The sequence below is a fragment of the Populus alba genome, chromosome 4, assembly GCF_005239225.2.
Source record: "Populus alba chromosome 4, ASM523922v2, whole genome shotgun sequence".
Taxonomy (NCBI): domain Eukaryota; kingdom Viridiplantae; phylum Streptophyta; class Magnoliopsida; order Malpighiales; family Salicaceae; genus Populus; species Populus alba.
In genome coordinates this window covers 17,081,705-17,142,652 of record NC_133287.1, presented here as the reverse complement: position 1 = coordinate 17,142,652, position 60,948 = coordinate 17,081,705, and the positions used below count along the sequence as shown (strand labels likewise).

Below are 60,948 nucleotides of genomic sequence, written 5' to 3'. Positions count from 1 at the left end.
AGACCTGGATAACTCAATCAAATAAAAAACAAAGGAAGAAAGTATCTATAAAAAATTAATGGTCAATCCCCAATCAAATAAATATTGAAAGAAAAAATTGAAAAAATATTAGTTTAAAATAATGATAAAAAAAAAAAAAACTAAAGCAATCTAGCAAACTGAAACTAGGTGAATTTCTCAAACTACAATCCGTAAAATCTTAAACGAGCTTAAATATGAAGCTCAAATTCAAACCAATTCAATATTAAATGATGAAATCAAGTAAAAAAACATAAAACATTTGGCAAAGCAAAAGAAAACAACAATCAAAAGAAATAGGAGATAAAATCTGATAAAAATAAAAATGATGGAGAGTGAAATGGCAAAAAAAAAAAAATTCAATTATAAAAATTATTTTAAATGGCATGAATAGTAATTAAAAAAATGAAAAACAAAATTTGACAAATAAAAAAAATTAAATAAGGATGAAATTGAAAAAAAATTTTTAATTTCATAAATTATTTTAAATAAAATAATTATTAACAAAAAGATTAAGAACTAAATAAAAAAGAAAAAAAAAGTTAAGGAAGCTAATTTGAAAATTGCAAGGCAGAGAACAAACATCGAGAGTGAGTGAATCTAATGTTTTTTTTTTAAAAATTATTCCCATAGTAATTTATAATGTTTTTAACCTTTTTTTAAATTTGATATAAATAAAAAAAAGAGAAATAAAAAGAAAAGGCAAGGCAAAAGACACACGCCCAAGTTCTATAAAGGCACCGTCATCTAATGAAATATCATATATTTATAGATGACGTGCTTGTTGGACCTAATCTGTACGGGTGCGCAATGAGTATTCTATGAAATTCAAACTTTAAAGAAATTGAGCAAACTAACCCTAGCCATCATTATTATTTCAATTACATTACCAAACTATCATAAATTCTAATTAAGCCACCTGTATCATGCAAAGTGAATTCCATCCATTCCTGTATATCCACCTCCCGCCCCAAGAATCTTATTTTATTACGAAAAAAGCTCCATAACTTTGTTTATTTTAAAATCAATCAAATTGGATAAACTTTTTACATGAACCTAAACACACCAATATTATGAAAATATATTCTTCTAATATTCCACGTGAGATTTAATTAAAGAATCGAAGAGATTGATGGAGTCATGGAGGATCAACACCGCATCAATAATAATAATAATAATAATAATAGATCTCATCGCCTCATTTTGCGATTTCTGATAAATTACGGACTGGATTGAAATATTAGTAATAATTAGAGGGCTAGACTCAACCCGTAAATAAAGAGCAGAAAACGAATAAGTCGTGCGCTTTTTAAAAATAAAAAAAATATTAATTTAATATTTTTTAAATTAAAAACATTTTAAAAAAACAGAAGAAGAACCTGTCTCGAACTTCCCTTTAGGAGTTAGCTTCGTTTCTTGAAAAACAAGTGAGTTAATTTATAAACGAAACACAAACCTCAGTCTCTGTTAGTCATCAAAACAGTGAAAGAAAGCAAACAAAGAATGTCGAGCGAAGCAGAGGAGGCGGCACGTCGCCGTACAGCGATCGCCGATTACCGCAAGAAGCTACTGAATCATAAGGAGCTCGAATCCCGAGTCCATGCAGGTCACCGCAACAAAACCCTAATTTTAATTACAGCACATTTAGGGATTTCTTGCTTAGTGAAAAAGCAGTCTTTGTTTCGTTAATTTTTCATTATTTATTTTAAAGAAATGACTTCGATTTGTGAATAATGAGACAGGGTTTAAGTTCATAATTGAATTCTGTTTCTTGGTTTTGTGTGGCCATGACAAAGGGTAGGTTTTTTTTTGTTATAATTCATTAGATTTTTGGGGATTTAAAATAGACGCTTGTAGAAAAGTGGGTGGAAAGGGGGAAAAGTTCAAAGCGGCTGCATGTTCGGTTTGATTAGTTTGGTTTAATAATGTAACTTCGGCAGATTGGATTTGGGTTTATGTTCAAGCTAAACATGACTCTTTGAAATGCTGTGATGCTTTGTTTCTGACGCAATTTGTGCGAATTTGAGGTGGTTTCTGGCGGATAGATTAGATGATTTGAGCGAGTTGAATTACTAGGAAAATGGACTGAGGTTTGTTTGGGTTTGAGATGTAAATATTCACTGCTTATTAATTAAATCACTCTATATGAAGAGGGAATGCCAATGCTTAATTTTCTTTTTCCTATTCATTGTCTTGTTAATCAAGATACCATTTTGTGGATAAAATCTAAGGGAAGGAAATTAACCTTTAGGAATTTGGTTTTTGGTGGACAATTTTCCATGTTTATATTTGCAGTAAATATTGTTTTGTCCTTAAAGTCTTGTGGTTTTACTTTTGTGTAACTGACATTTGTTGTAATTGGATGGATTCAGTGAGAGAGAATTTGCGGGCTGCCAAGAAGGAATTTGCCAAAACTGAAGATGATTTGAAGTCCCTTCAGAGTGTTGGACAGATCATTGGCGAAGTTCTCAGGCCTCTCGACAATGAACGCTGTACTAATATCTACTTTTGCTCATGAAATTTAATTTTGAGACTGTTATGTTTTCTACATCCTAAACAGAAGCTGCTCATTTTCCCCCTCCTTTCATGCATAGAGGGTGGATTAAATGTATTGATTTTTTTAGAGTTAAAAAGTATTTTCATATTTCAGCTCAGCATTCTGCTTTCATTAATAGCTGCTTTTTCATGAAGTTACATCTTTTCTTATCTTTTTCCATCATCTTGTTCTTGTTGCTGTCCATTGGCTGTTAGGTATATTACAGGCTGGGGAACTAATATTTATTATCATACTGTTTAGTGATAGTTAAAGCAAGCAGTGGACCTAGGTATGTGGTTGGTTGTCGTAGTAAAGTGGACAAAGAAAAACTAACAGCTGGAACCCGAGTTGTTCTTGATATGACTACTCTCACAATCATGCGGGCTCTTCCTCGTGAGGTAAGTGTTGATGCTGTAAACTATTGGATGAGATTATTAGTCGGTTAAACTACTGATTGTGCTGTAATATTCTTTTAATGTGCCTGTCTCATAAATTGCTGTTAAATTTATGTTTTACAGGTTGATCCAGTTGTATATAACATGCTTCATGAGGATCCTGGTAATGTTAGCTATTCTGCTGTGGGAGGGCTCTCAGATCAGATTCGAGAATTAAGAGAATCTATAGAACTGCCTCTCATGAATCCAGAGCTCTTCTTGAGGGTGGGAATCAAGCCTCCCAAGGTAATAATACTGTTGTATGTTGCTTCATCTGTTGGCTAGAAAATTGAAAATACTTAGGAGGCTGAATTTCAATTTTTTCCAGGGTGTGCTTCTTTATGGACCTCCTGGAACTGGAAAGACATTATTAGCCAGAGCAATAGCTAGCAACATTGATGCCAACTTTTTGAAGGTTAGAAATTGTTTTTTGCAATTTGAATGTCAGCTTCAAAATTCCTTGTTTTGAATACTCAGGTATTTTTTTAACCAAGAATTGGATTTTTACTTTGGATTTAGGTTGTGTCGAGTGCCATAATTGATAAATATATTGGTGAAAGTGCTAGATTGATTAGAGAGATGTTTGGGTATGCACGGGATCATCAAGTAAGAGCTCAAATTATTAGAGAATATATTTTTCCTTTGGTGAGAAATCTGCCAAGATATATTTATCGTAACTTCGTAACGAGTTTCTGCTTGCCAGCCATGTATTATATTTATGGATGAAATTGATGCCATTGGTGGACGCCGTTTCAGTGAGGGAACAAGTGCTGACCGTGAAATCCAAAGAACACTCATGGAGTTGCTTAATCAGCTGGATGGATTTGACCAGCTAGGGAAGGTAACTTACTTTTGTTTTCATCCAACAAACCCAATATCTCGATTTGTATATGTTCTAGTTTGACATGGAGCACTTGTTTTACTAGAAATTTGTTGACTCAAGTTTGTGTTTCTAGGTTAAAATGATTATGGCAACTAACAGACCTGATGTTCTGGACCCTGCACTTCTTCGACCGGGCCGTCTAGACAGGAAGATAGAAATTCCATTGCCAAATGAGCAGTCAAGAATGGAAATCCTCAAAATCCATGCTGCTGGAATTGCCAAACATGGAGATATTGACTATGAAGCAGTTGTAAAGCTTGCTGAGGTAAGCTGGAGATGCTTCTATATGTACAAATCGTTAGTATCTTTTATGTGACTGTTAAATCAAGCACCTTTGTTGCAGGGTTTTAATGGTGCTGATCTTAGAAATGTTTGTACTGAAGCTGGGATGGCTGCAATCCGTGCAGAACGTGATTATGTCATCCATGAGGATTTCATGAAGGTAAGGTGTTCTTCCTTTCAGAAATGCATATCAAACTAGGTGTAAGAGATTTTATTTATGTCAGGGCCTGTTTGCTCATGACACTTGAGTCCTGTACCACTCAGCCAGTGATGCTGTCTTTGAGAGAGCACTTCATTTTTCCTGTCCGGTCACTTACATCTGTTTGTCAAGAGGGATTGGAGGAAGGGTGGACACGTGGGGAGAGATTGGAATCCATCTCTCCTAACAAACATAGCCTTGGAGAATCATTTAGTAAAACAGACCACACTTCTGCCATGCAAGAAGTGAAAATTGAAAACGTTTAATTTTTAAGTCAGCTCACTGTGACAATGGACATCTAGAGAATTCTGTTTCCTTGGACATCTCTACTCTGGTTGTGCCTGTTACTGTGTTCGAATGGTTTGACATGTTATGGCTTTCTTCCATTTCAGGCTGTCAGGAAACTAAATGAGGCTAAGAAGCTTGAATCTAGTGCTCACTACAATGCTGACTTTGGAAAGGATTGAAACCTGTGCTTGATTTTTTTTTTTTTGGTAACTTCTCAGGCTGCCCAGAAACTGAACGAAATGGAGTTCAGATCTTGTACCATTTGTTGTTCCTTTCAGTTGAATTGCTGTAAGGATATTTCAGAAAAACAATTGTTCCATAAAGGAGATATTCCATTCTATCATGGTTTTCATTCTTGGCTCTTGGCAAGCAACATTGTTCTTTGGGGTTTCTACTTTCTACTGTCACATGATAAGTTGACCTTAATGTTGCTAGTAAGCGAATTGCTGCGTTCATTCAATCAATTGCTTTCTGTATTAATTATATAGTTATGGTGTTGTGTTTTTAATTATTGTTTTTTTGCTTAATTGGATCATTTTCTACTCAACCTGAATGCTTATATTTGATTGGTATATCCCTCTGGCAATAAACGGTGAGAGCAATCTCATTGCATAGCATTGTTACACTATGTATTAATTATTTTTAATTATAAGTTAGACAATGCATTCAGTATGTAACGATAGTATGGTGTATCTTAGAAAAGAAAAATGGTATTTTTGACACGGAACTCTTGACTTCTATTTTCATTTTTGCTGGCCGATACTTTTAACAATTGCACCCAAGATCTACCTGCCTCCAAAATCACGACACTATCCATGTCTTGTCCTATCATTTAGGTTTCCTAGGTTCGTAATTTCTATCCACGGCCTGCATCTTTTGTAGGCAGAAACGCAAATCCTGTCCCGGTTCATTATTCTCATTGTTCCCCTTTTGCATCCAAATCACGCATTATTATGTCACTGTCACAGGTTGTTGTTGTTGTGATGGGAAAGGATGGGAGGAATGAAATTAGGGCATATGAAACTTGAAAAAAAAAGAGAGACGTTGATAGTATCGTGTTAGGCAATGTTGTATTTATGTTTTTAGTTTGAGAAGGACTCTTGAGAGATATCCATGTGGAGGCTTAGTTGAAGGCTGATTCTTCCTTTTGGCCTTGCATGTAACTAACCAGGCAAGGAGTGAAGGACAGGATATGAAAAAACAAATTCAGAATCTCTCTCGTCTTCTTCTCTGTATCTTCCATAGTTGAGCATTGATGGCATTGATAAACACTCCTCCAGAATTACAGAGAAACTTCGAAGAAATCCAAGTTGGTACCATTTCTCTCGTTTTCATTTTTGGTGGCCGATACACAACAATTGCACCCAAGGTATATTTTTTTATTATAAAAAAATTATTTTTAACATTACTAAAATATATTAATTTAAAATAAAAAAAAATTATTTTAAAAAAAATATATTTTAAAAACATAAAAACAACTTTGAAGGCCAAAATCACGTGTTAGGCAATGTTCTATTTATGTTTTTAGTTTTAGGACTCTTGAGAGGCTTAGTTGAAGGCTGATTCTTCCTTTTGGCCTTGCATGTAAATTAACTAGGCAGGGAGTGAAGGACAGGATATGAAATAACAAATTCAGTATCTCTCTCCTCTTCTTCCTCTTCTTCTCTGTATCTTCCACAGTTGAGCATTGATGGCATTGATAAACACTCTTCCAGAATTACAGAGAAACTTGGAAGAAATCCAAGTTGGTACCATTTCCATTAAGCTTGCTCCGATTGGTATCAGAGCTACTGCTCCTTGGACTCAGGGCTCCAGACACTCGGTCCCAAGAGCTCAAAAGGCTTGAAGACTCCCTTGAATATGCCAGTAAAGAGCAAGCACAAAAACATGAACGAGTAATGAGTTTGCTTAATTCATATGGCCCACAAGGCCTTGTGTGCCTGGAACAGGCAGAAATGATGGAGGTGCACTTCCCTTGCTAAAGCGGCCGCCAGCTACTTTTCACCATGGAGGTGCACCATGCGGTTGTGTAATTATGTAATCAGTCGGATCTAATCTTCTACGAATAGAATCTTTTTTGTTCTGTTAATCAAGACCGGGAGTGCTCAGCAACAAGGAAACGCGCGCGCACAGCCGGAACATGTTTCTTTTTCTATGAAAAGAGTTCTTTAAGATCCTTTTCTTGATAACTTTTTGCATGCGAGTTAATATCAAGATTTATTATTTTTTTCTAGGACAAACTGAAAACTATTTATGCAACCCAAAACATGATTACATGCTTAATACACAGACAGCCTATTAAAATTATTACAGTAACTAACCTTAACTGCTAATTCACACACAATTCAACCAACCCTGTCCACACGAAATCAGTAATAACATACTAACACCACAAAACAATGGACTGCCATAGCAGACTTCTTTAATGATGGCTATGGTGGCCAGGCAACTTCTCTTTGATTTTTTCCATCACACTCTTCTTCTGATGTTCCTGGTACTGTTCTCCAGCTGGACCGGTGGTTGTGGTGGGTACCTCAGCGGTCTGTCCATGCTCTTCCTAGTGCTTCCCGCAAGTTAATTTCTCCTTTATTTTCTCCTTCAGCCCTTTTCTCCCTCCTCGCCCATCGTCCTCAAACTACAATTAAAAGAGATAATTAGCGATCAAATTTATTTGCAGGAAAGATGTCAAACAACTCCCAACATTTCTTAGAGAATTTGGCAGCGAGCGTCGTGAGTCTCATGGCACGGCGCCACTGTAGGATTCTATATACGCGTCATTGTTCACTACATATAACCTGGAGCTTTACCTGATAAAACTCATAAAAAATTTCGACAGTTCTGTTCAAGATAAGGATTCGAGGGGCGGTCATCGTGTAATCATCATTTCGTGTCTTCGTTATATAGTTTTGTCGGTCAAATATGTCTTACCGTGCCAGAGCTTGAAGTAGATGAGATCTCTTCCTGCTCCTCTTTCTTATGTCCACCTTGATCAGCAGCAAACCCACCATGCTGTCCCGTCTCATGAATGTCAGTGCCCTTCGTTGCATCTTCGCTCATGGCAGTACTAGACAAAAGTCCAGTACCAGGTACCTGATCACTACTTACATTGCCAAGCGTCGGAGGTTGTTTGGTGGTGGCTATGCCAGTGATCTGTACAGGGTTACCATGTTCATCTGTTAACTGAACCGGGTTGCCATATTCATCTGTGAGTTGAATTGGATTGCCTTGCTCATCTCTTATTGTGGCAGCCATCTTTTTTAGCGACAGTGATGAATTTCGATTTTGACAGTGAAGGATAGAGTTTAAGCTTGGCTTGCTAGGCTGGCCTAATAAAAGGTAAATAGAGTGGCGGAGGAGAGCAGACGTGGCTCATGCATGTAACCAGGTTTCTACACCTGGTGTTAGACAGTCCAAAAGAGCCATGAAGGATTGTTGCCACGCTAGCCATGACAGGAGACGTGTCACTCATCAGGGCATATAAGGTTTCAGGAAGGAGTAGCATAAATCCAGAGGTTTGGAGTTTCCACCACAGGGCTCAAGAGGCGTTCAATGTAGAGGATAAATAAGCAGATGAAACAAGTTTAGACCTTCCAAAATCCACAGAAATCTCCCGGGCTAAAATAAAAGAAAAAAGAGTAATTCCATTCCTCTCAAAATACCCCCCGAATAATTACATCCATCCATTACTGTTGATGCTAATTTAAACGGATACTTCAAAATAAACGAATTGCTCTTAAAATTAGCCTTCAAGGACATGATGCAGCAGTCTAAAACAGAAACCAAAGGACAAGTTGCATATAATTTCCTAGAGAAACAGTATTGAGAAACCACAACACCGCACCAAATCCCGCAAGAAATGAGGTTGATTATTCATGTATGAGGGGTCCTTTATCCATACCTCATTGATTTGAATCAGTTCATTAACTGTGTCCAAGCAAGAAAGAAATTGATCTGTACAAAACACCAATAGGATCACCAATCTCGTGATACATTTTAATTCTACTAATCTTTTCATGATCATATAGGAATTCTATAAGTTCATTTACTTCTTTACAGTATCGCTCCACAAACTAATCCTGTGGGCCAGTTTGAAAATGTGTAAATGTGTAAGCAGATGGAGATGGAGATGTTCCAAAACGAATTCTTGGAGCAAGAAGTCCAGCTGCCCCAAAAATCCTTTTTTGACAACGCAGAGATGGTCAGCACTGGAATCTGCACCCATAAAAGTTGAACAGTCATGTTGAGTTCCAAGAATTTGATGGTCAATAAAAACACCTATGCTTATTTTAGAAAGTTTCCGGTCAATCAAAATCTTCACTAATACATCTGCTATATGCATCATGCTATCATGCATTATCGTTTGGAAGCCACAAGGCTCTCGCCGTGACCATTTCCAGTGATTTGTATGGACACAAGCAGCATATACATGAGTTGAAGACTTGAAGTACTCACCACTTCAGAGCTGAGAAGAACATCAACCCCTCAGAGATCTTGTCCAGAAGAAACCTTTCTTTCTGGTTGAGTGATTCTCAGTAGAGGATCTACTCGCTTTGGAGGCAAATGAAAAATGCCGCCTCAAGAAAGGCTTTGCCAAGGAACTTTTCATGCTGGAACTTAAGCCCATCTTTGGACCCTTTCCTTCATTTCCACCATCTTTAAAGCGATCAAACATTGCCGAATCACCATCAAGATCACTATCTACCACTCGGCTCCTCAATTTCTTGTTTCTAGCCTTCAAGTCCATTTCTGTTTTTAAAGCTTTTTGAGACAGCTTAAAGGCCTGCTTCTCTCCCAATGTACAAAATGGGCATGCAGGATCATACTTGTCAATTTCAGGAGTCAGAGCTTCCAAACACTCAGCATGATAAGTGTGACCACAAATTAAAACTGCGACAACAGAGAGCTCATTAGTAGCAATGAGCTTCTGGCTGCCCCACAAAGATTTATCAGTCAATAGCTTTGAGCAGATCCCACATGTTTGAAGATCAACAGAAGTAAAAGCTGAGCTTCGACCACTGGATCTGGTCTTCTCATGATTAAACCCCAAGCACTCGTTATCTAAAGACCACCTTTCTCTATTAGAAGTAGCCATAAGCTCAGAAAATGCATGCATAGACCAGCCATCTGAAGACTCGCCATGGCATCCCTGAGTTGATTCATTGCTCCATGAAGAAACAGGAGGCCTCTCTTCAGAACCTGGGATGCTCTTTGATGACCTCAATCCTGGGATTTGGGCATCAGATACTGGCTTTGTTAGCTGATGTCTCGGAGAGTTCTGTAGCCACCTTGATGTTGTTGGGCTGGCAGGATGTAAATGACTTTGGGGTGGAAGTGGAGGTGTTGATAAGGATGAAGTAGAGGGCAATGACAGAGAGATTTTCTCAGGAGATGGATTCAGAACCGCCATGGATTCTGTTGACTCCTTCACCTGCAAGACGAACAGATTCGGTAATGTATGACATTTGAAGGAGAAGAGGTGAGTCAATCATAGTACAAATATAGAAGTTCCTTCAACGAGAAGAAAGCTCTACCTGTTCCAAACTCTTGTCCATTGAGATATTCCTTGAGAGGGATTGATCTGCAATAGAAGTATAAATGATCACAGATGAACATGTGGGCTCATGGGAGGTCAAAAACCCACAAGATGAATAGATTTCTTACGAGTATTCTATCAAATGTCCAATGTAATAAGAATCTTAAGAAAGGGATGAACGTAGCTTATGTTTCATTTTCCCCCATCAAAACTTGAAACTAAGAAAACCAGTTGCCAAAAGAAGAACAGGAAGGGAACCATATAGTACACAGAAGAATCTAGCCGTCCAAAGAAATGTACAGAAATAACAAATCAAGCTCTAGTCATGATTACAGTCATTATTCTCCCATGTAAAAAGATTCAAGTAATTATTCTGGGTTGCATCTTACAGAAGATAATTGAAGATGCATAAGAAGAAGAAGAAAGTATGACAACGGAATAAAGGAAGGGAAAAAGGAATAAGAAAGGTCCGGATAATAAATAGCACAGGGTAGTAGTTTGTGAGGGATTACAAATTTGTTCTTTAAGCAGATAATTGCAAAAATTGGTTGCTCCATGACAAAGTAAAATCCTGTAAATTGGTGCAATAATTGAAAAAGATCTGTGTTCCTAAAATATGCATTCAACATTTCCCTTTTGAGCTAAGCATCTCTCTTGGTATCATGCACCTTGCAAGTAATATGAGAAGAATTTAAGTGTGAGGACAAACAAGCCCAGTAAGCACAGAGTCTATTTTATATACATGTTTTCTTCGATCTAATATCATAACTATGCAATGAGCTTAGTTTAGAGCTCATGGTTATTGTCTTCGCACACATTTTCAAAATCCTAAGCACTGCATGAATCTTTCTGCTTTGGGTATTTATTGTTCCTCGCCACCAGTTTTCAGTTATATTGGAGTATATTTCATCGAGTTCTGCTTCTCACTCATTAATGATAATGAATAAGGTTCCATTGCCGAATCAAACAAATTGTTTATCCTCACCTTCTATAACAACAAGTAACTATGATGGTTTAAGCTCTTATAGACATGCAAATGTCCAGTAAGGGTATTGCTTCTACTTTTCAATCCATGCATCTATATGCAATACAAAGCTAACTGCAACAGTATCTTAAATATAGAGGTAAATTTCAGAATGAGCTGAAAAATCATGTGAAATAGGTCATTAGTTACTAATGTGAAGAACCATATCCACCAATATTTTACCTGAAGCAGGATTCCTCGCATGAGCTGCGGTTCCTTCAGATGTTGGGGACTTCTGCCACGTATGTCTCTGGAAGCTCTCCGTTGGGCTTCCATCCTCCGATGTATAGGTTGATTCATATTTAATATCCGATCCATCATTTCTGCTAATTCCATCAGAAAACCAACTTATTGATGTATCTTCCCCTGCTACTCGGCCTCGATTATCCCATCTAAAGCTCCAAGTTGGCGAATACCGAATATTTCTATGCAAGATTTCACCACCTGGTCCACTCACTATATTTTTATCTCTCGCAGCAACACAACAAGCACTCCCCATGCTCAAACACAAAGTGCCTCCAGATTCTAACACAAACCCAAAATCTCCACTCACATGCTCCACCGTCCAAACACAACTCAAATTTCACTACCAATGGAAAATCCCCAGGTACAAATACATTTCTTCCGCTGCAATTAAGAAAAAGAACCAATATTTATCACTAATTTGATGATCTCAAGCTAGTCTTAACCGCGAACTTGCTGTACCTCAGAATTGGGTTTCCAACTCATTTCCACCACCAAATATGCAGAAACAAGATAATTTTCAGCACACACGAGAAAAATAAAACTAATTCAATAAAAACTAACAATAAAACAAGGAGAAGATTTAAGGGTCTTGAGACAGCAATTAAGAGAATTCCAAGTCAAGTTAACTTTTTTAAAAAAGCAGTAGTCAATAGTGAACTAATTTCCAATAATTCAGTTCACACTAGCTGATTTTCGAAAAATATATATATATAAAAAAAAAAAAACAATCAAGGAAATTTATAGGAGAACATAAATTAAACCAGCAAACAAATTAGGAAACTAAGGAGTCTCCACTCTAAATCCATAAGAGTTTTAAAAAAAATCCAAAAATAGAAACCACAAAAAAAAAAATCACTCGTGATAATTTTTCTAAGAAAAAGATCCGATTTTAGGTCCTCAAAAACAGCACTAAATAGTCAAAATCGTTAGTAATGAAAAAACCGAAACCGGCGTGATCGAGAGACTGCCCGTACCTTTCTCAGAGCCAAGACGACAGCGTTTTTAAAGCGAAAGAAAAAATTCGAGAGAGAGCGCGAGACGGAGAGCGGTTTTTAGAGAGAGAAAATGAAAGAATATGAAGAGAGTGAGGCTGCTGGTTCTTTTAGGTACAGGGAGAGAGAGGGAAGGTCGTTTTTGACGGGTTTAACGTTGACGACGTTTGGATTTGTTGACGGTAGTCGACGGTTCATATTTTAACGGAGTTGGTAGGTGACGTATGGTTTTTTTGGACGTTATTGCCACGTTAGCATAATTGTTCTTTTTCTTATTCGCGGTGAATTTTATATGAGACAGAGAAAATTAAAATTAATATTTTTTTTAAGAAGATATGATATTTATCAATTTTTTTATGATACTGAATATAATTTTATTTTTTTTCTTTTTCTTGTGCTATGGGTATTTAATAGTTATTACTTGAAAATTACTTTAATGATTGATGGATTCTGATTTTTTTTTCTTTTCAAAATCATTATGCACATATCTCAATTTTTTTTTCATTCGAAATTTAAAAATTAATTGCATTTTTTTTAATATTTATTGTTATTGTGATGGGGTGATCATTTTCGATTTGTTTTGGTTTTTATCAAAAAAAAAATAACCAAATTGATTTTTTAAAAAAAACCAAAATCAGTTCAAATTGACTGGTTTCAGTTTGGTTTGGTTCGATTTTTTTTAGAACAAAAACCTATTCAAACCGACCAGTTTCTGTTTGGCTAGGTTTTTTCAGTTTGGCTTGGTTGTTTTTTTATTTAACTTGATTTTTTTTATTTCAGACTTATAAAACCAAACTGGTCAGTTTTTTTCAAAATTATAATCAATTTTTTTTTCACAATTAGTATAAAACCAAACTGATCGGTTTTTTAAAAATTATAATTGGTTTTTTTTCACAATTAATTTTTTTTAGTAATTTTTTTTATAATTTTCTTGAGTTTTTAATTTTTTATTTTGCTCATATCTAATGAGTATATATAGAGGAATAGAATCTTGAGTTATTTTTGGATGCTTGAAGCATTTATCAAAGCATAAAAAACGAGGGAATGTTGTCAAAGAAAAAGAAGAAAATGGAGGAATAGACTGCAGAATAATAGATAGTAATTGGTTTTACGGTATTAGTTGTATTTTTAAGTGTTTTTTATTTACAAATATATTAAAATAATATATATTTTTTTTTTTTAAAAATTTACTTTTCATATAAACATATTAAAATAATTTAAAAATAAAATAAAATAAAATTAAACGACCTCCTTTTTTACAACGGGGTTGAAGTAGTTAACCACCACTTATCGGCGGTGCCTTCTGCTGTACGCGGAGTGCGCACTACGCATTCGATTCTTTTCACGTCCAAGGGAGAAAGTATAAATGGTGGGGTTAGTTTCAACAAAGATTCTTTGAAAAATGTCCGTCTCCTTGTTCTCCTCACAGATTGTAACTTTCTTTTTCTCCTTTTTTTGCCTTCATGTTCTTCCGAGTCATTGCTTTCTTTTGGGGGTTCTTGGTTCTTATGCTCTTTGATAAATAGCCTTTCTTTTTATCTTTTAGAATACACGAATAACTTTAATTTTTATTTTTTGATGGTTTTTGTCGTGAATTAGCGTTGCTAGTGCTACCAAAATATTTTATAATTTTTAAAAATAAAAATATTTTTACGACACTTTTAAACATCGAAATTGATTAATTCTTCAACTTATTTAAGAGTGTGGTTATGGTTATTTTTTAAAGTATTTTTTACTTAAAAATATATTAAAATATTAAATTAATGTTTTTTAATATATTACAATGAAAAACAAAAAATCTAAAAAAGAATCAATTGAAAAGTAACTTTAATTCAAATATGGCTGAAAAGTTTTTTGTATCGACTTTAAAAATATATATTATATGTACATAGCAAGCTCTGCTTGAGTCGGCAACGATTTTCATTAGGTGGTTGCAGATGGACGGCGCCAACAATCCGAGAAGCACTTTGAGAAGTGCACGTAAACGGCGAAAGAGTTGCTGTGGCTGCTGCTGCATGCGAAAGTCGATGATGTGGTTGCGCTCCACTTGTTGAGAGTCAAAAAAACAAGTGGACGACCTTGTGATAAAGTTGTGGTCGGGCTACCAAATATATCCTCCGAATTTGTCCAGACTTGCCCAGTGAGCAAGGGTAAAAGTGGCATTATCGACCCCTAGCTAGGGTTTTGAATCGGGGCATGCAAAGGGGGCTGGGGTCTTTGAGAAGGTGGCGGCGTGTACTGCGTAGAGACGCTAAATCATTACATAATCAAATATTATAGAACAAATGAAGGGAGATTAGGTGAGTCACCAAAGTGTTTAGGTTATGAGTCCCTTGTTTTGTGATCATGAGCCCTTTATTTAGGAAGAACGTAAAGCATGAAACTTTGATGGACTGTGTAGATCGATCGTTCACATATGGTCACGATAAAGATTTTGTTTTTTCTTTTAGTTTTTTTATTTATTTTTAAATAATTTTTTTTTTTTATTTCTCATTATTTTGAAGTTTTAATATCAAAAATATTTTAAAAAAAAATTATTTTGATATATATATAGTTCTTGGAAAGGAAATATAAAAATGGGTGTAGTTAGATTTTGGTAATGCCACAGGCTTTGCTATTTCCTGCATATCATTAGATACGAGAATTTGGAGTATTTAAAAATACACTAACAGTTAGTTTTTTTATAATATTTTTAAAAATTATATATATTAAAATAATATTTTTTAAATTTTTTATATATTTGATCTCTCTCTCTCTCTCTCTCTCTCTCACACACACACATACACACATATATATATATAAAACAACATTTAAAATCAATTAGTTGGCAAGTTTGGGACAGAGATGTGAATGAAATTTGAAGATAAGACAACATTTTAACCACCCAATTGTCATTTTCATATTAATACACGAATTAAGAGCATTTTTTATTAATTAACTAGGTAGAATTAATCTTAGTACAATAATTACAAGCAAAAGCCTTATAGAGGTTTATTATACGATACAGAGTAGTAGGTTCCAAATAGCTTTCATGTTAAGTGCCCGTGTTGTATTATAAAAACATCTAAAAAAATATAATTTAAAATAAAAAAAATAGTGGAGGAAATGACATAGATTTATTATAGATCTATTTTTTAGGGAAGGAATTTATATTATTTAATTAATCTTTACCTTTTATTTCCTTATTAAGTATTTGCTAATAATTCAAGCAGCTTTATGACATTCTTCAAAAATATTAATGAATTAATATATGCTTTGCAGAAATGTTTAATAATGTCCAGATTAAAATCCCTCCAAATATAAATACTAGCAAAGCAAATATAAACGAATTAAAACACCATCATTGACATAACCAAAGTTTAATTACTATGCAACTTTATAAATTTATTTTTTTAAAATTATCCGTTCGAGTCCTCTAAATTTTAAGGTCTATAAGACTAATCGAGATACATACAAACTAGTCTAAACACTAATATTAATTTAAAAAAAAGATTTAATTACCATGCAAATTAAACAACTCGTACAAATAACTATAATTATATGAAAATAGCTTTATAGTTTAGGAACGCTGGCAAGGTAAAATTTGAATCTTGATCCCTAAAACATATTTATTTATTTATTTATTCAAATATACTACTGCTCGGACAGCTGATCGCATCCTCTTCAACATGCATGAGAACTGAACCAACCATCAGTTTGGTATGAGCTTGAAAGGAGGCCTAACAAGAACTGATGCTGGATTATAGTTTCCATAGTCTTTGGTGTTAACTCTTAGAAGATCCTTTCATGGATGGTTGCGCCTTCATTGTAGTGTGATGGATTGCTTGGTATGTATCTCCTACCAGTACAGTAAGAATTATGAGATGAATAATCAGACAGAACTCGAAGCAATTAAGGAGAGAGATATATGAAAATTGTAATTTAACTAATTACTGTGAATCTGATTCTATGATCTGGACGTGTGAGCTACACTTCTCTATCTGTGGTTCAAGGATTACGCTCTCGTACTTGTTATAAATCTTGAACCATCAGCAGCAACGATAACGAAGATCGATGCCCACCATGAGTATAACATAAGAAAATTATCAAACCCCATGAGTGGCACTTCTTGCTCAGCCAACTTGTTCACGAACTTGGACAGTCGACCTGCAATCTTTTGAAGGTCTTTTGGGTTTAGTGAGTGATGGTGTTTTTAGTACGTAAATTGTAAACTTTATATTATCCTTTCTTTTTATGTCTGCTTTTTTTATTATTATTCAAAATAAATACTAGTAAAATATCTTTAGTTTACTTGATGAGCACCATGACATTCCGTCTCTACTTCCACCAAAAGGAATACAGCAAGCAATCCTTCTACATTGCTAATATTGACCACTTGTGACATGGCGGGACACTAGCCGCGCTACACTAGAGAGTGATGATACACATTAGCAACTGCCTCAAGATCAAGGATTCCCTTGCTTAGATAAAAATGCAAATAAATTTGATATTTTGAGGAATTACAGGTAGATGGAACAGGAAATGCGCATTAAATTAGAAATATTTGAATCGTACATGATAATGCAAAGGCTCATTCAGATTCTACAATGACTAACATGAATCAAGACCATCCTATATAACAAAATGCTGCAGGTAGTGAACTCGGTGTTTGAAGCACAGCAGACAGGTATGACAGCAGATACAAAACCAAACACAGCATACTACACGTTTATTTATAGAGACAACAAAATGGGAACCGCTAAGTATCAATCAATATAACTATGATGATGAACCGGCGTTCACTGCCTGGTCTTTTTCATGGCGCAAACTGTTTTCCCGACTGTATGCAGCTTTGGCACCCTGAGAAGAAGATTGAATTGATGAGACAACGAAATATCATACGTTACATGGATACAGAAGAAGGTAAGCAGTACTCACTTGGAAGATTGTTCCAAGTTTTTTCAATCCTTTAGCTCGTGACTTCAGAACATCACGGGACACGCTAGGGTCTGCAAGTACCTGAAACAGAAAACATAATTAACAAATCATTCTTCTTTTCACTACGTTCATCATCATTTTTTTCTTGCAATTCCTTAGTAGAGACCAATTCATATAACATGTCTGCTGAGTTTTAACACAGTTTTAATTCATTCAGTAACCCCCCAACCTCGACCTAACATTCAGAACAGGCACTCGTACAATAATGCATCTCGATAACTAAATCAAATTTTAGATAGCATAAAAGGAAATATTGCAAGACAAAATGCTTCACACAAACTGAATCCGGGGTGCATGCTTGTGCCAAGCTTCAACATATAGCAAGACAAGGGCATGTGGTATGGTCAGCAAGTAGGCCGGAAGAGGAGGATGAAAGCACATTAGGCATTTTTCCAAAGAACTCAATTGTCACCTCATAATTTACAGGAATGTCAGCCTAGAAACTTGTGAAAGAAATCACCAGGAAGTCATCAAGTAAAATTGGAATGTTGGCATCTATCAAAAACCCGGGCTGTTGTTTTAGAAGGTAAACAGCTACTTCAGTTTGCTAATTACAGATGAAGCTGAATTCTAGTTCCTCCTCATCTATTTGAACTACCAATAAGATGTGAAATGTTTTAAATCAGCAATTATCTACTTGATTGTCTTTGAGTCATAAAAGACTTGAAACTGAGATTTAATGTCATGAGAATGTCCACTATCTAAGGGATAAACCCATTTGGCCGCTACTCTTTCATAACATCAGAACTCGCAGGCTTGCAGAATGAAGTTAGCTGTCATGAGAATAAAAAAGGAAAAGAGAACGACTTACTTCCAGGCAAACACGTGATAAGGTACGTTCAATATCAACCACGTTGATCTGCCAAAGTGATTGAAGCATAGCATCCTTCTTGTCTTCAAGGATTTTCTGCATGCTCTCTTCTCGGTTTTCTACTCCATCCAACTTCTTCAACTCCTCCTGTATTTGAATTAAGGAAACAGCACCTGCAAATTCAAGAGAAAATAATATTGTTAGGTTTTGTTTAAATTATAAACTAAAATGAATGACCTTGAAGCCTGTTTCAAGATATTGAAGCTTTAGTTTCAGAAAACTGCACCTGAAGCTGCCATTACTTGTGATTTTATCAGGTGTCCTTTATCTCGTACCCATTCTGCGAAAAATGGTACCTTCATATACCGTTTGTCCTTTCCAAGCTCCTTAGAAGCTTTCCTCGTGTAGATATAGCCAATGGTGTGCAGCATAGCCTCGCCAAATGCTGATGATTATAGTGGTTATGAGTTGAGTTAGAAATTCAGATAAATTTTCTTTTAAAAACAAGAAGTTAATAAAACTACACGAACAGCATTTGCATGTGCACAGTTACCCAAATCATAGTCTTTTCATGTTGCTATGTAGCTAAAACTTTTAAGAGTAATATTTGAAAAATAACTCCAGCATGGACAATTTTAGCATCACATAGGCATTGCCATGGAGTCCTGAGTTATGTAAAAAGGTTATAGACAAGCTTCAGAAAAGGAAAAAGAAATGAAGTTATAGTGCATGACACAGTGGCTGAGAGCAGAACCTACTTCTACACCAAAACAGTTATTCTCCAGAATCCTTTCGTTGCACTTGTATGGTCAAGAAGAAATCACCAGAAACAACCACCAAAATTAGAGGACATAAGAATTCCTTCTTGCAGCAGGTTTTCCATAGTCAATAGTTTTCAGAGTTGATTACTTTATTAAGTGATATAAAATGTTAATTGAGGAACAGAATATACCAGCTGCAGAGAGGCGACGTGCTTCTGACTTTGCCCAATTTGTAAACTCATTTTCCTGGCCCTCAACAAATTTTTCAAGGCAATTTTTGAGAATGGTTATAAGCTTTTCTTCTCTCTCTCTCTGCAGCACCTGTGGATTAAAAAATAGCCAGGGGATTTATTCAAGTGCACCAAACAATGACATAGAAAAACATCAGTAAATAAAATACCTTCATCTTCATTTCCATATCCTGCATGCCTCCTTCATTTTCAAGAGATGCTATTGTCGCCAATGCAAGTTGGCCAACGTAATCTTCAAATAATTCACTCCCAAACATCATTCCAAAGACAGCTGAAGGATCCACCATGGATTCCCTGGCAAAGAGAGTATCTTTCATGAATTCTTCTGGATTAAAAAATATGTGGGAAATGAAACAAAGATTAAAAGAGGAACCCAACAATGATTAACAGAGGAACCCATCACAAGACAATATTACAGTGAGACGAAGGGCAAATCATTCCCTGGTAAAGTTAGTGATCTGCAAATTGGTTAGAGCCCTGAAATTGGACAAGTCAGTGGCCAAGTATATTGAATGGATTAATGTGGTCTTCTTTTCGGCGTGCAAGTCTCAAATCTGGCTTTGTCCAACAGTGTTTCTTCCTCACGAGAAAAAAGATTGTCACTTTCTTCATCAACCACTTCCTCATGGATTTAGGCTCCATCTCCCTTCTTTCAGTTGTTAACAAATATAATTCCAGCAGGATGAATTAACAAAAAAGTAGGCATATTTGAAGCTGTTTTGTGATGAAACGACATCCTGACTTCCATTTTCCCACAACTAAAGGCTTTTACATGATTATACATTCAATCTTGTAGCATCAATTTCCCAATACGGACTAAGGGAATCATCATCTTAGGAAAAGAGAAAAGTTTTTTTATACTATAAGAGTGTGTTTTCTCTAAGTTAAATTCCAGTGAGTACCCAAAGGAGTTTAAGCTGAAGCATAATAGAAAGCAATTTATAGTTGTTTAAACTTACTGTGTTATTGATTCCTTTCCATACATGTCATATTTTTCACGCTTCTGGGGATCACTTAAGATCTGGTATGCTTCACTGAGCATCTACAAAAATATAACAAATAAATAAGCTCAACAACAGATGCAAGTTGACAAATAAATGTGTTCTTCCATTATGTATATGCTCTGGCTTTTCGTAAACCATCAAGAAATGAAAGGGAAAGGCAATACATTCCAATTTCCAAGGAAAGGGCACCCTATGTCCGAATAAAAGAGAAATTTTCTAGCAAAAGACAATCAATAGAGCATATTAAAACATAGATTTTCCTCATTTATGCAGTGCAGTGCAGTTGAATATACAACTTAACTCAACAACAGGATTAGTTGTTCAAAATGACAAAATAACACGCAACTGAAAGCACTAAAAAACGGAATAGTAACTGTGCATAATAGCCAAGGTATAATCTTCAATGACAATCATATTATGAGCTAACCTGAAAATTTTCTGCAGCTTTTGGATCTCCAGGATTTTTATCTGGATGAACTATCCTTGCCTGTTCAAAGCACCAGAAACTACACTCAATAACGATCCCACAAGTAGGGAAAACATTAGCAGAAAAAATCAGTGCTTCCACATGTTCGTGATAAAAACAAAAGATTGCATCTGCAATTTAAGAGCCTTATTTCAAAATTCACAACCCTTCAATAGAACCACTTCAGTGCACTACTAAATTCTTTTCCCATGGGATTGAAGCTATAAACCTTGTGGCTAGCCCACAGCTTTTAGAATAACTTCCATTGAATGCTCACCTTGAGATAGTAAGCCTTCTTGATCTCTGCCGGTGTCGCCTCGACCTTAACCCCCAAAAGGTCATAAAAGGCTGTATCTTTGACCATTGGTTTTGCTTTTAATCTTGCTTTAGGAGAACCATATGATAGGATCAGAGAAACGAAAACTGAGAATCAGCCTCATTAACAAACAAATAAAGTAAATTCAATTCAGTAAGTTAAGCACACGGAACAACAATAATGGCAGACGAACTGTATTCACTTATAAACATCAAAATAATCCATCCTTCCAAGAAAAACAAGATGGATTACTTCCAAATAATAGAATGGGATAAAAAAATAACAAGATAGAGCTTTTGATGAAAACAATGAAGTTTTTACCATTTTGCCGAGCCTAGATCTTAGCTAATACTTCCAAAAACAGGCATGTATTTATCACAAACTAAAAAAAAAAAAAAACTATAATAAAGAAACAAGATCAAGATTCTAGAACTCACGAAGAGATATTTGAGATGGGATTGCAAAGACAGGGAGACTTGCTAGTTTCTTGCAGAGAAGAAGCACTGAAGATCAAAGGAAGCGAGAAAGATTCTAACAGAATGGAGATTTTATCGTGTCGGTCAGCTACGGATAAGGCTTTTAAACTTTCGAGAACGTTTTTAAATGGTCAATAAATAGAAATTAAACTGTAACTACGTTAAGGAATAGAAGAGATGGTATCGTTTTCTAGAACTGAAGAAGCTTCGAGGTAAGAGAGGGAAGACGTGTCGATCATTAACGAACGGTTGGCACTCTTGACAGGTAGCAGAAGCTACTTCTGATATGATTTCTTTGTTGCAAGCTCAAAACATTTCGGCTATATTTTATTTTTTGTTTTTAAGGTCCAAAATCTTGGGATGGACTTTCGAGAATACTTAGATTCAATTAACCTGTAAGAATTAGGAATTAGAAGACGAATATATTTTTTAAAAGAAATTTAATAACATGTTAATTTTTAATTAATTTAATAATAATAATAACATTTAAGGTAATAACAACAAATTAAAAAAATTATTTTCTAAACAAAACTACGCTAACACGTTAAACTCTTGACTTGAACATGAAATATATTAATATTATATATTTATTATGCATTCTAAATTATAAAATCGAGATTTTAATAAACAAATAATTATTAAAAAATAAAAACAAAAACTAGAAAAATTAAAAAAAAGATGTAAATCAAGATATTAATATCACAGAAATGGAATTGTTTAACTTGTTGTATTTAATGAATTTGTTTTTTAAAATCAATTTGTAACATTAATTAGCACACGCGTAAATTTATTGAATAAAATGAAAAGAAAAAAAATAATATGTAAAGGCTGCACATATTAAAAATATTATGAAAAAATCAAAAAAAAAATCAATGTATATAATAAAATATATAAAAAATCAAAATGAATCATGCTAACACCCTCAAAAATTAAATACATAATATAATTAAAAAAATTATCATTTAAAAAATGCTAAATAAGCCAAAACATAAAATTAGTATTAATTAAAATATAAATTTAAAAATTATGTTAAAAAAAACATATAAAAAAGGTATTAACTAAAAAATCAAAAGAAAAAAAAAATAAGTACAAGAGGTCATAGGCGTTGATGGGCTTCATGAAGTCTAGGGCAAGTGTTGGCCCAACAAGAAATGGCTTGGGGGAGGGCCTGCAAATGAGACCCAAACATAGGCCTTTTATTCATTTATAAGGTTAATTGAGGCAACTTACATGTTATTCACTGACCTAATTTATTTTGAAAACTAAATAGATGACGTGTTGTCTGGGTCTCCCAAATCTGGCTATTGTAATGGCTGGAAAAATGATTCATTATTTTTTTTCATCCAAAAGATCATTTTCAATCCATTTTTACACAAAAACACATAAAAACATCATATAAACCTTATTAAATCCAATTTATGACCTCAAAAAATGCGAAAAACAAACACCTCAAAACCCAAAATAAAAAATTCTTCTCAAGCTTGATATCTATCTTTTTAGGTATTTTCAAAGTAAGAAAAACACATAGCTCATCCTTTAATCGTATATGAAACAATTTGACACAAAAAAATCGATCATTTTAGTAGTTAAGAATCGTCACCAACAACAACTTTCTTCTCTATGTTGGAATCTAGTGAGTCCTTCTCTCTCCTCCCCAAAAAAAAACAAGAAAAATAAAATTTTGTATCAAAATTGAAATTTTTAGAAAATTAAAGGGGTTCATTACCTAAAAGTAAAAAAAAAAATAAGGAGATGGAAATAAACTTTCAAGATAAATTTCATAGCCGCCACCTATTTCGCTCGTCTTTCACTTTAGTTTACTGTTTTTCAATTCAAACCTTCCCTTAAAAAAAATGCAATTGGAGTGATAATTTGAGCTAAAAAAATTGCTTAATCAGTGCAAAACAAAAGTTCAAGGACCAAATTATTTTTTTAAAAATAGTATTTCAATCCATATAGTGATATTGTGAGATGGTAAGCAATTAATCATGCTACAATAATAAAAAAAAAAAGCTCTTTCAGTACATGCTTAGTTATATTTTTTTTTTTCTACATTTCATTTTTTAAAAACTAATTCTACTAATTTTTATTTTGATACATAAACTTACAAGCTAATGAAAAAAGCAAAAGGAAAAAAAAGAGAAAGCTTCAAGTACTTACTTGTTTGTTAAAAAAATATTTTTTTAAATGGCTTTTGATGAAAAGTGGATTTTTTTATAAATAAATTTTTTTTTTTATGATTGATAATATTATAAAAAATGAAACTTGAAAATTACTTTTTAGTGTATAGCTATGTCCATGAAAAATAAAATTTTAATTTTTTTTCTAGTATATTAAAATAACAAGGTTAGAAAAAGGTTTAAAAGTGTATGAAATTGAAAAAACATTCCAATTTTATAAATGCTTTTAAAAAAAAAAAATATCAATAAAAAAATATAGACCAAATGTGACAAAGTAAAAGTTTAAAGGAGAATGAAATTGAAAAAAAAAATATATCAAATTAATAAATTATTTCAAATAAAAAAATAACAATCAAAATAAAAAGGACCAAATAATAGATAAATAAAATAATTTTAATTTTAAAAAAATATAAGAGAAAAATAAATAACGATAAAAACAATAAGGAAAATTGATATAAAAATTAAATTAAATCAAAATTTAAGAGATGAAATTGAAAAATAAATAAATAAAATTGAAAATTAAATATCTAACAATTAAAATATCATTGATTAAAATTGATATAAATAACAAATAATATAATATTTTATTATATTTTTTTTTTTCAATTTGTGAAAAATATGTCCTATTAAAAAATAAAAGTAAAATACTTTTCCAGAAGTCAAGCTAGATTTGTTTTTATAGAAAAATAACTTTTTTATTCATCAACTTTTTAATAACAAATAAATATAGAAAAGTTTAAAAAAATATTTTTCAAAAAAACCATTTTCCATTAAATAAACCGGTCCTTAGTAATGTTTATCTCAATTTTAGACGCTAATTGGATTATGATATACTTGCATGATACCATGTGATATACAATTACATTTAATTAAAATTAGGAGAGGTTAAAAAAAAATATCAGGGGTTGAATTCAGATGTTTAAAAAAGTAAAAAAAGAAAAAAAATGAAATAAAATTTGATAAAATCTCAGATAGTAGCCTTTGATTATCAAAATTTTCTAAATTATTAATCTTCTTTCGGTATAGTAGCCTTTGATCATCAAAATTTTCTAAATGGGCCTTTTCCCTTTCTTTAGAATAAAATCTCAGATGGGCCTCCTGATGAATACCAATATTCTTTAATTCAACTTGGGCCTCACAGTCCACCAATTTCCTTTCCTGTATGTCTCGATATGTATATATTATATTTAAAAAATCCAAATGTTTTATAAACATATCAATATAATATAAATATATATTTCAGGTTCAAGTGAGTTTTGAATCGATTTTAAAAATATTTATATTTTATTTATTATCTCTAGAATAAAATAATTATTCAAAAAGATTCACATCAGATCAAGTTTGAATTATATAACTAGGTGGGACATGAAGGGTGATATTTCTACTACTAATAAGCAATAGGCCCAAACCTGTTTTAAAGAAGAAAAAAAGAAGGCATTGGGCTTAAGCATGATAGCCTTGACAGCAAGGTTTGTAAGATAGTTTCTGATTGGGCCTATTGTTTTTTAGCTAGAATAAGATGGGCCTTCCTTGCCACAAGCCAGGATTCCAGATGGGCTGTCAAGGCCTGTTCCGTACTTGTGTATACTTTCACAGCTTTCTTCTCCCCCTCCCTTCCGTCCGTGCTTGACTTGACTTTACTAAAGGAAGCTAAGGCTCCGTTTGTTTGCAGGAAAGTGAATTCCTTTTGGAAAATGAATTCCGGGGAAAGTGAATTCTTGGAAAGTGAATTCCGAGAAAGTATTTTCCGATGTTTGGTAGTGTTATGGAAAACACTTTCCAGTGTTTGGTTGTATTATGGAAAATGAACTGGAAAATAATTTATTAATAAATTATTTTTTAAAAAAATTTATATAATATATATAAAATATTTAATCACTTACAATAAAAAAAAAATGAAATCTAAAATGTATAATGATGAATTTTTTTTTATTATATCCTATATTCATACATAGCTTATTTTATAAAATATAACTATATATATCATGAAACCATTTATAATTCCATTACATACGAAATAAGGTTGTAAAATATTTTTTACTATTCCATGAAACCATTTATAATTTCATTACATATGAATACATCCGACAAAAACTATAACTTTAATAATATTTTTAGCATGTAATAAAATTGAATAAAACATTAAGGTATAAAATTTAATCTAAACTATTTTTTTTTAAATGTTAAAAAAAAAAAAAAAAAAGAGTTCCGCAAGCAAGTGAACAGTGCAAGAGAACTGCACTGTTCACTATTTTTTAGTAAACAATATACGTAATTGCACTGTTCATGTTAATTGCACTGTTCATTGAACAGTGCAATTAACATGAACAGTTACAAAAGCACGAGAACGCAGGCTCAGGAAAGTGTTTTCCAAGAATAAAACCGGAAAACACTTTCCTGAGATTAATGTTAACATTTCCTTTGACCAGAATTTCCTTTCCTTTGACTCACTTTCCATGTATTTGCCAAACATGAGAAAGTGAGGAAAATGGTTTCCAGGAAAGTGAATTCCTGGAAACAAACATGGCCTTAAAGCTCAACACTTTTTCCAAAGTTGAAGGCCTTACTTCGTGGAAGAGATAAAAAACAAAAGAGAAAAAGTTGAAAATATCGCCCGAAAAAAAGATAGAAGGTTAAAAGGGCATGTTTTTTTTTTTTTTTTTAATGTGCTAATCTGATATTTTACCTTTTTATTTTTTATTTTTTTAAGGATAAAACTAGTATTGTTTGGATTGGTCATTGATACTCTAACAAGTGAGTTTTTTGAGGATGAAACGAATATCCTTATTTTTATAATAATACCTTAACACACCGACACTTCATTAATGTTGAAAGGACAGTTTGTAACCAAAGAAACTCCTTAAGAATATAGATATAGCACGTGACCTCCTTAAGGTTAAAAAATATAATAAAAGACCATCTTACCCCTCACCATCAAGCCTAAATGTTATTTCTTGAAGGGGCAAAAAAAAAAACACATAATGTTTGAAAATGTATTAGCAGTTATTTTTTTAAAAAATATTTTTTATTTGAAATTATAGAAAAATATTATTAATTTATTTTTAAAAAATTATTTTTAATATTATCATATCAAAACAATTCAAAAAAAAACATAAAGAAAAGTAAATTTTAAACAAAAAAAAATAAATAAAAACTTGCTTTAAAACTAGTGGAAAATATTGGTCGGCAATACTGCTTTTACAAGTTTGGAAAGATTAAAAAGAATATTACAAGATCCTTCCAAGTTGTTTCGTCCTCGAACCTCTTCTTTATATATAGTAAAAAAATAAAAAAAATTGAAATTAATATAATGGATCAGTATTGTATATAGTCAAAAAGAATAAGAATTCCCTGATTAAAAAGCATATTTAAGCCAAAGAATATGGTGGGGGCATCGAAAAAGCCATGCTACAAAATTTCTTTTTCTCAAAGTTTTGGTAGGGAAACAACATTTCTGGTGTATAAATCTTGCTGCTTGATCTGGGGGGGGTTAACATTAGCTAGCTCTACTGCATGCCTACGTGTATTCAAATCATTGGGCGGGACTGTTGATGTCAGCAGAGCTAGGGTTCATCGATCTCCATTCTCTTTTACCCCTCAAACAAGCATGGCGTCTCCCTCACTCTCAATCAGTGATGATGCTTAATTACTTAGTTAAACGTCATTAGGACCCAGCTTCTGTCTGTGTTCAACTAACAAGACTAATTAAAGCCTCCCTCTGCTCTCTTTTCACTAATTTAATCATTCTTTGAGAGTTGGATATTCGCTCCAATATGCCAGACACCATCGATCACTAATTACTTAACTTAATCAAATAAATCCCATCTAGAAGCATATAATCTTCCCTCCTGGCCACGCCAAGATACACGCCAGATGCCTTTTCTTCAGCTCACGTGAGCCATGGAATAGCATGGCCGGCCACACGCCACGCCACGCCACGCCATCGCCATAGCCATCTCCTGGCTGACGCTAACGCTCGTAAGATTCCTTTTATTTTCCCAGCAGGCAACCAAATCCAAAGAGGAAAAGACACGAGAGAAGATTTCATCATCCATGCTCCCTCTTTTTCCTAGCTGCTATAATTTCTTTGGCTGATCATCACGACTTTCTTTCTTTTCCCTCTGCTTGTCCAGCCAGAAGTTAGCATCCATATAAGACAGCAATTTGCAATAATTTAGTGATTAAGTATGGTAAATGTCTAATCTAATCTTTAATTTTAATAGAAAATAATATAAATTATATTTTAAAAACTCATCTAATAGATTAAGTTATTGGATTGAGATAGTTTCTTGATATAATATCAGAGTTTTAATGACCAAGCAATTACGAGTTTGAATCTTACTATACATATTAATTATTTGATAAAAATTAAGTATAAGGTAAATTGGGTTTGTGTAAATTTTAAGTTTAAAAAGACTTTCACTTGAGAGGGTATATTAGAGAATAATATAAATCATATTCTAAGATCTTATTTAATAGTTTAAGCTATTGAATTAAGATAGTTTTTTAATAAATTTAAATAAGAAATCATAACATATGATTCTTCTGCTTTGTACTCGAAGCCCTGCCCCAGTTTTCTGTTTGTAGGAGGAGAACATAATGGGTATTAAAGTCAATCCAAACCTGTATTTGTAGCTTCCTTGGAATTAACTACATCATTAAATATACAGTTCAGTGGTCTCATCAAGCTGCTTTGCATACTTTAAAAGGAAAAAATACATGTTGCTTTCTTGGCTTCAAAAAAATATATGGACATAAAAATAATGCATGTTAAACGTCAGGGGAGAACGATTGAAGAAAAGGCATGGACACTTCTTTGCACCCAAAGGCATGTGAAAGCAATATATATAAAAACACTTTTGAAATCTGTCCAAAAGTAAATGAAAATATAATACTAAGTACAGACATTAAATATGTATTTGTTCATGCCGTGGATCACATGTTTAACTTAAGAACAAACAAATTTTAAATCTAAATTAGTAATAAGTAAGTTTGTTTATTTGTAAATGTAAATAAACATAAATGAATTTTACATGAGAGAATGGTGTGACTGATTGCTGGCTAGTTCGCACGATGCATAGCGACCATTAGGGTAATTTTTAAAAATTACAACCCATGAAATCTTATATTTAAGTTTAAATAAAAAATTTAATTTTGAAGAATAGAATTAGAGAAAAAATAACAATAAAATAAATGAGAAGCAAGCATAAAAAAAAATGAGAATGAAATCGCAAGAAATAAATAAAATTCATAAACCATACCAATAAAAAAATCAACATAATAAAAATTAAATTTGAGAGATGAGAAATTGAAGGAAGATAAAATTAAATTTTTTTTTCTAATTTAAAGTGATTTTATCAAATAAAACAATTGCAATTCAAAGAATATGAAAAAAAACCTTCAAGGGAAAAAAAGATTGAAGAGTTGTTGAGATTTTATTCATGGGCAGTATGCAAATTGAGATAGAGTAAAGAGAAATGAAAGAGGGAAATAAAATTAAACTGACGGCAAACCAAATATAATCACTATATATACATTATCTATGTAAAAAGAAAATATCGTGATACATCAAATGACACGGTAGGATATCTTTCTCCACCACCAGAGTCAATCATGCATGTCTCTTGAAGATGGCAGGGTGGCTAACGCGTGCATGCAACTTTTTATTTTTATTTTTATGTATCAAAAATAACATTATCCGGTGACCAAATAATTAGTGCTATGAAATGATGATTTAGCTCTTCAAATAGGATTAGAGAATTTTTATTTTAATAGTAATAGAGTCATTACAACGTTCTTAAAAAATTGAAAAACAAAGAATTCTCCTGTCATAGTTAAGTGCTATTTTGCTTTTAAATGTATTAATGTAAATCTACTGTGCAAAAAATCTAGAAAAGGTTTGAGGTACCCCTCGAAAATTCAAAAATAACAAATAAATCCTATAAAAATACAAATATACCCCTAGTTGCTAGTTCAATGAGTTTTTTAAAGAGTAAAAAACATAAATTCACTATTATAGTAGTTTACGTGCCAATTACTCTGGCCATGGGGTTTAGATTATGTTAAAGAGTGTTTATTCGGGTGGTTATAGTTGTTTTTTAAATTGTTTTTATTTAAAAATATATTAAAATAATTTAAATTTTTTATAAATATATTAATTTTATATAAAAAGAATAAAAAAATTTTTTAAAAAATTGAGGAAACGGTGCCTAAAATAGTGCAAAAGTTTGGATTAGGCTATCTGTATTGACTTTAATTTAAGACTAACCATGTTTAAAAATTAATTTGAAATAGGGCAATTGAGCAACCCCTGGAAATGACCCATTCGATCAGTGCACGGGTAATATGGCGAGACACGCTGCTGGGTCCTAGTGGACAACAATAATTAAATTTCTCCTTTTTTTTTTTTTCCTTTTAAATTCAAAATTTGACCTCATCTTTTTACTGAAATATTGGCGACCCTATGCATTGAAAACTCCGTTAAATGTTTAGTTACATATAAAGATTAATTTGATTTTAGTTACTTCTCTAAGTTCTAATCTGTTTATATATTTATGAAAAAGAGGGAAAAAGCATAAATTAAAAAATTTCTCTAAAAGTTGATTCATGTAAGCGTTTTTATATAGCATTTCGCATGGATCCCAGTTCTTAAGTTAAGATATTTCAAAAAGTTAAGTATAAGCAAATCTTTAAATAATAATAGTAGTAATAATTCATAAAAAAAAGTTTTAGGAACTAGATATTGATCTTTTTTATTAAATATATTTAATTGACTCTAACACACACACATATATAGTTTTAGGAACTAGCTAGATATTGATCTTTTTTATTAGTAAATAAATATATTTAATAGAGAGATATTTGATACCGAGCATCTCAATCATCAACCATAATATTTTTCTATTCAAGAGTTCAGGTTCAACTCTTCTCAAGTGTTCTTGCGGAAAATTGCTTAGCAAAAACCTATGCACCCCGGGATTTATTGCTAATAATAGTATAAAAAAAACATCGACCAACCCTCTCAAATTTAATTCAAGAATCGACTGGGGCCTTGGTATTTGGAGTTATAATATGTGTATTTTTTTTTCTCGACTGCTTTAAAAATTCTACCACTCGAAAGTTCAGTAGCTCAAGAATCTAACACCGCTAATCTCTAAATTAGCAGACAGATGCTTGGAAGAACTAGCGACGATGTTGACTATTTTTCTCCAGCATTCAATCTCCAAATACCACTTTAATTCACACATGTCATCAAGCAATTAAAAAGACAATAAGACGATTTTGATTGACGTGCTTTGGTGCTTGCTTTGCCATTTATCCATTTCCTCGATGCTCTCTCTCTCTCTCTTTTATTAGAATTTATTTTTTATTAACATATTAATATCTGAAATCAATTTATTTATATTTTAATTAATTTCATAAATTTTAAAATTAATAATTATATAAATTTTAAATAAAATTTATAAAATTTAAATTAATAATTTTTAAAAATATAAATTTAAAATTTAAGTTAAATTATAATTTTTATAATGGGACATAAGAAGGTCATTAGGAAAAGAAAATAAAAGAAAGTTGCTCTACTGCTTACGGAACCATGATTGAGACAATGGATTACGACTAAGGCATGACAACATATGTCCCCTTGCAATGTTTTTGTATTTAGTGTGATAGAAACCTATAAAAATAAATCCCTCACAGCCTCCCCCAACAAAACCAAGTTGGAGCCCATTCGTCCTGTTCCCTATTGGCTTTTTACTCAACAAAAAAAAAAAAAAAACACTTTCGAGTGGAGAGAACCATGAATAGTTATGCTTTTTCCATAACCATGGCTACTGATAGTATTGTTTCCTGCACGTGGGATCTGTTCCACTAGTCACACGAGCATTTGGAAACATGAGGTAGCTTTTTTTTTTTTATTTTTTTATTAAAAATTAATTTTTTATATATTTTAGATCCGTCTTAATATATTTATTTTAAAAAAATAAAAAATATATTATTTTGATATATTTTAAAATAAAAAATATTTTAAAAAATAATCATAACCACATTACCAAATTTCTAAAATTGAGTGCGGTTTGTAATCGTTTTTGATGTGCTGATAATTTTTTAAAAAATAACGAACTATTTGATAAACAATCATATTCATACAAGAGCACCTTCCACCTAACTATTTGTGAAACCATGCTGTGTCTTTTGAGCTTTGAGTCCCATTACTGCTGTTCCGTGTCTTCAACCATGTTCCAATTGTTCAGTCAAGTTTAATTTGAGTTCCATTGCTCCTTCATATGGAGTGAACCATGTTTATTGATTTGCTTCAGTCAAGAAGTTTATTTTCGTGAATTGGGATCATTCCTAGCAATTTCTTTATTACTACAGACACATGAGATTTTAGGGGTTAATCTGCTTGGAAGCAGTAATTTGATTACTTTTAACGTGTGAAAACATGATCCGAAAGCATTACTCTGATGTAATAAAACTGCTTGGAAGCAGCTTTAATGGACTCCGTTTGTTGTTGTCATTATTTATTTCGATTTATTTACGAGCATTTTTAAGATCCAAAAACAAATATTCTCCTGGTGTTCTTGATATTTAACGGCAACTCTGAGTCCGACACTGAAAAAGATGCTGGGGGGCCGCTGTCCAATCCTCTGGGTTCTTGTCATTCAATAAATCTGCAAACGAGAGGTGCTAAATAATGCAAGATCGGATCGGATACTTATTCTCGTTGAAGGTCCTCTTCTCTTACTTCATGCGAGACAATAATATTGGCAAAAGATGCATTGCAGCAAGTGGTGGTTCTCTGAAACATCTCCGAGTGGATCAAAAAATCATTTTATAGCTCGGAAATTCACCGGCCACCGCATATATATAACCAGCAGCCACTACTTCAGAGCTCCCTAGACCATTAGTCAAAATGCACAGCTCAAGCTTCAAATAAGGAAAAAGAGAGGAACAATATACACTCGAAGGAAGGAGGAAGACTGCTGCTTTGTTTTTATACACTTTATAAACAAGTATTGTGTTTGCACTCAATTATTTCAATTTGTCAGACGTCAGAAAAGCCCCATACATGGCTTTACAGAAATTTTGATGCGAGAAACACAGAGCTGATTTCACTGTGAAGGCCATCCACACAACTTGGAACAAGAAGAAGAAGAAGAAGAAGAACTCGTTAAAAATAATACCATTACATTTACTATAATAGCGACATCAAACTGTAAAACTCGCAAGCCCATTTACAGACCAAGAACCAAACTAGCCACAAACCCTTTTGTTCTTTCTTACATGTCCATCTACTCCCCACCCCATGACTTCTACATATGTTGCCTTATTTCAAACTACTTAAATTATAATCAGCTCTTGAGTGATAATTTCTTAAGCTTGATTATTACTAAACAGATCTCTCTATCTCTCTTCTGCTCTAAGTTCAAGCCTACAGTGGAGAACAGATCAGCAATGAAAAATCTCTGCAGATGCCATTATAGGCTGATTCAGGTAGGCCATGTTCCATGGGTTCAAGAAGCTGTCAGCTGCTGGTTCATTGAAGGTGCTTGAATCTCCCAAAACACCATTGTTTGAACTCAAGAAACCGATGATCTCATTCAAAGACTCCAATCTATTGCTGAGCTCGCTTATTTGAACTCTTAGGATTGAGTTAGCAGCCTCAACACTCAAGAAACGCTGAGTTGTGATATTGATGCCTGTAACAATCTGGTGATTCTCCTTCCTCAATTGAGACACTTGAGACATTAGATCATCCAAATGCTTCTGTTTTCTCATTCTAGACCTCCTCGCCGATTCGCGATTTGATATCATTCTCTTTCTCTTCCTCTGATCTATCAATGCCTGCAAATCCTCCTCCGAACCTGAGTTTTGAATCAAAGATGATCCTGAAGATGTTCCACTAGAGGAAGCCATGAGAGACTCACAAAACAGGTTTGCAACTTTTAAACAAGAACGGCAACAAAGAGAGAGTTATGGCAGGACCCAAATAGCAACAAACTAAAAAATAATGCAGATAATAGTAGTAGTAATAGTACTAGATTATATTTATGTATAGTAGTATATTATAGTCTAAAGATCAGATTTTGAGCAAGAATCATGAAACGTAATACAACCAGTAAAGGAAAACAACTGAGAATGATTGAACTAAATGGGTCCTGCGCCTGAAGGTGGAATTTATCATGCACCCAGTAATGAAGATTTCACTGAGAATTGGAGACATGAATCTCAAACATCAAGAACAAAATATTTATCATCAAGATAAGACTTTAAAAAACCCCACTAGAAACCCAAAAGAAAAGGATTGTGACTTGATGCTTGAAGCAGCCTCAAAACGCCAGCCCAGCACAGAAGAATTGTACCAAGATGGAGAATATTAATGGGTTTTGGATTCAAGAAACTGAGATCCAAGATCAAGACTGGAGAACAGAAATGGAAGAATATGGCTACAGTTCAATGACAAAACAAGACGCTTTGAGAGCCAGAAACATGTAAGCAAAACATTCAGAAGGAAAGGTGCCAGAAAGATGCCAAAAGGGTGAAAGGAAGGAGGAAGGGGGCTTCAAACGAAAGAGAGGAACTGCATTTATAGAGCAGAAAGAGACCAGCAAGTTGATGGGAAAAACAAATAAAAAATAAATAAAAATGAAGAGAAATTAAAGAATTTGGTGGAATCTCATCAGAGAAAAAAAGTTGCTGGAAAAAAGTTGATGGGACATGTGAGGTAAGGGAGGAGAGATGGGAGGGGACCTCCAAAAGTGTCCAGATCCACAGCTGGGATCGACCAACTTTAACCTCCGTCAGCCATGGTAATTACAATCAAATCTTTCCAGTGATATACACGAGCAAGGTAAGAAACACTGAAAGTATTCCAAAGGGGAAAAAGAATAAGCAATAAACATGGATTTTCTATTAGCTAGGATGAAGTTGAGAGTCTGTCTTTGCATCTAGAGATATATTAACATTTGATTCCTGAAAAATAATTGCTGGATAAATATAAAATATATGAGTAAAATTCATCACATCATCCATAAATTAAGGCAGAAAATACAGCATTCCATGTATTTCATATGTATATCTCTATGTTTATTCTCAATGATGTGGTAGACTTAATTTAGATATATAAGAATTTCGCCATTACCATAATCGATGCAAATGTTTTCGATCAGAAAAAAATAAAAATTTCGATCTTGTAGATTATTTTATACAAAAATATAATCTCATTTTTTTAAAATCACAGAAAAATGTTAATCATAGAACCAATCTTCTTCTTCAAATTGGGCAAAGCATGTGGTTGCAGATCTGAAATTGTATTTTAGGGTGTGTTTGTTTATGTCTTGCTTTTTTTATTAAAAACATTTAATTATTATTTTTATTTTTATATCATTTTGATGTATTGATGTCAAAAATAAATTTTAAAAAATAAAAAATATATATATTATTTATATACATTTATAAATAAAAAAATACTTTAAAAAAACAATCGCTATCATATAATAAAATCCACCTTGAATCAACTTATAAACTCAATTTCAAGAAAAGTTTTCTACCTTCTATGTGCATGATATTTTTCCCCGGAACTCGTCATTTAAGAAACCTCTTTCCAATACACTGATCAAACGAACACAGCCTAACATCTTATTTTTTAAAGTTTTGATGTTGTTATTTTTTAAAATGTTTTTTTATATTAAAAATTAAAATATTTTTTTATATAAAAAATTATTTTTAAAATTAGTGCATCAAAACGATCCAAAACATACAAAAAAAATAATTTTTAGCGAAAAGTAAAAATTTAAATTTTTTAAAAATACGGGTTGGCCCGGATTTCCAAACGCTCTCTTTAATAACAAATTATTAAAATAATTTAAAAATAAAAAAAATAATAATTTAAAGAAAAAGAGAGAGAGAGAGTAAAAAAAACGTAATCCAGCTGATCAAACAAACACATCCTAACATCTCATTTTTATCAACCCACGGATTAATTTTAAGAAAAGTTTTCTTCTATTTTCAAGCATCGAACATGCTTGCACGTTTATAGCATTTTTTAATAGTTCCACGACTGAAGAGTGCAAGTTGAGTGTCCGTGCCATGCTCACCTTGCAAGTTGCAAAGTAAATCCTTTTCCTTTTAATCATCTTTTTTATCTCACATTGAGACTACCTAAGGCAAAATCAACATATTGGTTGCCTATAAACGACGTTGGGTTCCGGAAGGGTGCAGCATGGAAATTGGAGTTTTTTTTTTTTTTTTTTTAACTTACCATAGTAAAAAAGAAATTTGATAAAATAACAATGTGTAAAAAATATTAAGAAAAACACCACATGTTAGAAAGTTCTCAGATCATATGTACAATCTCAATGGATACACACAAGATTCAATAAAAAAAAAATGAGAGAGGAAGGAGAAAGAAAAGAAAAGAAAAAGTTACACACAAGATTCAACAAAGAAAAAGAAGAAAGAAAGAGAAAAGAAAAGGGCTTTGTATGCATACCAAAAACTCCAATGACAACACCATCAATAGCATTGAAAAGATATCGATGAGATGAATCTAACCACACCAAGAAAATTTGAAGTGAGCTACACGAGTAATCCAAAGACAAGTGAGCCTTGACATATTTGAACAATTTGTGTGGCTCATTTCGTTCACTGTTTGTGACTTTCTTTGACGTTATTAGATTTGTCTTGTCGAAAAAAAATTTTAATGGTATAAATGATGTGTATCATCGGAACTTTGGTTTGTCTTCGAGGTCCTTCTCTCTCTCCCTCTCTCTCTCTCTTAACAAGAGCATGTTTGGGAGTGTGGTTACTGTTGCTATTCAAAGTGCTTTTCACTCAGAAAAACATGCCAATAATATATTTTTTTATTTTTTAAAAATTATTTTTGAGATCTAGTACATCAAAATAATTTGAAAACATAAAAAATATATTAATTTAAAGTAAGAACGAAAATCAAATTTTTTGAAAAGCGCTTTTTTCAACAGCAATACCAAACGCCCTCTTAAGGAGAAAGAGAAAAAAATGATCACGAAGGCACATTGAAACTTCAATGACGACCTCACCAGTACCGTTTGAAAGATATCGACAAAATGAATGCAACAACACCAAAAAATATCATTAACGATGAATATAAAAAGTAACATGAGTCATCTGAAGGTGTCAAGGGTCACTTATCATTAGGACATTCACGTGACCCACTACAATCACCGTTAGTGATTTTTTTTATTGTCATTACGTTTGTCTCATTAACATATTTCTAATAATATTGATAATGCAATCATTAAAATTTTGATATACCTATAATATTTTTTTTTATTATTTTCTCACGCTCTCTCCCTTTTCTTCTCTTTATTGAATTTGTGTCCAATAGTTTTATAATTTAAAACAGTCGTATATGGTAATTAGAATTCTGTGTACTATAAATGTTATCTACTACACTCTAAAATATACTAATTTTTTAAATATTTTTGTATTGTATTTTTTTTTTACTATGCTAGAAACAAAAACAAAAAAACTCATAGAAATTGGTGCATAGAGCAGGAATCACGCATTCCCGATTGCTGCCTAATTAAAAAAAAAAAAAAAAACTGAACTAGATTTGAGCTTTTTGGTAGTTTATGTGTGTACAAGGTCCACTGATGATTTCCTGACACGAATCACATAGAGAAAAGCAAATCTAGGGATGGAGGGTTTTTACTACACCTTGGGTTCTGAGCCATTTGATTATTTTTAAAAATAGGAAATCCCCAGATTAGCCTTGAATCACTCTGTTATGGTAGGATTGCCTTAACTTCTCGGATCATGACTCAACCCGACTCGCCAAATACGTTCTTCAACTCATAAGAGGAAGGATGAGTTCTTACAATCCTTGACAAGACCGCTACTGTAAAATTGAGATGACAAACAGATCAACTGCGATTTATTTTTTTATTAAAATTGTGGCATTTCACTTTTTTTTTTAACAAAAAAATTCTTCTTGTGGCACTGACCAATTCATCATGGCACTGACCAACTCAATTCATCGTGGCACTAAGTTCGATCAAGTAGGTTAATATAGTTTTTAGTCAAACAAAAATCTAGTTCAAATCAAATTTCTAAATTAGTAGATGAGATATTTATTGAAACCAATAAATAAATTTAAAAAAAAAACACAAAAAAATTAATTTAAAATAAAAATAATTAATTTTTTTTGAAAATCACAATGCCACTGCAAAAACAAATATTATGCTGGTCAATGCCTGCGTCGCAACTTATCCCCAACCCAAATATTGTAATAAATAATAATATTACTAGATTGTGTTTGGTTATTCTCATGAGATAAAAATGACATGGACAGTAAATATAAAAATGTGTTTTGTTGAAAAAACATGGATATAAAAATAAATTTATCTCTATGAAAATTTTATTATGAATTTTTATATTTTTAAAACATGAAGTACATACGAGACATATCTCCTGAAATAATATTTATTGTTTTTTATTCCTAAAATATCATTATAGAAAAAAATTTAATTCAAAATTTGTCCAATTCAAACATGTAAAAATAAAAACGGGTATCATTATAGTTTTAAAACTTAACTCTGGGGGTCGATATGGAGCAAAGCTTCGGAATAACAATTTTTAATAAATATCACGCTTCTAAAGCACGACATGGTCAAACCTCAATCTTTTGCCTAAACCGGTCGATCAATTGGATCAAATTGTATTAATCAGTTCACCGTTTCACATAAAAATCATGATTTTAGAAGTTTTTTTTTCAAATATATTTTATGAGTCAAAATATATAATTTTTTTGTCCAACTTGTTGACTACAAAATAAACTTCAGTTAAAATTTTAAAAAATTATTGTTCATATAATAGTGGATAATTTAAAGCAACCATTTATTTAGTGAGGATTTGTCCCAGATAGATTATGTGGATAACTTAGCAAATATATTTATAGATCAGTGAGATATCTTTAGGCTCAAGAGGAGATGAAATCGCGTCAGACCGTGATAACAGCTCAAAAGGGTTATAAATTTTATTCCACCGTTGGATTGCGCTCCAATATTTATAGGAGTTTTCAAAGATTGTTTTCTCTAAAGTGGAGGCTGCGTTGCTATACAGATCGTTGAATTTTTAGATATAAAAAATCTCTCAAATTTTGAAAGTTTTGAGATCTTGTTATTTTCAGAGGTGGTTGATTGGTTTCATTGACCATTATAAATCAATCAACTAGTGAAGTAAAAAATAACATAATTCAATCATATTGCGCTTAGAAACATGAATTTACTAGATGTCTTTATTTCACAAAATCTTTTTTATCTTATGTTTTTTTTTTTATTATTATTATTTTCTATGCTAATTGCCTGATTCGTCCGAGTTTTTTAATAACTGACTATTAGGGATAAACGATATGTTCGATGTCATTATGGAGGAAAATACCACCAGCCACTAAACTACAGCAGCTGGATAATAGCCAAATTGAAGAAATTGCTGTACCTTAGAGGAAAATTGGAAGATTTTAAGTCAAAGGTTGGGTTAATGATTCTGATGCAACAAAACACTAGCCCCGTTTTAAGGATAGGCATCACTTGACGTCAAAGGATTTAATTATACTCTTTCCTTTTCCATCCGAGTACATCCAAAAGTTTAGCAGCCAGAATAGTCTATCTATCTCCTTGCTCTTTCAAAATATAGTGATGGTTTTCTTAATATATATATTTTTTAATTTTTTAAAATTACTTTTAATATCACGTAAAAACAATATAAAAATTATTAATTTAAAACAATTTTAAAAAAAAAAAAATTTACCAACTCGGCAATACCTAACGGCGGCTTGCACTTTCTCCTACGTTTTAAATTCTTAAAATTGAATTCGGATAGAACTATTCCAATTCTCATATGGAAGTAGGACTAATTAGTATTTAAAAGTATAGTTAAAGTTATTTTTTAAAGTATTTTTTATTTTAAAATATATTAAAATAATATTTTTTTTATATTTTAAAAAATTATTTTTAACATCAGCGCATTAAAATGATTTAAGAACACCAAAAAAAAAATTAATTTGAAGTAAATAAATTTTTTTTTAATTTTTTTAAAAGTACTTTTAAAACGTAAAATCTAAAAAAAAGGTGAAATTTTAAGTTTAAATTCCATGTTTATCAATCAATGACTAAAATTTTTTAAAGGAAAAGATTACACATGAATTAATAACAAAATTCGATTAACTTCATGTGCGGTCCTTATTCTTGTTGTAATAAAGATACAAGGGAATTTCATATATATATATATATATATATATATACCTAATACTTCTAGAAGACTTGGAAAATCTAATGGTGTTTACATGGATAATAAAGCACTTGACTTTATTTTTTACTTTTTATAATATTTTTATGGTCTCATTAAATAAAATCATGTTTGAAATTAAGACAAAAATACCAAATTAAAAAGAAAAAAATTATATGGCTAACTCTAAATCCATAGCAATTTTATTTTGATACAAAAATTTATTTTGTTCCTTCTATTTTATAGGTTAAAGAGAGGAAAGGAAAAATAATTAAAGAGTTTCATTCAACAATAAAAATTTAATGGTAATGCTTTTTGGCCTTCATTTTATGTAAAAAAAATAAGAGATTAGGTTTGAGAGAGAATTTTAGTTCTGGCTTTGATTTTGTGTTTTTTTTTTATGAATTTATTGGTACATATAATTTTTGATATTTTTTTTTATTAAATATATATATTAACCTTTTCATTTACAATTTTTTTTGGTAGAAAAAATATTAAAAATGCTCAAGCCTTTTTTTGATTAATTTCATGAATTTTAAAGTTAAATAATTATATAAATATCTAATGACCTTGAGATTTGTGAGACTCGAATTAATAATTTTTAAAAAATAAATATAAAATTTACGAATTAAACTATTCCTTTTATAATTACTTTTAACAATTTTAATATGGTAGAACTTAAAAATAAAGCTGCGTGCCTAACATTGCCCCATGAAAGTTTGGAGCAGCCTATCCACATCCGTTCTTACAACCAACATTAACTAAAGAACAAAGGGTTGTGAGTGTGTGTGTGTCTTTTTTTTTTTTTTTATATATTATTTATATATATCAAGTCAAATCGGATGACTCGGGACAAAGGGTTACCCAGCAAGCATTTAACTTCCGAGCACCGTCAATACTGTCAACAGAAACCGCTGCTCTGCTCCACCTCTGCGGCGTCTGGCACAACGTAATAAATGTTGTAATGGACTCTGGGATCTGGACTGTGCCTTCACGACGAAGAAATGTAGAAGTGGGCACGCGTTTGGAAAACGAGGGCATGGTACCAAAATATCCAAAGTTGCTGTTTCAGTAGGGTCACCAAAGATATGGATCATATTTTCTCCACCTTTTTGCCTGTGCATCTTTGCCTGGGTGCAAAAGGCATTCGCTGATTATCTTCGAATAAAGGAAAGGCAGAGGGCTCTCTGTTTCTTCTTCGAAAATGAAAAAAAACCAAATCAGAGGTTAAAACTCGAGATTCAGAGGCAGCTGTGTGTTTGAAAACAGAGACAGAATTTAGTCTCCCAAAAGGGTAGTCCTGCTCCTTCACCAATCTCTCAAGTATTTGTCCAGCCTCTAGGTTTTGAACGCAAAACTTGGCCACTCATATATCTGAGATTTCTCACTTAGTTATAGAAGCATTTTGATGAACATACAAAGATCACATGGAGTCTTCTGGGATGAGTTATTCCAAAAAATTCTTGTACTTCATGCACATCGGACCTCCCACCCAACGGCGACTTGAACATGAGTTATTGTCACGAGTCATCGGATTTGTATACTTGCGCCGTCGTCGAAGCAACTGATCTCGAGAGATCCAAGAGAAGGGACGTTGTGCTGTATTGGAACTTGACAGGGTGACACCTTTCTATTTTCGAACACTGTTTCCCTGATAGGCTGTTCCGTTTATGAATGCCCGCTGGCGTATAGAGCGGGAGCAAGAATTAATATAAGCTGAAAGCCCATGTTAGGCCCAAAAAGATTAATCCAATCCAGCATTTTCATACCTAGTTAACTTGAAACAATCACTTGCCTTTCTTCTTCTCGTCTGGTCCCCAATCTTTCTAGTTCCCAATATTGCTAACATGCTTGACCTAAAATCCGACGACCCGACAAAACCCAAGTAAAACTTAACTTATTTTTTTGTTTAAACAAGACTTGGTTTTTTAAATATATATAAAAATCCTCAATTCACCTAATAGTAGCTACATATATACACACACCTAAGAGAAAAAAACTGAAAAAGCTTAGTGAGTCACAAGAGAAAAATCCCTAATCCTTATCTTCCACTTTTCCTTCTAGCCCACACATAAATTATACTATATACTTTAAAACATATGGGAAAAATACAATGCATTTATTATGGATAAAAACTCATTATATTATGGACAACGCTATAAATATAGAGTATTTATACTGTGGACGACATTGTAGCACATGTGGAAGTGTTGTCTATTCTGTTTTTAGTCAAAAGATGTTGAGTTATTATGTTCTTCTGCCCAACAAGACCTAATACTGTTGGGTGCTCCTGGACTAATCAACATTGGATCAAGGTTGTCAATACCGTTTCGGCAGGTGTTTCGTTTTTTCAATTGGAACGGAATGTTTCGATTTCGGAGCGTTTCGGTGTGCCGTTTCGGAGTTGTACTGTTCATATATATATATCAAACTAATAATTTTTAAAAAAATAAATTTAAAATAAACTAATTAAATTATATTTTTCATGGCTTCGTCCTTTCGGCTTATAATTAAGTGATAATTAATGACATTAATTTTGAAGTTGTTCGATACCACAACAAATTAATTAATCACTACCACTGACAATGAGATGACAATAATTAGGAACTTTCCTGTGTGTAATTAAAGAATATAATTCTGCCTGCTATGTGTAGAATTCAAAGCTTTGGCGTGGTTAACAATCAAGAACTTTATTTATTTATTTTCAAAGTTTCAAATTAAAACGACAAGGATCAGAGGCTTTGCAATTTAAAATTAGTGTGTCATCATCCTCCCATTTGGAGATTAATAATTTAATATTGCTAATTGTCCAAGAAACGACAAGCACTAGAGTATTATTTGTTGACCGATGATAAACAATAATTTATCTGCACAAAGGGTTAGTGCTGGAAGGACATTTTTATAGTTTATTGATTTGAACTTGAACAGAGAAAAGAGAAAAGAGATCGCACCTTAGCTCTGGGTGTACTGTGCAGTTAATGAAAAAGAACCGGGTTTAATTTCGAGTCTTTGACTCGATGGCTTTAACCCGAAACGGAACACCTGTATTTCGGCCGGAACGTTCCGGCCGAAATTTGACCGGAATTTCCGGATCAACCCGAGATTTTAAGCGAGGTGAAACTTGTTCCGTTTTATTTCGGTTTTTTAACTGGTACGAGACATTCCGGGCATTTCGGCCGAAACGGAACGGTATTAACAACCCTGCATTGGATCTTGAGGCCAGCAGGACTCATCAGACAACTTTGTGTCTTGACCCTGACAAGATCTATCAATATTGGGTCATGCCGCTAGTTGGACCCATCAAAGTTTAGTCTTATCCTAGCAGAACCTAATACTTTATATTTTTTTTTTCTCTTTTTTATTTTTTTTCATACGATAAAGAAAAAATAAATCGATGAGAGTTTTTTATATTATACAAAAGTTGGGTGATAATATTTTTTTTTTTATTTGAGGTTGAGTTGAATTTTCTTATTAAAGCATATTTGTTTTTGCGTTTCAAAAATGCTTTTAAAAATTTTGAATTTGAATTTTTATTTTTATTTTTAATTCGAATTAATATTTTTTGATATTTTTGTATTATTTTGATTTGATGATATAAAAATCAATTTTATTTTCTTTTTTCTTTTTCTTTTTTTCATACGGTAAAGATAAAATAAATTGATAAGAGCTTTTTTATATGATATAAAAATTGGGTGATAATAATTTTATATCATTTGAGGTTGAGTTGAATTTTCTTATTAAAGCATGTTTGAAAAACGTTTCTAAAGTGTTTTTTAAAAAAAATTGAGATTTTTTAATTTTTTTCTTTACTTCAAATTAATATTTTTATTTTTTTCCCTCTCGAATTTTTTCCCTTTTCTCTCTCATATATATATATATATATATATATTTTTTTTTTAATACGGTAAAGAAAAAAAGAGATTGATGGATTTTTTTTATATTATACAAAAATGAGGTAATAATAACTTTTTTTCATTAGAGATTGCATGCATTGGATTTAACTGTCTAGTATGATCCAATAGCTTTGGATTTTGCTGTTTAGTTGGACTCAACAGTTTTGGATCCAGTTTCTAGACCCAACTTAAAAGATTCTTTATAATTTTCATAACTTTTTTATATTTAAAAAAATATTATTATTGATCTTCTACGGTCGCCAACTAATATGCTAGTTACATTTAATTTCAGGCAAGTTAATTTATCCTTTCTTCTTCTCTCCATATCCATTGCATTTTTTTTTTGTTATTCCAGCTATCATATATATATATATATATATATATATATATATATATATATATATATATATGAACTCGACAAATAACAGATACCAAAAAGATACATGAACATTACAAACACAAGCCAAGTTAAAAACAGTCACAATCAAGATTCAGGGTAAAATCTTAGAAGATTTTTTTCATTGTTATCATTTAGTGTGAAAATCTTGAAAATTTGAAACTTGAGTTAAGAATACCGGGAAGTTTTTGATGAACTTTAGTTGCCTTCTCTCTTACAAGAACATTGCTGAATTTTTAAAGAGAACAAAACTTTTCTCTGAATCTTCTAAATACCATAATTTATTACAAGTGATTCAAATTGTTGTATTTTACTGGAATTGTGTTGTTTTATAAATCGGAAGCTTTGGTACTTGAATGGTGTTTTATATCAATGTTGAATTGAAGGTTATATATTTTTGACTGGAGTGAACTTGACTCAATTCATCTTATTTATAACCCTACTATTGCATCAGATCACCCCTTTGGGGTTTAAAACCTATGCTTTTCATAGCCTCCGCCCAATTAAATCCCAGAGATGATGACAGGGTGACGCCCCACAAAGTTTTAGAGCCGGTCTCTCTCTTTGCTGAATTATGTATTGAAATTAAATGGTATTTTAGTCATTAAAGGTAAAAGTATCATATTTATTAGTTACTATTTTATTGGGTCATTATCTGCACATTAAATAAATTTTTTTAAAAATAAAAAATATTAAGAATACAGAGATAATGTAATTAAATCTCACTGTAAATCAATCTTAAAATTTCCTAACCCCACTTCAATTGATTAATATAATGGATCCAAAAATAATTTAAACTTTAAAATAACAATATTTTTTTAAAAAAATATTGAAATAAGATCACCTCCTATACGAGTTATATACTCTACTTTATTCCAAGGAATTTCTTTAATTGTAAACTTGTTGATTCTTCTCCCCCGAGAACATATAATTTGAGATGGGGGAAGAGAGAGAAGATTAGAAATCGTAGGTAAATTCATGAATTTATTTAATCCAATTTACTATGTTCGCGAATTGAAGAGTTCTTGACACGTTCCCTGCCCTGCCAAGTGTTTTGTGCTTGTCTAACATTTGAAGTTTCAGATGACATACTTGTTGCCATGCATTTTAGGGGATTCGGCAATTTGGGGACTGATTTATCGACGATACAACAACTTTTTCCTGGAAAAACACGTCATCAAGGCAAGTTAAAATATAAAAAGGAAGAGCGTCTGCACTCATCAAGGGTCAAGCTCGTCTGAAAGGTGAATAAATCACATAACTTTTTTTTTTTTTTTTGAAAGTTTAGTACCAAGTCAGCTTAATTCGGGTTATCGTATAGTTAGTGTCTTCTACACATTGAAGTCTGCACTAGCTGAGCATCGAGTGAACTGGGATTCCCAAGGTCCTCCTTTACCTGTTCTTTTTATTTTTAGCTTCATCTCAAAGATGGTGCTCAATGGTCAGGGGCCTGGTATTGTATTTTTCATCTGCATCTTAGATCAAAGCTTCCATGTTTGCTGATATAAAGCTTCATTTGAAATCCCTTAGAAGTGGAGGAGTACATTTTGCTTAATTAAAACTTTTTCCTATAAGCAACCTAGATGGTTTAGCATCACCACATGTCACAGAAGTTGGTCGTTAAATGGTATAGAAAAGACAAAAAGGATCCAAGAACAACTAGTTAGGAACCCTTAATCGAGTTTAATTGTAGCTTCTCCAAAGATGGGCTGAATATTGCTTTCGGGTGATGGACAAAGTGTGAACCCAAATGTAAAATAGGCGGAGTTGCAAAATTGCATCCATATATATATATATATATATATGGATTTCATCATCAAGGTGCAGTTTTATGTTTCAGAAAACTTCCACGAACCTGTGAACACCAAAGTTAGACTAGACATTGGAAAAGATGCTGTCAGCTTGATTGATTAAGCTATTCCTCCAAGGATTTCTTCTTTCCTTTACTCCAGAAAATTTAAGACCACCTTTTCCCTTTCTTGATGTTTCTGATTGCACTGTTTCTTTAAGTTTCTCCAGTGCTGCGCATAAAAGCAACGAAAAGCTCAGTGTTACTTGCAAAATTGCATCTCTATACATATATGGATTTCATCATCATGGTGCAGTTTTATGTTTCGGAAAACTTCCACGAACCTGTGAACACCAAAGTTGGACTAGACATTGGAAAAGATGCTGCCAGCTTGATTGATTAAGCTATTCCTCCAAGGATTTCTTCTCTCCTTTACTCACTCTAGAAAATTTAAGACCACCTTTTCCCTTTCTTGATGTTTCTGATTGAACTGTTTCTTTAAGTTTCTCCAGTGCTGCGCATAAAAAGCAACAAAAAGCTCAGTGTTACTTGTACCACCATCTAAAGATATTCTATTTAGAAATCAGAATTTTCATGGTTTCCTCGTCCAGCGAGGATACAACCAGCATTTTAAACATGATATCATCACAAAGATCTTATTCATCACATATCATCTTTACAGCCTCTTCCTTTCCAAAGGTAATGGTGAACAGCAATTGACAAAGAAAGAAAGAAAACCGTGCCCAAATCATCATGACTGACCAATATCTTTGCTACCAGGACCAAAAAAAAAAATGATATAGAACAGTGGTTTAACATTATTATCTCAAAATTAATTGAATCTGTAGTCTAAATTCAAGACAAATTGCAACAATAAGTGAATCCTAAAGAAAAACAACAGTAATTTTTACTTTCACTCATGAGCAAATGCAGAGTACGTATCTGCCAAAGCAATTACTAGTTTCTCCATAGGAAAGAAAAGCCAAGAAATTACCAGATAAATAGAAGGGGTGAAGTGACTTAACAGAGCTGGAAGGGATGGAGTAAATTGGACAAGAATCATTATCAGCTTTCTGTAACAGTTTCTTGAAACGTTTTACCTGAAACAAATTAAATAGTAGATTATTTAACTATTTCAATCTGCTAAAAATATGTTAAGAATGATTCCAGTTGAGCCTCCAGGTTGCTGCAATTGAGCACTTGTGAGGCAACAATAACAAATACAGCAGACAGACAACCAATTTGTTTTGAGCAGACATGCAAAAAAATTGCACTGACATGCATTAGATGGTCAGTACTGAATCAAATGAATACATTCAACTTTCATCTGATGTGATGATGGCCATGGTTCATCCAGAATTTAGTTCCCCCCTTGATATAAGTAATTTTTATTATATTCCATATATTGTGAATCCAGCTTGTTAGATCATGCTAATGTTAGATGCTTCCAACTTCTTAGTTTCAAACCAGCTTCAAGCAAAAAGCACAACTTTTCCTTTAGAATAAATGTTTTGACATCAATAACCCAAAATAAAAATCCCATCCCACAAATGGTCTGAACAAGCATATAAAAATAGGTCAAAATCAAGCTGATGATATACTGATCTATGAGTCTGCTCTCTTATATGAGCTCAGGCAGTTGTAAATGGTGACCGACAATTCACAACAGCAAAATAAAACATCAAACCTTTATGATCAACCATGGATGGTAACAATGTTCCCTCTACATGTGTGTGCCTACAACATTGAGCCTGAATGTTTAACCATGTATGTGAGTGTGTGTCAGCAACGAATTTGGACTGAAGTAATCTCATTGATGCATTACCACAAAATATGTCTCGAGAAGAAATTAAAAAGAATATATACCTCATGCGTGCGCAACAATGTGATGCAACGCCCAGTCTGGCCAGCTCTTGCTGTTCGACCAGCTCGATGAACATATGTCTTTACATATGCAGGCATATCATAATTAATGATATTTCTCACTCCTTCAATATCCATTCCACGAGTCATCGCATCGGAGGAAACAAGTACTTGTATCTCCCCTTCTCGGAAGGCCTTCAGGGTCTTGCTGCAACATTTAATTTAGTTTTGTTACATTCATTTTTTATTAAATAAGTCAGATATAATCCATAAACCTTCTATTACAGTAAATTACAGCCTTTGGCTAGGAACCGTAGAAAGCATTTTGCAATTTTCAAAATCCCCATGATTCTTTGACATCATCTTAACAAATACAACAATTACAATGAAACCGCAATCCTAAACTAGTTGGGTTATAGATTCTTTTGCGCCATTCTGCTTAATCATAGTCCAAAACTGCCTCAATATCATGCGATATAAAATTTTGACACCACTTCATTCACATTAGTTCACGCCCCCCTTCCTTTTTCCCCAATACTACTTGCTAATTTATTACTTCTCCAAACTGGGGCCTCTAGCATCCTATGTAGGGCTAAAACATCTTAGGCGGTCTTCTCTCAAGGATGGAAGTTGCACCTACTGCTTCCATAATCTTCACAAATGTAGTATTTAAATGATTTTCACCTAAAGTTTATTCAAAAATATTCCCTGAGAACAAAGACTTCAATCAACATGAAGTAAATGTTTTATTTTAAAAATTGAAGTTCCAGTGGACTACAAGTAAGTCACAGGGATTATATGTTTATGTTACAAATACGACAAGGATTCCATTCTAAGCTAGAAGCATCTTAGGAAAACTACATTTTATCTCCCTTTCCCCATACTCCAAATGTCAATTGTAGATGCTTAATTTGCTCTCACTAATTTCATTTGGAGATGGTCTCACGTTATGATCATGAATTAATTATGGGATAATTACAGTCTTCTATAGTTTGATTGTTTTTTCTCTGTCTCCGTGTTTTGAAAAATTATACTTTACATCCCCAGTCAAACTAAAATTTCTCGTGTGAAATGACGCTCCTACCCTCATATATAATATATTGCAAACTAAAAGAAACGACAGAACACTCACTCTCACTCTTGTGTGCATTGTTTCTTTGTTTCTCTCCACAACATTCTCATGAAAAAACCCAAATTTCTTTGTCCATATTAGAGAAAAGAACCTACAAAAGAGCCATAGAAAAAGGCGGTTTTTAGGTTGATTTGAAGCTATGAATTCTGGGTTGTTTTTAGGACTGGTTTCAGGCTGATCTTAGCTTAGATTTTAGGTATTTTAGTGGGAGAAAAGGGAGGCATAATCAATTTTCTTTATATGAAGGAAGAGTTAATGAGTTGAGGTGATCCTAGAATAATTCGAAAGCGGCAAGTTGATTTAATTTTTGCAAAAAAGTTTTATGTTCTCTATCTTTAAACTCTAGGCAAGATCTTGCATACTATGAATGACAAATAGTATGAACCAAACCAGAACATGGTTGTCGGATCTAATGAAAAGCCCCTTATGGGCGAGATGAACACATGAAGAATTAGTAGGTAATGTGATGATGAAGGGTCAGTTCAATTCTGCATATGTTCCCCATTTTCTCGCACAGGTGCAACAAACCTGAGGTTATATGGCATCATGGCAGGATTTTTACACAAGATACACAAACTTTCAGTTTTTACTAGAAGGTTGAAAGAAAGATTAAGTGTTTTCATGAAGGTTGAACAGCAGAAATGTAGTTATTTGGAGCAGTTACATCTTTGTTTAAAACAAGGTGCCCCTTTGGACATGATAAATAGCAGAAATAGCTGAGCAATTGAAGACAGGTTGTTGTCATGGGAATGTTATGGATTCTAGTTGTGCCAGGATTCCAGCAAGTATGGTGGAGATTGGTGGTGGCTTGGGTTTTATGCTTGGGAAAAAGAGGGAGAGGGGAGAGTGGCAATATTGTTATTTCAACATAGCATGTGTTTTTTTATCATTAATTGAAATAAAATGGAACTTTATAAATAATTCCAACTTTTTTGTTGATTTTTTTTAGCGGATATAAAGTATTATGCAACTTATAAATGTAAAATGTAATTTTTCAAAATGCGAAGGCAGAGAAAAAAAACAATCAAACTATAGGAGGTTCAATGTAATTATCCCATTAATTATATATCATTATAGTGATAACTACTGACTTGATTAATCATGCTTTTTTTGGTTTTCTTGTATGGATTTGGATCATGTTTAATGGGAAGCCTTGATGATGATCATGGCTCATATGGAACAATATCTCATAACGCATCATCCTCAAATTTTGAGACTGTCCTCACCTCTCCCCCCAAGTATTTCCTCGGTCTCCAAAACACCATTTTAAGCCCTCATTCAAAGTCAAACCCGAATACAACTCCCCATCATTCAAAAGTCACCATAGACTCATTCTTGGCCACTAAATTTAGTCCCCATGGCATTATTTGGTACACAACACTCTCACCAAACACAACCAACAAATCCATACATAACCCCTCTACATCATCAAGCAAATCTCATCTATGCAAGGATCTATTCAGTTTTGCTAGAGTTAGGACAGTTTTCTTGGATCTTAATAGTTATGAAAAGATGAATATTATAGCAACCCATCAATGTTGTCATTACAAATCCCATTTCTATCTCGTTAGATATGAACTAGTTCAAACTTACCTTTTCATATCTCTATTATAGTTCCATTCTTGTGATTTTTTAAAGATATTTTCATGTAATATTAAAATCTTTCCTTTAGCTATATTGAATAGATGGTCTTCTCATGATCATGGTAGCTCCTACACGGTGGAAGAGATGATCATAAGAATTCAAGGCATGGTCCAACTAATTTGCTGTTTATTTTAGGTCGTCCAATGTCATACATGTAAAAGCCTTTTCACCAGTCCCACCTCTACCTAGTACCCATTCAATAATGTAAATTCATCATAATATTACCTTCTTACTGATTGACGTTGAAGACCTGAATACTCCTTGATCTTGACTTTCAAATCACCAAAAAAGTTCAGTAAGGTGCAAAGTCGATGAGTTGACTCCACAGATGATGTGAAAACAATACATTTCTCCCCTCCTAAATGTTGTAGAACCGCAACCAAGTAAAGTGGTTTCAGGTTGGACACGCAGATCTATTCAAAACATGTAGAAAGCTCATTTTAGTAGAGAAAACACGATTAATTTCTTAGGGAGAGCTAAGCTCCCTGTCATTGTCATGCTTCAAGAAAATGTAACTATATGATTGGAGATCAAGTTACTATAATTAGTTTAATGAGCAGAATCCAAATTCAAAACATTTTGACTTTTGAGTCAATAGCAATATAAATGTAAATTTAAACCCTATATGGAGAACTTTAAAAAGAAAACATTGGCCCCCAATATATCATATAAAAATATCATACTAGATTAGTCCCAAAATGAACATCATGTTCAAAAAACAATAAAATTTAAATTTTTTTCTTTAAATTCAAAATTTACTTCACCTAATTTATTTTTCCACAAATTGAACATAATCTTTCATTTTTCTCCAATTTGAAAATAAATTGTCATTTTTTCGCACATAATACTCATTTTAGGACAGAGAGTACGAAAGTAAGGAACTGAAGTTATGTTCTACCACATCTAAACCGCAAAGATTGGCACAAAATCTCTAAATTTTCAAAGTTCTTCCCATTGCAATTCTAAGAACATTCTGGAAAATCAATACTCAGAACTTCTACCCTTTACCCTGCCAAAAATGGACTCCCTGCAATCATGGAGAAATAACATCTAATTTAACTAGTATAATAAGAAAAGAGCAAATCTGCACCAAGATAACATTATTGTATTAAGCAAGTTGTACAAAGTAAAATCATATCAAAATCTGTTTTAATGTATCTTTTCATATTCCCAATTGAAACTTTGATCAAACTGAGGTTGAATCAACAGCTATAAAAAGTTCAAAATTAAGCCATAAACCACAGTTACCAAGCACAGGCTGGCAATACAATAGTGATAGCATACCAGTTTGTAGGATTCTAATTTTTCAGGGAGTTGATAACGTCTTTGACCAGTTGTCAAGAATAAAGGATGATGCAGATTAAGTTGAGCAAGCTTGCTTGGATCTTGGGTTAATGTGGCAGACAAAACCATCTTCGCAAGCCTAGGGTAAGATTTACCCTTGAACCCCCTTTCGACACCACTGCAAAATATTTCAAATAACAATCACAACCAAGACTGAATGTATCAAAGGATATAATTTACTTATCTTTTCATACAATAGTAACATGTAACTCTTAAAGATGTTGTATATCATCCCATAGGATGCAGGAGGTGCTCCATTAACCCCAACAATCACATTGAGCATCAATTCAAGCATCACAATAATTCTCCTGCTAGCAGCATGTGTGACTTACGAGAGACTCTCTTGGCCAGAAATATATGCAGTGACATAATACTGATGTATGGGCTAATGCATGAAAATAACTTGTTGCTGAGACAAGAAGAAGCTCATGGTAGATATTGTGGAGGGAGATAAACAAATATAGAACTCACCATCTCCTTATGGTTTTTAAGGAACCAGATGCATAAGGAAGAAAATTATTAACACCAGGCATGAGGCTTTCATCATAAGGGCAGGTCAATTTGAGCACAGTCGGAAGCCAAGATTGGTATGATTCCCTGAGCAAGCGGTCTGTTTCATCAACAACCTAAAATAATAGTTTGGTTTATTAGAATAACATTACCACCTAAAAAATGACAGAAATGAAAATATGTTAAGGCAACACCTTGTGGCCCGTGCATTCATACAACCAAAATCTAAAATTTTTATTTGTTTCTTCCAAACATGATGTCCTAGAACCAATCATGTTGAAGAAACACGAAGAGGAAAACAAAAAGGTAGAGTAAAGTATCAATCACGAAAGCTGTTGGCCATCGATGGGATGCAGTGATATAAAAAAACATTAAAATTTTAAGCCTATGATATGTTGGAATTACTAAAACTAATTTGGAGTTCTTCATCAAGATTTTTATTCTTATATAAGATCACATTTAATTAATTAAACAGCAACTGAAAAGTATATTAGCATGGAAAACCAGTAGCTAGCAGCTAGCCTGCGTATTAGAATGGATTGTCAAGATGAAATTAAAGCAAATTCCTCTGAGAATCAATTTATAATAAAATTTAACCAAAGTAATAGCATTTAAAAAGAAAAGGGAACACTCATCTATTTGTTAAAAAAGGCAACAAGAATTCAGTCCCATATAAACTTTCACAGAGAACAAAGGAACTTGGTGTTAATAACATGAAATAAATTAGAGTTTCAGAACTAAAATGTGGCAAATGTAAGTTGGAGATAGCACAATTCGATGCTTACAAGATAACAGAGGTGCTCGAGTGTAAATCCCTTAGTGGTAGTGATATGGTCCATGAGCCTTCCTGGGGTTGCCACCAATATATCCACTGAACTCTGTAATTCTTGCAAAACATCTTGGGGGTCATAACAAATCCCAGCCTCATGCTCGGGTTTCTTAATAAGTTCTGAAATTTCATCAGCGATTGAAGATTGGCCCACAGCCAAACCAACAGATAAGCCCATAGCAGGTGCTATGGCAGCAAAAACTTGTTTAACCTGCAAGGCTAAATCACGAGTGGGCAAAACAACCAATGCACGGAGACATTTGACAGCGCGAGTCGAAAGCATTTGCACAATTGGCAAAGCATAGGCTAAAGTTTTGCCACTTCCTGTTGGTGAATTAATGCAAAGGTCCCTCTCAAAGGCACCTGGCCCTATAGTCTCTTGCCAAACTGCAATTTGAACTGGAAAAAGTGTCTTGAAACCCATATTCTGCAAAGCCATCTTCAACCTAAAATGATGAACAAAGATTTTGATTTAAACAAAATAATCTCGAAAAAACAATATTTGAATATATCAAGATATATATATATATATATATATATATATATAGAGAGAGAGAGAGAGAGAGAGACCTGGGGTCAAGGCAAGGGAGGATATCAAGCGGGTACTCTTCAAATTTGCTTACATCAACCGGGCTTCTCATCCATGGCAACACCGGCACATTCTTATTCTGTTTTGCTATTGTTGATTCCTCCATTCTCTCTCTGTTTCTTCCCGTCCCTGTTTCCACAATATAATTAAGCCCTAGTCAAGTCAAGCAAAACAGCTGAGAGAGAGAGTTGCTGGGTACTGTGGGGATGGCAATAGATCGGGTCGGGAGCGGATATTGTTCCACTTGACACCGCCCCAAAACATCAAAATCCACCACCATCCTTCAACCTGGTCGGATTAGGTCCGATGGACTTTTTCCACTGGGCTGGTACCCAAGCCCAATCTGGTTTTTTTAATAGATTTTTAAAAGACAAAATCTAAGCTTAATAGTTAGCTTTTTATAATTGATGACTACAAAAATAATTTTTAGAATAAACAGTTAACTATTTTGTACATCCATTATACATTTCAAACTTTGTTTGTTTTAGGCTTGATGATTGTTAGGTAATAAAATTCCATGGATAGAATTGTATTGTAAGAGATTTTTAGTTTAAACTATATATGAATTTTAATTTGAACTATGTGTTTTAAGGTATTTAAACTTTTGTATTGTTTATGTAACTTTTGTCTTAATTGTATTATACTATTATTTACTACATGGCTGAAATTGTTTATATAATTAGTTAAAAAATTTACGTGTCCAAAAAAATATTTTTAAGAACCTTGATGTAATGTGTGTCAAAAGGTTAAACACCTCACGCCCTCTCCAGGTTGCTTGGAAAAACAACTCACCAATAATGCTAGAGAGAGCAGAGCCGCCCATCTCTCTCTAAAACCTAACCATTTTTCTCCCTCCATGACTCTCCAGGAGCCTATACACCAACTTCAGGTACTATCTCTTTGTACCCTTAAATATGTTTTACTTTTGGTGTTTTTTTTTGTTATAATCACCTATTGTTTGTTATTTTGGTACGGTTTTGCTTTCATCTTTCCATTTGTAGTGAAGTTTTGAGAAAATGGATTTTGTTATATTTCGTTTATTGTTTCTCATTTGTGGAAAATCAATGTGTTTTATTGATTTTTTTGTGCTTGTCAATGAATTAATCAATTTTTATGGAGTATAGTTCTGTTCTTTTTGTGAGAAAAGCAACTTTGAATATCTCAAAGAGTGTATTTTGATGATTAATTGTATGAGTGTGGATTTTCTGTCTATCCATGATATGAAAATTAGTGGTTTCATTGCTCTTACTATTGTTTTTTAATTTTTCTTTGTATGTATTTGAAATGATTTTCTGTTTGTTTTTTGACTTTTTTTTTTTCCTAATATAACACAATGGGAAATAGCAGACTCCTAACTATTGTTGCTCCTTTTTTTCTATGCTTAACACAGAGGCAACTCTTTGTTTCAATAAAAACAAAAAACCAAAACCATTGGATTCTACACACATAAGGTGCAGACCTCTCCAATTTTTTTTTTTTAAAAAAAGGGTTGTGCATGCAGGTGCAAAGAAATGACATGGATGAATAAAACATAAAACCTTTTTTTTTTAATAAATTCCAGCACAGAATAGCGGTGACAGGAGTGTCATTAACCCATTGCAATATAAGGCTTTCGAAATGGACAATCTTTCTAACGTTCATCTAGCAAGTGTAGATTTTATGAAAAAAGGATCGAACTCGTACCAAGATGATGTAGGCTAAAGTCCTGGGAAGAACAATTCAAAGACAGCAATAACCCTCCTAATCCTTACAGCAAATGAATCTGGAAAAGCACCACAGAACCGAGGTTATTCAACCATGCAAAACTAGTTCAAGACAAGATATGGAAAAATAAATCAAATGCCAATCAAAAGGCAAGCTAAAACTGCACGCATAGCAAGCAGCAACATTGAGCTATATATAAAAAAAGGAGCATAGCAGCATCCATGTAACTACAAAAAGTGAAAAGCTCATTGATGAAATTAACATCGAAGAAGGACCACATCCAAACCTAAAACCAAGTTCCAAAACATAAAAGCATTGCAGTAAAGCAATAACATGAGTCAGGCATGGGTTGTCCAAGTTTTTAAAGGTTTGAAAGGGCCACAACAAAAAAAGCTTCACTGAAGAAACAGTGGCCAAGAAAATTAAGGAAAGAAGGTAAGCACTGAGAGTCTACCCTAGCTTCATCTTCTTTCTTTCTTTCTTCCCTTCCTTCTTAATGTTAAGTCTACCTCAGCCTCTGGTGATATAGACTCGTTTGATTTTATACATTTCTAGCACTTAAAAAATCACAGAAAACTTCTCTAAAGCATATATATAATTGGTAGATAAACTTTCTCCCCCTTCTAAATTCTCAGTTATCTTCTTATTATTTTGTCACCCGAAAAGATTCTTAATTTTGTCTGAATAGCATGCTCAAAATTCAATTCTAATTTCCCACGTGGAAAAATATGATATCAACACACTAAATTGAAAACTAACTTTTGCTTGTTGATTTTTTTTTCCTAACAGGCTAAAATTCACTAACGATGGTGCTGGCTGCTAAGTCCATCTAAAAAAAGAAGCTGCATAACCCAACACATACGAGCAACAACAAAGAGACAGCATACACCCAAACCAGAAGCAAGAGAAACAACTGGAAACCAATCTTATAACAAAGAGATGGTAGAGAGTTTCAAGAAAATACAACAGCCACAGCAATAGAACAAGTACTAAGGCACATGCCACCAACCAGAAAACCAAAGCAGAGAGAAGAAACAATGAGAAAAATGCAAAGAATAAAATACATTTATAATAAGCCTAGAAATAAAAGTGGAGAAGCAAACCAATAAAGCATAAAGAACTGCACCAACAGTGGGGATAAAGCCTCAGAAACCCTACAAAAACAAATTAGCAACTTATAAAACACACATAATTGATCAAACAACAGCTCCAACCAGTAAAAGAGAAATGCAAAGACAGGAAAAAGGAGAATAAAAGGAAAAAACAAAGTCACCAATCACAGTGTGTGAGTGTAGCCCAAAGACATCTAGCGGGACAAGTTCGGATTCGGTGAGCGGAGAAAGGTTGCCGGAATAGGTAAGGCTTCGCCGGTTATGGATACTATGGAACAGACAGAAAGACAGGGAGGGAAATAGAAAGGAGATGCGGAAAATCTAATAGGGTTAATAGACTCCTCCTGATTGTGTCCTTGTTTCGACTGATCTGTCATTTAAATTTCTTTTCTTTTTCTTTCATAAATTGTTTTAAGGGTCCAGTAAAACCCAGCCGTGTTTAATCAATCAACTATTTTGAGAATATTATTTTTCACACTGGCATTTTTCTTTTTGCTTATTCAGATTGCATGCACCACATTGCCATTATTCATATTCATGGAAAATTAGCAATTTTTTAAGATAAATAGCTCGTGAATTAATGCGAGCTGATTTATTAACCATATAAATTATTATAGTACTAGCAATTGAAAGTTAGATTTATAAATATAATGTCAGATTCAAGCAACCACACCATCGTGAGTTTGATAATCATGCTAAAATCAAGCAAACTTGATCTAATTATAATAATTATTATTAATTTTATTTTTTAAATTAAATTTTATAGTTTTTTAATAGTAATAATATTATTTTTAAAATTTATTAATAATTATATTAATAATAATGAAAAATAATAATATTAAATATGTCTGACCCAAGTTCTTATAATTTTTAATTTTACTTTTTAAATCAAATTTATAATTTTTCTTAATAATATTTTTTTTTCAAATTTATTATTAATAATAATACTATTAATCATAATAATAATAAAATTAAAATTAACAATAGTCAAAATAACATCTTTTTTCGTACCTAAATAATTAAATAACTTAAGTTTAACATCCTGTCATATCCAAATTACTTGGTGGGTAAAGCATCTTTCGCCAAATCCAACTAAAGATGACTATTTACCTTTTTTTCAACTTAGTTAACTTTCCTTGTGACATGATAGGCAATATAAATTACCATATTTTTAGATCTCATAGTCATTCATGCTATAAGAGGAAAAAAATCATTTAACATTAAAAAAAAAATTGTTCCAATGTTAGTTTTGTGTGTCTTATTACTTTTGAATTAGAATGATAAGATTTGATTTAATTATGTTTATCTTGGAATTGCAAACCCTATATGATCTCTATGGTCATGGTTTTCTAACAAGCTTTTTCCATATAAAAACCATTATACAAAAGTCACAATTTAAAATAGAGTTATGTCTTTCTAGGCGTCCAACTTCACGTTAGGCCATGGCATGCCCGCGTCCAACTCCAAGCTGGGCCAGGACACGTCTGCGCCTACCTTCACGTTGGAGCAAGACGCGTCCGCTCCCAAATATATGTTGGGTTAAGGATACGTTCACGCCCAATCACTCGTTGTGCCAGGACGTGTCCGCCCTCTACCCAACATTTAGTTATGGCGTGTCTGTGCCCATGTTGGGTTATGGTGCGTCCGTGCCTAACTTCATGTTGGGCTATGGTTCGCCCATCCCTGACCATTATTAGGTGCAGTCACAAGCAAGCCGATTTCCTCTTAGGTTCAGCGTGTGAGTTTAACCCATCTCTTTTTTAGGTTTAGTGTATAGATAAAAGGTAATTCTACACTAAGCTTCCTATACCCGGGCATGTGCTAATAATTATGATACTCATCACATCCCATTAAATACGAACAAGTAGTTCATGCTTATATTAATTAGATGTGATGACACGAACAGTTAAATAATATTATTTTACTATTACGAGATTACATCTCTACCCTTTTTACGTTGTATGAAGCAAGTCTATCAATGTAATATAAAAGGAAGCATGCGTACACAGGAAAAAGGTTCGAAACTTTATATTCTGAGACATAAACACAATCCTTCTTCTTCTTCTATAACTTCTATATTTTCTTCTCTTTATTCCTCTTTATCTTCATAAAAGTTCATTAATACCTTAATTAATGTCTTTTGCCACATAAAAATACTCGTACTAGCTTGATCTTTGGAGGATCCCTCATCAACACCCCTAGGGGTCTCTAAGAGACTCTGTGCAGTTTTTTATTCAAGAAAAGATTCACACCCCCTAAACAAATCCATTAAAGAAAAAATCAATGTAGCCTGGCAGTGAAGGTCGTAGAATACATTGTGAATGATATACAAGAATCTCAAGAAATAATTCATTCTAGAATATTCCCTGTGATTTTTTGCATCCTTATCAACCTCAAAATCATGTAACTAGTTTGAAAGACTTATAACCTCATATCTCTTCTATATCACGTCCTAAAATTTGTTAATCTAGAGTCAAAGTCTACCATTACCATAATCAAAGTGTTAATTAAGAAAAGTAAAGGGTGGTCAAGAATAAACAGTAAAATATTTTGCACCTGCATTTTACATCATTTAGCAATTTAGCATTTCAACAAGATTATAGGCAATTCAAAGAGGAAAAAAAAGCAAACACGAAGAGGGCAACCAAAAAAAAAAAGAAAACAAACCTTGTGAAGAAACCAATCAAGTAAAAAGCAAATCATAGTCGAAGAACTCTCTCACAGATACCACAAAAACAAACCAAGAACCCCAAAAAAGCCTCATAGTCCATCAAATACAAGAAAAGATGAGAATGATTGGAGGCACAAAGTAGAAGAAAAGGTGACCTAGAAAACAAAAATAACATAATCAAAGCCCATACCAGCAACGAAGGCAATGAAAATAAGAAAAATAGAAAACGAAAAAGAAGAACAAAAAAGAGGTTCACAAGAGATAAAAATCAAGAAAAAAAAAATTTATACACCCAAATTTAACGTGCGCAATAAAGTCTTAGGGCACGAATATGAAAACGCTAGCTAAAAAGAAAATAAAACAAGAGGTCGAATGACAGAAAAAAAAAAAAAAAAAAACAAAGGCTGTCAAGTAGGGGTGATTAGTTTTATTTGGATTTGATTTATACCTAAAATAAATAACCAAATTATTTTTAAAAAAATAATTAAAACTTTAAACTGATAATTTTTTATTTTGTTTGATTAATTTATGTTAAAAATAAAAAAAAATCTATGTTGGTTTTTGAGCTTTTGTGGGCTTTTGATAGACTTCTAATTTATGTATAAAACATGTTTTAATTGTCCAATTTTCTTGTTGAAAACAAGTATATTAAATATTTTGCCCCTGATTATGGTATATAACTACATTGAAACTCCATGTGATTTATGGTTTGCTATTAAAGTCGGACCTAATTTAAATTGGCAGTGTCAATTCTACATTCTTGCAGCCTTTCTAACATTTCTTCTATTTTGTTTGTGTTAGCAGGAGAATATATATAACACACATAGCAAGTTAATAAAATCCAAGTTATGGGAAATGTGTAGATTTTATTGTTGTGATTAGAGAGAAATGTAGAGTTAAGAAAAAAACTGAAAATCCAAAAAAATCAATTAAACCGAGAAAACAAGAAAAAAAAAATTAAAAAAACCGAACCGTGAAAAAAAACCAACTAAACCAATTAAAATTTTGAAAAAACCGACCGGTTTGGTTCAGTTTAGATTTTATAAGTCTGAGATCAAAAAAGCCAAACCGAACCAAACCCAAATTGAAAAAAACTGGAAAAAACCGAGTCAGATCTGAAAAAACCGAGCCAAACCGGGTTGAACTGGTTTTGTCCTAAAAAACCGAACCAAACCAAAACCGGTCGGTTTGAACCGGTTTCGGTTTTTTTTTTTAAATTTAATTTGATTATTTTTTTTAATAAAAACCAAACAAAAAAAAATGATTACTCCTAGAAAAATGGCTGGAATTGCAAAATGAAATATTAGGTTGAAATGTTAAGTGTGGCTGGAAATAATGATGGAAGTGGTTGGAATTTGACGAGGAAATGGTCGACAATTTGGCATTTCTTGTAGTTAAAAAGGGTAAAGGGAAATGTGATGTCTGTTGTCATTGGAAAAAGCGTGAGGAATTGCTAAAATTTGTTGGTGGCCGTGGTTGGAATTGATGAGAGTGGTGTTTATTGTTGTCGTAAAAGGTGTGGGAG

The 60,948-nt window shown here is 32.8% G+C and overlaps 5 protein-coding genes and 1 pseudogene across 7 annotated transcripts; 1 reads left to right on the top strand and 5 right to left on the bottom strand.

Annotated features, from left to right (window-relative positions):
* Positions 1-1,375: 1,375 nt before the first annotated feature.
* On the top strand, positions 1,376-5,127 carry LOC118039729 (26S proteasome regulatory subunit S10B homolog B). The gene is made up of 10 exons (XM_035046516.2): positions 1,376-1,624; positions 2,391-2,510; positions 2,816-2,952; positions 3,073-3,234; positions 3,317-3,403; positions 3,508-3,594; positions 3,692-3,829; positions 3,945-4,136; positions 4,215-4,313; positions 4,745-5,127. Exons 1-10 carry the CDS (start codon positions 1,522-1,524, stop codon positions 4,817-4,819), a joined length of 1,200 nt encoding a protein of 399 aa, XP_034902407.1. The 5' UTR covers positions 1,376-1,521; the 3' UTR covers positions 4,820-5,127.
* Positions 5,128-5,767: 640 nt separating this feature from the next.
* LOC118039731 (uncharacterized) lies at positions 5,768-8,468 on the bottom strand (annotated as a pseudogene).
* Positions 8,469-8,609: 141 nt separating this feature from the next.
* On the bottom strand, positions 8,610-12,578 carry LOC118039728 (uncharacterized). The gene is made up of 5 exons (XM_035046513.2): positions 12,418-12,578; positions 11,381-11,824; positions 10,172-10,218; positions 9,093-10,068; positions 8,610-8,852 (listed from the first exon to the last, which is right to left on the bottom strand). The coding sequence occupies exons 2-4, from the start codon at positions 11,694-11,696 to the stop codon at positions 9,115-9,117; spliced, it is 1,317 nt and encodes a 438-aa protein (XP_034902404.1). The 5' UTR covers positions 11,697-11,824; positions 12,418-12,578; the 3' UTR covers positions 8,610-8,852; positions 9,093-9,114.
* A 4,369-nt stretch (positions 12,579-16,947) lies between these two features.
* On the bottom strand, positions 16,948-21,803 carry LOC118039730 (chaperone protein dnaJ 10). Of its 2 annotated transcripts, none has more exons than XM_035046518.2 (10): positions 21,459-21,803; positions 20,983-21,085; positions 20,667-20,726; positions 20,195-20,277; positions 19,385-19,529; positions 19,176-19,305; positions 18,510-18,668; positions 18,224-18,396; positions 17,353-17,433; positions 16,948-17,274 (listed from the first exon to the last, which is right to left on the bottom strand). In XM_035046518.2, the coding sequence occupies exons 2-10, from the start codon at positions 21,067-21,069 to the stop codon at positions 17,194-17,196; spliced, it is 999 nt and encodes a 332-aa protein (XP_034902409.1). In that variant the 5' UTR covers positions 21,070-21,085; positions 21,459-21,803; the 3' UTR covers positions 16,948-17,193. The 2 variants fall into 2 exon arrangements, with proteins under 2 accessions (XP_034902409.1, XP_034902408.1); XM_035046517.2 differs by having other exon boundaries at positions 20,983-21,089; positions 21,459-21,802.
* Positions 21,804-32,846: 11,043 nt separating this feature from the next.
* LOC118039733 (bZIP transcription factor 44) lies at positions 32,847-34,283 on the bottom strand. The gene has a single exon (XM_035046519.2). It carries the CDS (start codon positions 33,593-33,595, stop codon positions 33,128-33,130), a length of 468 nt encoding a protein of 155 aa, XP_034902410.1. The 5' UTR covers positions 33,596-34,283; the 3' UTR covers positions 32,847-33,127.
* An 11,557-nt stretch (positions 34,284-45,840) lies between these two features.
* LOC118039725 (DEAD-box ATP-dependent RNA helicase 1) lies at positions 45,841-57,120 on the bottom strand. Of its 2 annotated transcripts, XM_035046510.2 has the most exons (12): positions 56,914-57,120; positions 56,744-56,794; positions 55,620-55,698; positions 53,918-54,065; positions 53,304-53,793; positions 52,480-52,634; positions 51,949-52,126; positions 50,890-51,077; positions 47,892-48,096; positions 47,020-47,125; positions 46,370-46,539; positions 45,841-46,257 (listed from the first exon to the last, which is right to left on the bottom strand). In XM_035046510.2, the coding sequence occupies exons 4-11, from the start codon at positions 54,040-54,042 to the stop codon at positions 46,430-46,432; spliced, it is 1,557 nt and encodes a 518-aa protein (XP_034902401.1). In that variant the 5' UTR covers positions 54,043-54,065; positions 55,620-55,698; positions 56,744-56,794; positions 56,914-57,120; the 3' UTR covers positions 45,841-46,257; positions 46,370-46,429. The 2 variants fall into 2 exon arrangements, with proteins under 2 accessions (XP_034902401.1, XP_034902402.1); XM_035046511.2 differs by lacking the exons at positions 55,620-55,698; positions 56,744-56,794; positions 56,914-57,120 and having other exon boundaries at positions 53,918-54,194.
* Between the last annotated feature and the right edge of the window lie 3,828 nt (positions 57,121-60,948).

What these genes read in the sequence shown, in the direction of transcription:
- LOC118039729 (XM_035046516.2), top strand. Translation starts at nt 1,522, where the DNA reads ATGTCGAGCGAAGCAGAGGAGGCGGCACGTCGCCGTACAGCGATCGCC. An exon ending in TGCGGGCTCTTCCTCGTGAG is followed by an intron (nt 2,953 to 3,072) that starts GTAAGTGTTGAT and finishes TATGTTTTACAG; the next exon opens with GTTGATCCAGTTGTATATAA. An exon ending in GATTTGACCAGCTAGGGAAG is followed by an intron (nt 3,830 to 3,944) that starts GTAACTTACTTT and finishes TTGTGTTTCTAG; the next exon opens with GTTAAAATGATTATGGCAAC.
- LOC118039728 (XM_035046513.2), bottom strand. Translation starts at nt 11,696, where the DNA reads ATGGGGAGTGCTTGTTGTGTTGCTGCGAGAGATAAAAATATAGTGAGT. An exon ending in TGCGAGGAATCCTGCTTCAG is followed by an intron (nt 10,219 to 11,380) that starts GTAAAATATTGG and finishes CTTCTATTGCAG; the next exon opens with ATCAATCCCTCTCAAGGAAT. An exon ending in TGGACAAGAGTTTGGAACAG is followed by an intron (nt 10,069 to 10,171) that starts GTAGAGCTTTCT and finishes TTCGTCTTGCAG; the next exon opens with GTGAAGGAGTCAACAGAATC.
- LOC118039730 (XM_035046518.2), bottom strand. Translation starts at nt 21,069, where the DNA reads ATGGTCAAAGATACAGCCTTTTATGACCTTTTGGGGGTTAAGGTCGAG. An exon ending in GGAAAGGAATCAATAACACA is followed by an intron (nt 19,530 to 20,194) that starts GTAAGTTTAAAC and finishes TCTCTTTGCCAG; the next exon opens with GGAATCCATGGTGGATCCTT. An exon ending in ACAAGTAATGGCAGCTTCAG is followed by an intron (nt 18,397 to 18,509) that starts GTGCAGTTTTCT and finishes TTGAATTTGCAG; the next exon opens with GTGCTGTTTCCTTAATTCAA.
- LOC118039733 (XM_035046519.2), bottom strand. Translation starts at nt 33,595, where the DNA reads ATGGCTTCCTCTAGTGGAACATCTTCAGGATCATCTTTGATTCAAAAC.
- LOC118039725 (XM_035046510.2), bottom strand. Translation starts at nt 54,042, where the DNA reads ATGGAGGAATCAACAATAGCAAAACAGAATAAGAATGTGCCGGTGTTG. An exon ending in TTAAAAACCATAAGGAGATG is followed by an intron (nt 52,127 to 52,479) that starts GTGAGTTCTATA and finishes AATATTTTGCAG; the next exon opens with TGGTGTCGAAAGGGGGTTCA. An exon ending in CAACGTCAATCAGTAAGAAG is followed by an intron (nt 48,097 to 50,889) that starts GTAATATTATGA and finishes TAAATGTTGCAG; the next exon opens with CAAGACCCTGAAGGCCTTCC.